Source organism: Ruditapes philippinarum, unplaced genomic scaffold (assembly GCF_026571515.1).
Source record: "Ruditapes philippinarum isolate M1 unplaced genomic scaffold, ASM2657151v2 ctg617_1_1_1_1, whole genome shotgun sequence".
NCBI classification, from domain to species: Eukaryota; Metazoa; Mollusca; class Bivalvia; order Venerida; family Veneridae; genus Ruditapes; species Ruditapes philippinarum.
Window position 1 is genome coordinate 359,386 of NW_026859650.1, and position 72,089 is coordinate 431,474.

The following is a 72,089-nucleotide window of genomic DNA, read 5'->3' on the forward strand; positions in this document are numbered from 1 at the left end:
GTTATACAATTTAAGTTTGGTACATGTTTTGGTTTCAAGTAATTAAGCTCTTCATCAGTAAAGATGAGATGTGATAACATCTAAAGCAATGCTCAAAATAGTTTAGAAAAGAATAATTAAGGAGGTGTTTGAAATTTTGTTAAATCGAACGTGATATTCAGATATAAAAAGGTATTTATCAATTCGTTTTATAATTTTATTGACATTTATAATATAATTATAGAATATATATACATGTATATTCAAGTTGAAATTTTATCAATGTTATTTTTATTACCACTATTTCCTTCAGAGTCTGATCATGTCTTTTCCCTGTGTTAGCAGGACATATATAAATAATTATAACAATTTGAAAATGTTTATAGCCTCTCACAATATTATGTAATAAAATATAGCTCTGTACAGGTCCGTTATTTCAACCGTATGTGCAGTTAGAGTCAAGCAACATTCAAAAAAGAACACACATATCCCCCCCCCCCCAAAAAAAAAAAAAAAAAAAAAATACAAACAAAAACACACACACACGCACGCACGCACGCACGCACGCACACACACACACACACACACACACACACACAAACAACAACAACAACAACATTTTGATATATACGAGGGTTTTCGAAGTAGTAAAGAACTGCTTTATTTTCTTTCACTCGTGTCGAAATCTCTCCTTAAATATAGTTCAATATGTAAATATACCATCTTAAAGTGCGCTCAACATCGAAATTCTTTTTTCTTTTCTTAAAACTCGAAGCGTTTCCAAGGTAACTGACGGTGAACGAAATATTATATGACGCAATGGGAAAATTAACCCCCTTTAAACCTTACAAAGACCTAATAACGGCACGTTTTGTATGTCAGTCTGTTGGAGATTGATGTCTTGGGTAAAACATAAACATTCGCCCTTCAATCCCAAACATGCCCTATTGACTTCTTTGTATTCCCGAAGGTGAAGTCCCGTTTGCTTGACACTCATTTCAACAGTTGGGAGGAGCTTACCGCGGACGATCGTGTCTGCATTTGGTAAAAATTCATTATATTGATACATTTAAAAAATGTGCCCCACGCCAACCAAATGCTTTTTGCGCTGGCGGAGACTACTTAGAGAAGGCGCTCTACGTGACGTCATTAATGACGTAAGTTAACAGATCTTGATCTCAGTGTTTTAGACAGTGATGTGTATATTTAGTATGTAGATCGTTAAATATTCCATGTATTTCTACAAATATTAAGGAATAATAATTATTATAAAATATGTCACTTTAGACATGCTTTTCATTATCTTTTTATTTTACTTAAATATAATTATTAATAAATGTACAGCAGTTATCTCATTACTTCTGCAACAACCCTCAAACACGTTTCTGATAAATTTTATTTCCAAACATGTATTATATTTTGAATGATACGTATGTCATATGTTCAACTATAAATTATGATTTTTAATGATATTTATATATTATGCATATTGATTGAATTTGGCAAAATTATGTAACCATGTTTTGTATGACTATCGAAATGATGATACGGACCCTTATTCATAGATTTTTATCGGCTAATGTCGGATAGTATCTTGAAAACCCAAAACCACTCTATACCACGCCATTAAATCCAACCTGTTTGCTTATAAGTGATAAAATTTCGAATTTGCAAATTATACTATTCATTTACATTCTCACAGAGCTGAAGTATGACGTCTTACGGAGCAACGAAAGAATGTAAAGAAGAAAGCCATAGTTTCGTTCTAAAAAAAATTGGCAAGTATTGGATCTTGAAAACAAATACTTCCTCAAAACGTCTTGCATTTCTTGACGATGCAAAGTATGTTGAAATTGACGATAACATTCTAATAGCAGATGAACGGTTATTTGAAATACACAAAAATGAAAAAGGTGAATATTCATTTCGCCATGTTGAAGATGTTGCCTGCGAGACCTATTTTTCTTTGACAAAAAGCTCAACCAAACCATTCATAAAAAGAATTGATACCCCGAAAGCACCAATAAAGACGAACAAAGACAATAATGATATGGATGTGTATAATTATGTTGAAAATGAACAAGTCCCAAGTGCACGTTCTGTAAATGACGAATATTATGAGGAAGTGAATTTAGATGAAGGTGAAACAGAACATTTTAAATTAGTTAACGACTCTTTGCCTCGGGACGATAAGAAAATGCAGCATTTTGACAAACAGTTGAGTTCGTCGGCTTACACTAAAAGCTGTAACGACTATTTAAACATTAGATCTGTCGGTGAATTAAAGATTGAATCTGACGGTGATTTAAACACTGGGTCTGCAGCCAAAATGATGAAAGGGCACGATAGGTATGATTCCGTGGAGGTTGGTAGTACGGAAGTAGATAGTAATATAAATGTTGTAGACATGACAAAAACAACATCTGGAGGTAATTGATTTTTATCTAGAATTACGAATGTTACAGCTATAAGTGCAATTTATGAGGACAAATATAATGATACGATCCCATTGAGTATTGAGCGTAACATATGATAATTTTGATCCCGTTACTAACGCCTTCTTATTAAAACCTTTCACCAGAATGAATTTCTTGTTATAGTTACTTGTAATTGCATGTCAACTGTTGAATCAAAATGATGAAATCTGACTGTCGATATATGAAGTAATGCAATGATCTGCTTTATGTTCCTGAGTCTTTTTGTATTGGCTGTAGATTTATCATATTATTGACTTTAATAGAATAGATTTCTTTCTTTTTAATTAAAACATTTTTTTAAACAATATGTGAGTGATGCCATAATTCGGCCCATTTGCTCATGTGAGTAAAGATGAAAAACGAGACGCGAATATTAAGCACATTTTTAATTAGATAGTATTCCTGCAAAAATCTTTTGTTTTATTGCATATTTATTTGTAATATTTTGATTTCTAAAATACCCAGCAGGACCTAATTTTGTGGTAGGTGTTTACAGATATGGGACCAGAGAGATTGACGCGATCTAATGGACCTTAGCCTTCACCACACTAAATAACTTAAATTTGATTTCTCTAGACAATTCAAATTGAACATTTCAACATAAGTACTCAATGAATAATGAACTGTGCAGAACATGCTCAGACGACCTAAATATGACGTCTTATCATGGTTTACACCGGAAGCCTGGGTAAATAATGTTAATAACCTACTATGAAATGTGAAGCCAGTCTTTTTTGTTTAAAAGTTTTTATTGATTTTCATGCGTTTTGTAGAAATGATTTTTGTATTTTTTTCCATCTTTATAGGTAATCAACATGACGAGTTTCAAGTAATCATTGAACCATCACAACTGACAAAGATGTGTGCTATTGAAGGGGAGATGACGCTATCGATAACGGATACGGCATTTATTTTCAAAGATATTAACACGGGAAGAGAAAAGTACAGGTTTCCGTTGCCTTGGATAAGACGTTTCGGGAAAGACGATTCAGTTTTCAGTTTTCAAGTTGGTCGAAAATGTCCGAATGGAGCAGGAGATGTGATCTGTATAACTAAAAAAGCCAAACAAATTCATAAGAAGTGTATCAAATTATCGAAAGATAAAAAAGTATGAAATGAGAATATTATAAAATATGTAAATATCCCGTCGCGTGACAACACTAAGTTTGATTTTAAAAAAAAAGAAAAGAAAAAACAACAACAACAAAAAACAAGCGAGGAATCCCCCAAAATTATATTATATTATATATGTATATATATATTTCAACATGATATCATTTGCGTTACACAAGCATAGTGTTAAGAAGCGTTAAATGTTAGCGTTATACTATAGACGCGTCAATGAAATTTTTCTTTTGTCAATTCAAACGGTCTTTATTTTTGGTATGTCATAGATAGAGTGTTAAATTCGCGTAAGTTCATAATTTATTGCACTCGTTGAATAAAATAATATTATGCTCTTGACAGAGGCACGCGGAATAAAATTTTATTCAATTCGTTTTATAAATTCATTTTAATATCATCTATTTATCAAATTGCCATTTACTCGATATCACAAGTATACTGATTGAACCCTTCGTATAATAGTGCGCACTTTCACTCGATGAATATTTCTCAGTAAGAGGTACTTCCTGGAAGAACGTTTCTCAGGAAGAAGTTCTCATTCAATATATATTACTAAGTTAGAAGAACCCTGCCGAATGAATAAGTTGATATACATATAAATAAAGTGTACTAATTCAGAAGTGCTCATTCGATATATATCACTCAGTAAGAATAACTCACATGATGAATATATGATATATAATAGAAGTACCCAGCCGAATAATTAATATTATACATGTATATATAATTTAATATTTAACTAATTCAGAATTACTCATTCGATATATATCACTCAGAATAACTTACTCGATAAACACCACTCCATAATAATTACTACTCGATGAACATTTCTCAGTAAGAAGTATCCACTCGATGAATATTACTCACTGAGAAGTACTGAATTGATGAATATTAACCAGAAAGAAGTGCACCCAATTTAATATTACTAATTCAGAAGTACACATTCAATATATATATATCACTCAGTAAGAAGTATTCATACAATTAATATTTCTCAGTGAAAAAAAAAACTCAATCGTCGAATATTTTCACTGAGAAGTTCTTACTGAGAAAAGCTCCATTGATGAATTACTAAAAAAATACTCGGTTTGATTGAGTCTATACATGAGGGATAATGAAAAGTGCAGAACCCCTCACGCCTCTAATTTTCAAAACCAATTATGCTGGAACCAATTATCCTGAAGGAACATAAAACTATAACGACACTGAAGTATATAGTAAGGGTTGCAACACAGCACTTGATACCAGCTGTTGTGATGAAACAAGAAGTATCTTTTGAAAAGGTCGAAGTAAAACTGGGTTACTTGCATATGTCAGTTCTTAATTTTCCATGCAAAGTTATTAAAATGTTAGCATAGCTTGCATTACAATAACGTAATCATTTCTTGTAGGGTAATCAATCTTGAAAAATGAAACACATTAAGATGTATGTGTTTCTTTACAATAGGCAATTATTTTTATAAATACTTAATTAATATGCATTAATACATATTAGAATTATAAACATAATATCATATAATATAGTACACATGTATTGAACTTCATAAACTAAGGGTAACTGATAAGTTCTGACATTATTCGTATTATTTTGGACAAAAATTAAAACTTGTCTTAAATAAACTCAGTAAGTTATTATGCATTTAAATTTTTTATTTTAGTGTTTATTATTTATTTTTTTAAATTGAATTTTGATTTTGCTTTTATTTCTTAATGTACGCTTTAATATCGGTAACATCTTATAACAGAATGCATAAGAACAAAAACAGATAGGAATATCTAAGTAAACCAATCTACTGTAATCCCTTCAACAAGATAATTAATCCTATTTCAGACGTTTTTGATTGTAAATGTTACAAAAGAAATTTTAACACTATCAGTAATCATAAGCTCAATTGTCAAGAACTTACAGGGTTTCTATTAATACTTTTATTAAAAAGTAAAAATTGTTTCATTGGATGATTCCAAATTTCATTACACGAAATTTAATTTGATTGGTTAAAATTAAGTAAGTGAATTAAGGGTCACATGATGTACACTAAAATTGATTGGTCTATAATTGATACGGAAGTTGTTGTTGTAAAGTCCTTTCCTCTGAAGAGCCATTGGTTTGAAATAGTTGAAATATAGTTTGAAAATCAATTGTGTAAAAGACATCTCTTTGTATTCTAGGTAGTAAAATATTAAAAGTTAATGTTAAGAGAGTGTTGTACTTTGTAATTTTTGGTCTTATAATATGTTCTGACCTAAATGCACGTGTAATTGTTTTAAATAGAAGTCATTTGATATATTGCTTTCTTAGATAGTAACTTAAGGTTTGTCATGTGTAGCACTTGTCGCAATTGTTTAAACTTTTGGTCGTTACGTTTAATTTGATCAGTTGGCATAATTTAAAAGAAAAGTTCTGTTTATGTTAATCTATGAATAGATATGAATTGTATTACTCTACTTTGTAATAGTTGAAAAATTGCTTGAAAATAAATTGAGCAAAAAACTAGGACATCTTGTTTGTATTCTTCTGTTCACTAGAAAATTTAATGAATTTTAAATGCAAGAAGTATTGTACAAGTTTATCAATAATCAAGGTTTTCTAGTATTTTAAATTTTTATTCTCATATTTAGTACTCACGCGATTAAAATGTCTCAGTAAAAGTATTCATTGATGTATATAATTCACTGGGGAGCATTCGCTCGACGTAAATTACCTACTAAGAAGTACTCACTCAAAAGAATAGCTCACAGAAGAAATTCACACGATGAATATTACCCAATGAGAGATACTCACTCGATAGATATAGCTCACCGAAGAAATTCACTTGATCAATTCTACCCACTGAGAAGTACTCACTCGATAGATTTAGTGTCCAGCTTTATTTGTCATCTAATGAAAACGCTGTTTTTCTCAAAAATTCTCTGTGTTAATTTTCATAGAAGAACAAAAGTCGATACTATGTCGAATGCTGTTCATAGTCGCCTTCTATTTTCATAGCACTTCATAGAACCGCGTAGTGACGTAATTAAGTAAATAATAATGAGCCCAAATAAAGCTTGACAATAAGCATGTTAGTATTCATCCGTAGCTGTTCTACAGAAATTAGAAACATTCTCCTGTCGCTATCGCTCGATGTTTCTAATCACTCGATAGATATAGCTCACACAAGAAATTCACTTGATGAATATTACCTACTACCTACTGACAAGTATACTATTACCTGCTGTGAGGTACTCACTCAATGAATATTGCTGTTGTATTCAGTTCACATTCGATGAACAATACTTACTGAGTATAGGGATCACACACCGGATGCCTGTACAAACAGGAATATTTAAGTTGATGGTAACTGATTACAGCCGAGTTCCCGCTCAACAATTACTGTGAAGACAGTTGGCGTATAATTTTTTTCTTACATGCTATATTTCTATCGCAATTCGGAAAGAAATAACGAAACCAATTCTTTTCAAATAGCACTTTTTTTATAATTGAAGCGTATACTTTATTCATGACAGTAAAATGACGTCATGCTAAGAAAGCAATTCATTCATAAAGGCACCTGGGAATGACGTCATTAAAGAATGCAACACGGAGATGTAAGATAAATTCAGTATAATAGTAATAATCATGTTATATAAGTATTTAAATAGTAAATCAAATAATCATATCGAGTTCTATAAATTAAGCATTTTGCGTAGATCTTAAACTATTTATCAAATAGGGGGCTTACCCCCATCCTCCCCCCCAAAAAACTGTCTACATTAAGACTGTAAAACGTATTTATTGAAATGTTTTGTGAAATTGTAACGCTAAGATTTACTGAGTCGCAAAATCAGCACGGGTTTGTGATAAATGAAGGTTTTTCATTGACCACTACTAGCCCGTGTTTCAGCACGGAGCACCTTTCGGTCGTATTTTAGATAAAGTTTCTCGTGTAAAGTATTTTTAAATGTAAACAAAATTGGTAAATGATTGGCTACACGGATAATTTTGGCATTATTTGAAAATAGAAGCTTTGAAACATTGCATAGTTTACACAAACACAATAATCACGCCCTAAATTAGAAAATATAATTTATATTGCATTACATATTGACATAAGTTTGTAAGTTTTGTTATTATTTTAATAAAATTTAAATATGCTGTTCGCATACGAACAATTATGTGATACTATGACGATACTTTTCATTCCAACTGTAGAAATATTTTTTCTATACATTATGTCAATAAATTTTTCATGTTTACAAGCATAAATAGTCAATTATCATCATGTCATACATGAATAAATAAAATGTACTCTTTTACGGAAAGGGAAGTAAATAGATATGATTCATATATTGTTATTTGTTTTGCAATTGTCTATTATGTGTTACACAAATAAGATGTTGGAACAAATTCATCTGTAAAGATGAGATAATATAACATGTAAAGTTTAAAAATATGTTCAATTCTCAAGACATTTTGAAAAGAATATTAAGGAGGTGTTTGAAATATTGTTAATTCGAACGTGATATTCAGATATAAAGAGGTATTTATCAATTCGTTTTATAAGTTTATTGACATTAACAATATAATTATAGAAGATATTCAAGTTTAAGTTTTCTAAATGATTGTATTATATTTTGTGAGATGGGTGGGCCCCTGCTATTGAAAGGTAAAACTCTGTATAAGCAAATGCAATTATTACAACTATTTATTAAGTATTTTCTTCATAATCTCTTCATGTGTTTTCCCTGTGTTATCAGTACATAAAAAACAACTAAAAAAAACAACAACAACAAAACATTATTTTCACATATACGAGGGTTTTCGCAGAAGTAAAGAGACTTTTGTCATAACTACTTTATTTTCTTTCACTCGTGTCAATATCTCTGCTTAAATATAGTTTAATATGTAAACCATATTAAAGAACGCAATACATCGAATTCTTTTTTCTTTACTTAAAAATTCGAAGCGTTTCCAAGGTTTCTAACGGTGCACGAAATATTATATGACGCCAAGGGTAAATTTGTCCACTAAATACCTAACAAAGACCTTATAACAGCACGTTTTGTACGTCAGTCTATAGGAGACAAACAGAGAGGCCAACGCCCTACCAAACTGCGATTAACCCTCTTAAAGCAGATAAGAGAAAAAATTGTCTAGGACTGAAGGTTTGCAGTAAGAAGTTTAGCCTCAGCACTTGGTTCATCTAAGGATGCAGTTGTTCGGATACTTGAAGATCTGAACATGAGCAAGGTGAGCGCTAGATGGGTACCACGACTTTCTTATCGACGACCAAATGACCCAGCGACTGATGTCATCGTCAAGATTTCTGGAGCGATAAGAGAAATGCGATGCGTTCCTAGACAGGATAGTCACACAGGGTGAAACTTGTCCTTGCAATTATGACACAGGAACAAATGCCTACTCGTCTATTCGGACAGCTACATGATCACCACCGCCGAAGATGGGTGTGACGATCAGGTGGCAGGCACACGTGAGTCTTCTTTAGTGTTTAATTAGATAGATATATTTCGAAATGGTTACAATAAGTACAGAAGGTGAGAAAAAATGGGTCCGACGCCACACAAAATGTGTTCGCACTGGCGGAGACTACGTAGAGAAGGCGTTGCACGCGAAGTCATCTGTGGCGTAAGTTTTTGTGCTTCGTGTTTCAGTCAGTGATGTGTGTATTTAGTATGTAGATTTTTTAATATTCCTTGTATTTCTACGAATAATATTCAAATATGGCACTTAAGACATGTTTTTTATTTTCTTTTGAAATTATTTTTTTATTATTATTAAATGTACAAAAGTTATCTCGTTACTTCTGCGACAACCCTCAAACTTACAAAAAGGAACATGTTTTACATGAATTTTCATTCTTTTCACATACATTTTGAATGAAACATGTGTCATATGTAAAACTTTATCCATACCTACCATTAAACCTAACCTGTTTGCTTTCCTTTCAAGCGATCAAGTTTCTTAGTTTCAAATTGTATTATTCATTAACATTCTCAAAGTGCTGAATTATGACGTCTAACGATGAAACAAAAAGATTTAAAGAAGAAAACCAGAGTTTCGTTCTAGAGAAAGTCGGCAAGTATTGGATCCTAAAAACAAATACTTCCTCAAAACGTCTTGCATTTCTTGATGAGGCTAAGAATGTTAAAATTGACGATAACATTCTAATAGCAGATGGACGATTATATGAAATACATAAAAATGAAAAAGGTGAATATTTATTTCGACATCTTGAGGATGTTGCCTGCGAGATCTACTTTTCTGTGACTGAAAGCACATCAAAAACATTCTGGAAAAAGATTGATCCCCCGGAAGAACCAATAAAGACGAACAAAGACATTAATAAAATGAATGTTTATGATTGTTCTAAAAATGAACAAGTCCAAATACAGCATGAAAAACCAAGTGCACGTCGTGTAAATGAAGATTATTATGAGGAAATTGATTTAAATAAGGGTGCAACAGGACATTTTGAATTAGAACACTATTCTTTGCATCGGATCGATAATGAAATGCAGCATTTGGACACACTACTAAATTCTTCTTCTGACACTAATAGCTGTCATGAGGATTTAAACATTGGATCTTTTAGTGAATTAAAGATCAGGTCAGACAGTGATTTAAACATTGGGTCTGCAGCCGAAATGATGGAAGGACACGAGAAGTATGATTCCGTGGAGGTTGGTAGTACGGAAGTAGATAGTCATATAAATGTTGTAGACATGACACAAACAACATCTGGAGGTAATTGATGTTTATCTAGAATAACGAATGTTACAGCTATAAGTGCAATTTATGAGCAGAAATATAATTATTTCTTACATTTTGAGTTCTTAAATACCCAGCAGGACCTAATTTTGTCATAGGTGTTTACAGATATTGGATCAGAGAGGTTGACAGTATCTAAAAACCTAGCCCTTACCATAATAAATAGTTAAAATTGATTTCTCTAGACAAAACCATTCTATAATTCTAATTGAACATTTCAACATAAGTACTCAATGAATAATGAACTGTGGAGAACATGATCAGACGACCCAAATATGGCGTCTGATCATGGTTTACACCGGTCGCCTGGGTGAATATTGTTGAAATAACCCTACTATGAAATATGAAGCCAAGCGTTTTTCGTTGAAAAGTTTTCATAGATTTTCGTGCGTTTTGTAGAAATGATTTCTTGTATTTTTTCCATCTTTATAGGAAATCAACATGATGAGTTTCAAGTAATCATTGAACCATCACAACTGACAAAGATGTGTGCTATGGAAGGGGAGATGACGCTATCGGTAAAAGATACAGCTCTCTATTTCAAAGATAAGAAAATGGGAATCACAAAATACTGGTTTCCGTTTTCTTGGATAAGACGTTTCGAGAGTTACAATTCGTTTTTCAGTTTTCAAGTTGGTCGAAAATGTCCGAATGGCGCAGGAGATGTGATCTGTATAACTAAAAAAGCCAGACAAATTCATAAGAAGTGTATTAAAGTTAATAAAAATAAAATGGCAAGTATGAAATGAGAATATTATAAAATATGTAAATGTCCCGTCGCGTGACAACACTAAGTTTGATTAAAAAAAAACAAAGAAAAAACAACAACAACAACAAAACAAACAAACGAGGAATCCCCCAAAATTATATTACATTATATATGTATATATATTTCAACATGATGTCATTTGCGTTACAAAAGCATAGTGTTAAGACGCGCTAAATTCTAGCGTTATACTATAGACGCGTCAATGAAAATGTTCTTTTTCACTTCAAACAGTCTTTTTTTTGGTATGTGATAGATAGAGTGTTAAATTCGCGTAATTTCATAATTTATTGCACTCGTTGAATAAAATAATATTATGCTCTCGACAGAGGCACGCGGAATATAATTTCATTCAATTCGTTTAATAAATTCGGTTTGAAACTTACACTTATTTAATATCCTCTATTTATCAAATTGCAATCATTTACTTGACACCAAACTCGCGATAGCACAAGTACACTGTTTGAACCCTTCGTATAATAGTGCGCATTTTCACTCGATGAATATTTCTCAGTAAGAGGTACTTCCTGGAAGAATGTTTTTCAGTAAGAAGTTCTCATTTGATATATATATTACTAAGTTAGAAGTACCCTGCCGAATAAATAAGTTAATACACATAAATTAATATTACTAATTCAGAAGTGCTCATTCGATATATATATCACTCAGTTAGAATATCTCACTCGATGAATATATGCTATATAATAGAAGTACCCAGAAAATAATTCATATAATATATATAAATTAATATCAAACTAATTCAGAAGAACAGTACTCATTCGATATTTATCACTCAGTAAGAATAACTCATTAATAAACATCACTCCATAATAATTACTACTCGATGAACATTTCTCAGAAAGAAGTATCCACTCGATGAATACTTCTTACTGAGAAGTACTGAATTGATGAATATTAACTAGGAAGAAGTATATTCCCGTGAATATAATTAATATCACTTAGTAAGAAGTATTCATTAAATGAACATTTTTCAGTGAAAAATACTCAATTGTCGAATGTTTTCACTGAGAAGTAATTACTGAGAAAAGCTCCATTGATAAATTACTAAATAACCTCGGTTTGATTGAATCAATACATGAGGAATAATGAAGAGGTACAGAATCCCTCACGCCCCTAGCACCGACTTGAGCAGTATACTTTTCAGAACTTAAAAGTGCTGGAATCAATTATTCTGAAGGACCAGAAAACTATAACAACACTGAAGTATAGTAAGGGGAAAAATGTCACAGCCGCCATACAACACTTGACACCTGCTGTTGTGATGCAAAAATATCTGGATAAAAAGATACACTGGATAACTTGCATATTTCAGTTCTTAGTTTTCCATGCAAAGTTATATAGAAATGTTAGCATAGCTTGCACACCAATAACGTAATAATTTATAGTAGGGCAATTATAAGAATAAGCTTACAAATGAACTATAATGTGGAAATAAATTACAATGTAAATTGTTTTGTGTCTAGAATTATATTATGTCTACCACTAATCGTCACTATTTCTTTATTCAACATGAGAAATTGTTCATGCCTTTACAAATTAGATAATACATGTTAATACCCATTGCTTTATAATAGTTAGTATAGATAGCACCACCTCGGACAAATACATTGTATATATTGTTAAGTATTATATGTAAATATTAATTTGAATTTACATTGATTATCTTACAATTGATACAGACTATTATAAGCTGAAAAGACATACATCAATTTGATGTCATTTATTTTTAATTTTTTTTGCATGCTGTATTGATTTTTGTAAATATGTGTATGTTTTCTATTCATGTATAATCAAACACGACAATACTAATAGGATGTTATATGAAACATGCAAAAAGTTAAAGCAGAAAGGAAATTTATCAAATTGATTCTTCCATCTGAATAATATATTTAATTTCTGTTAATATTTTGTGTTTTCTTTTAAAATATGCATGAAATTATAAATAATATCTAATGACAATTAAACATGCAATGAATTTATTTTGTTAATGTTGTGAGTATAAATATTTGTTTCGTTTTGTATTTTTATGTAGAAAAATACTGATATAATACTATATGCACTTACCGAGGTACACATGAAATGGTTAATCCATTTAATTTCAGTGAAAAAAGAAGACAAAAATGGAAAAAATGAATATAGTTTGGATCCATTACTCCTGTACTTTTTATAGGAATAAAGAAAATTTAGAGGATGAATTATGCATTATTACCCCTCACTTTTTACGTAATGTTAATTTCCCATAGGCCTCTTGGTGTTATTCTTACTGTTAATGCAAGTGTACCACGTGACGAAGAATGTTGTACTGTCACATAGGTAACAGTATTTTTAACAGTATCATATCTGGTCACGTGGTCTTTTTTCTAAATAAAATGAAATAAAATTGCCGCCATTTATTTTCCTCGATTCATTCTTATTTTCGACGATAGGGCATTGCCGAAGTAACTATGACTCTCATAAAATTTAGTTCTTTGCACCCTCAAGTTCTTTTCGCGTATAAAACATCTTTTTGTTGAATAGTAAAAAAGTAAACATCCGTTTTCAACGTAAGTAATTGTAATGTGAATAATTTTGTGTCAAACTGGAACATGCAGGCGATTAAAGCATGCAACAAAGGATTATTTAACAATTTTAACCAGTGAAACTTGGTTGACAGACATCTGTAGGATATCATCGTTATTTTCTAAATGCACTTTGTCAAAAACCATGCGAAGAATATTTTGGATACAGAAGGATCAGATATCACAGATCATAACCTTATAAATGGATTAGTGTTTTGTTTTCTAAATAAAACACAGCTTATTGTATGTTTATGACTGGTAGATATCATCACTTGCTTAAAGAATAAAAGAATAACAGCTTCTCAAGTAGGCCTACAGTACAATAAAAACTTGCAAGGTAACTTGCCGCGGGTAACAGTATTTTCCCCGGGATGATATTTTTACTGTTACCCACAAACCCATGTGTTATTTATATATTAAAATGTTTTATTTTATTTTTCATATTTTTTCTAATTTTGATTTTGCTTTTATTTCTTAATGATCGCTTTAATCTCGGTCACATCTTATAACAGAATGCATAAGAACAATATCTAAGTAAACCAATCTCTGCAATCCCATTAACAAAATCTTATTTCAGACGATTTTGACAGTAAATGTTACAAAAGAAATTTTAATACTATCAGTAATCATAAGCTCATTTGTCAAGAACTTACAGGGTTTCTATTAATTCGCTCGAGGTAAATTACCTACTAAGAAGTAGTCACTCAAAAGAATAGCTCACAGAAGAAATTCACACGATGAATATTACCCACTGAGAGGTACTCACTCGAACGATATATCTCACAGAAGAAATTCACTTGATCAAATCTACCCACTGAAAAGTACTCACTCGATAGAAATTAGTGTCCAGCTTTATTTGTCATCCCATGAAAACGCTGTTTTCCTCAAAAATTTTCTGTGTTAATTTTCATAGAAGAACAACTAAAAGAATATGTTAGTATTCATCCGTAGCTGTTCTATAGAAATAAGAAACATTCTCCTGTCGTTATCGCTCCCGTAGATGTTTCTAATTTCTATAGAACAGTACGGATGAACACTAACATAATACATAGCACACAGACATAATTGAGTCAATGAATATTACCCACCGAGAGATACTCACTCGATAGATATAACTCACAGAAGAAATTCACCATGTTCACTTAATGAATATCACCTACTACCTACTGAGAAGTACTCACTTGATAGATATATCTCACAGAAATAATTCACTGGATGAATATTACCCGCTGTGAGGTACTCACTCGATGAATATTGCTATTGTTATCAGTTCTCATTCGATGAACAATACTCACGGAGTTTAGGAATCACACACCTGATGCCTGTACAAACAGGAATATCTAAGTTGATGGTAACTGATTACAGCCGATTTTCCGCTAATCGATTACTGTGAAGGCAGGTTGCGTATATTTTTTTCTTGCATGTTATATTTTTAGCGCAATTCGGAAAGAAATAACGAAACCCATTTTTTTTCATATAGCACTTTTTGCGACGGACGCGCCCTCAGGCGCGTTCAGAGCTAAGTCATCTTCACATGGGATTTCGTCTGCTACAATCGCGCAATGTGTCCTCAACCGATTAACAGCCCAAGAAATAGTACATGAATTTTATCCTTTAAAACTCCCATACTTTGTCGGGATATCTTAAAATCTTCCATATTTAGCCTTTTCAATTTCAAATTAAGTTATCCAAGTTAAAATATGAACGTAAATGATTGATAAAAACGTTGTAGTCCCGTAGTATTATTGCGCAATATGCAAATTACTGCCGAAACGATTTACCGCTGTCGAAAAAGTAGGACAGCAAATTATACTATAATAAAGGTGTAAGCTCTGAGTTCCAAGAAATTATTAGTAGGAAATAAATATTTCTACATTATACAAAACATTATTAATAACAAATCAAAAGTTTTTCGTGACTCTAGAAGAACTCGCGCATTAATAAAAGAAGAACTATTTTCGTGACTCATACCGCGGGTTTAGCTGAATATTCAGCAGTTATTAATAAATTAGATACAGTACAATGGTTAGCATAAATATCTATTTTTGAAAATGCATGTAACAAGAGGGTTTTTCAACACTTTTCCCATGTAGTCTTTCATTGTAATCTTTATTGAAGGAAGTTATAATATCAGTTCTACTTCCGATTCTTGTGGTTTGTTTACATATTTTTCTAGGTCACGATATGAGTTAACCTTCGCTATTCTAAAAATAGATTCTGCTGCACCTGTGCTGATCTTCGGACAGGCGATTAGTACATGTAATAAACCAGCGGATACTTACTTTGTTTACATGCAATACTTTTAGAAATTCTATACAATTGTAAGAAGCAAACAAGTTGAAAATTGAATTTAGTGTGAAAATGAAAAGGACAACTAAACACCGTAGTGCTTAAGTGACATTTAAATTAAAATAAAAACGATGTGCTCTGGCCCTTGTAAATAAAAAAAAATCTTAAAAAATACACTATTAATTGCTGATGATTTTAACCAAAAATATTTTTAATGAGACATATCCAAGAGAAATAAAAATACAAATGACTTATATTTTATTGTCTATATGCCCACTATGTTATAACACGAAGCAATTCTAAATTTAACATTCTCACATGTATAATGTATATGCTTGAAGTTTATTTGCATGGTTTTATTTAATAAATATTTCGTTGACAGTTTTTTTTTCTATTTACATATCATTTCTTGGAATAAATCGATAAGGACACTGATTAGAGTTTTTAGGCATAAATTTCATTTTGTATTTAAATGCTTGAAAGTAGAATATCTGAATTATATCAGATTGGGACACAAAATGTATTGCTCTACAAATCTCGAACTTGTATGGAACAAATTTTCTTTTGTTATATATTTTGTGTTTTATTTTTGTTGTTATTTTCTAAAAAAAGCCTTAATGTCTCTCCGGTTGCATGTCCGTCGCATTCAGTGCTGCAGCACTTTGATTTATAATTGAAGCGTGTAAATTTATTCATGACAGTAAAATGACGTCATTCTAAGAAAGCAATTCATTCATAAAAGGCACGTGGGAATGACGCCTTTAAAGCATGCAACACAGAGATGTAAGATAAATTCTTCTAGTATCAGTATAAGTAGTAATTAATCATGTTTGATATACAAAAAGGAGGATATTTAGTAAGTGTGGCTACAATATTAAATTTATTGAAGGAGTTGAATAAAATCATATTACTGTATTTGAGTCTCTTGCTTATATTATTGAGCGAGTTCAATAAATTAAGCATTTTGCGTAGATCTAAACTATTTATTAGATAGGTGGCTTACCCCCATCCTCCCCCAAAAAACTGTCTACAATAAACCTGTAAAACTTTTTTATTGAAATGTTTTGTGAAATTGTTACGCTAAGATTTACCGAGTCGCAAAACCAGCACGGGTTTGTGATAAATGAAGGTTTCTGATTGACCACTTCTGACCCTTGTTTCAGCACTGAGCACAGATCGGCCGTATTTTACATATAGTTACTCGTGTAAGGAATTTTTAAATGCGAACAAAATTTATAAATGATTGACTACACAGATAATTTTGGCATCATTTGAAAGTAGGCTTTGAAACATAGCATAGTTTACAGTTTAAATTAGAAAATATAATTTATATTGCATTACATATTGACCTAACTTTGTTTGTAAGTTTTGTTATTATTTTATTACATTTAAATGTGCTGTTCGCATACGAACAATTATGTTATACTATGACGATACTTTTCATTCCAACAGAAGAAATATCATTTTCTACACATTATGTCAATATATATTTTAATTTGTACAAGTATAAATAGTCTACCATTATCACGTCATATAAATAAAATGTATAGAATTTTAGTTACTATTTTACGCCAAGGGAAGTAAATAAATATGGTTCATGAAATTATTTGTTGTACAATTGTCTATTATGTGTTATACAAGTAAAATTTTGGTACACGTTTCGGTAATTCAAGTATTCGAGTTATTCATCTGATAGGCTGAGAAGTGAAAACATGTAAAGTTTAAAAATATTTTTAATTCTCAAGACAGTTAAGGAGGTGTTTGAAATTTTGTTAAATCAAACGTGATATTCAGATATAAAAAGGTATTTATCAATTCGTTTTATAACTTGATTGACATTTACAATATAATTATGGAAGATATTCAAGTTTAAATTTTGTAACATTTTGTGAGGTGGGTAGGTAGGGAGTATATGAGGTCACTGCTATAGAAGGTAAAAAAACTGTATATACAATTGGATTCAATTCGTGTTAACATTCGTGTTATTACAACTATTTATTGCAATTATTTTCTCCAGAATCTGTCCATGTGTTTTCCCTGTGTAAGCAGTCTATATATAATAAATAATTATAACAATTTGAACTTTTTTGTAATCTCACCACAAGATTATGAAATAAAATTATAGCTCTATACCGGTTCATTATTTCAGCCGTATTTACATCTGAGGGTTTTCGCAGAAGTAAAGAGACTTTTATCATAACTGCTTTATTTTCTATCACTTGTGTCGATATCTCTGCTTAAACATAGTTTAATGTGTAAACCATCTTAAAGAACGCTCTACATCAAAATACTTTTTTCTTTACTTAAAAACTCGAAGAGTTTACAAAGTAACTGACGGTGCACGACGCTAATGGAAAATTTACCCCCTATAAACCTAACAAAGACCTTATACAGTTGTTCCAAAAATTATGCTGTTTTGCAATTTTTTGATGTCCCGGAAACGTTATAATGTATTCATAACTTCAGTAAATCGATACCTTTGGTAAAAATAATGTGTCAATGCTTAAAACACTAGAATATATGTCAAAACCTCACAAAATTTGATTTTAATACCTTACACCATTCTCAAAAACATTCAAAAATCGGTCTTTTTCCCTTGTCGCTAGTAACGGTGGTATATTTCAAATGAGTCTTAACAACAGTTAATGAAATTTCTAAGAAAAAACTTTTCATAGTAACTAAAATAGACCTATCTTGTACTTATAAAGAGGTAACACGTCCAGCCAAGTTCAAAACCTCACAACCTGGTTTGGTGCTTCTATGTCTCCGGAATAGTATTAACTTCCGCTCAAGTTATTGAACTTTGTTTTATAAAGGTATGTATCCTCAATAATGTCGTGTTTTTGGGATATCATATCAGTGGATTTTGTTTAAAATTGTTGAATTACCCTTAAATTTTATCAAATAGAGAAAAACAGAATCCATAAAGAAAGCCCAACATGGCAAAGCTACTTAGTCGAGCACCATATCCCATCATACAGTTTTCACTGAAAAAAAAACACTAAAAAGTGTTTAACTTCCGTGACCAAAGGTTTAGAAACATTTTAAGGTATAACTTCCCTATAATGGTTCTTAATGATTTTAAGGCTGGTTTTGGACCGGTTTTTAGATGGTTTAATAGTTGATGTTTCTTTCTCATTGATATAAATACATGTATTGAAAATCGGTTTTCAAAGAACTTTTTTTTTAACTTATATTACTGTTAACTCCCGTGATATTTTTGGTAAATGTTATCCCACTTATGATGATGATAAAAGATTGTTGAAACACTCTTAATTGATTGTTTAGTTCGAAACCAGCATAATTTGAAAGATGCAAAAGAGTTTCAATAATGTAAAATCAAAATTAGCTTCTACCGTTAACTGGTGAGTGTTCAAGACATTAATATCCTGTACAATTTAACTATAACAAAATAAATAATAAAGTTATCTATGTGAGAACTGCATTTCTATGAATGGAGAAATGTAGCAATATGAAGTGTTTGTACTTCCATATAGTTACATGTTTGATGATGCTGAAGTCGGAGGAAAATGTATCTGAACAGTAACGAATTCATACTAAATTAATTAAATTCTTTTATTGCAAAAAGACAGAAATAAATTTTTAACACAATATTTTTACACATAAGCATATACAGTTATTACCAATCGTTATTTTAATTGACAATACAGTGGATACCACAAACGTTTTTTTGAAAATTCAAGTAAGGGAAACGGAAGTTAAAAATAATTTTGAGGTTTTGTCTTCTTTTGCAAATAACCTACATATAGACAAAGTTGTTTGACAGAAAGTAGCACTCTATCCTACGAAGAAAAAAACAGCTTCATGTAACGTTCATCTTGAGAGTTCTGCATATGTAAATTGTGTGGTAACGGAAGTTAATATGATTCTGGTCTACTTCAATAAACCAGTATGATCCCATCATTGATACAGAATAATAATCATTGAATGGGCAAAACTAGAATGTTTTGTCGTGTTGCATGACAAATGTTTAATATTTTACATAAGTTAAGCCGATGATATTCAAAACATTATGCATTATAATAAATTAATTTTGTGTTCTTGCTTTGTTATGAGTTGGCCATATTTATAAAGCGATGGTCATTTCAGGGCTAAAAGAAGCATATATTTTACAGAATTGAAGTTACGAGTGCAATCATTAAAATAATGCACTTCTGTACAAAAACAACAACATATAGATCTTATATAATTAGTTTGTAGCATTTTCTAACATATTTCCACCGAGATTATTGTAATTATTTAACCGGGATAAAAATTGGATCCGCTTTGTGAGCCCTTTGTACGTTTTGTACGTCAGTCTATAGAAGACGAACAGAGAGGCGTACGCCTCATCAATCTGCGATTAACCCCACTTAAAACAGATTAGAGAACAAATTGACTTAGACTGACGGTTAACAGTAATTGGTATGTGTAAGGATACAGTTTTCGGATGAACGCGAGCAAGGTGAGTGCTAGATGGTACCACGAATTTCTCAGCGACGACCAAAATTTCCAGCGACTGATGTCATCATCCAGATTTCTGTAGCGTTAAGACAAAAAAAGGCGATGCGTTCCTAGGCAGGATAGTCACCCAGGGTGAAACTTGTCTATGGAATTATGACCCAGGAATAAATGCCGACTCGTCTATTCGGAAAGCTACAGGAACACCACATCCGAAGATGGGTGTGACGATCAGGTGACAGGCACACGTGAGTCTTCTTAAGTGTTTAATCAAATTGATATATTTCGAAATGGTTACAATAAGTACAGAAAGTAAAAAAATAAATGGGTCCAACGCCACACGAAATGTGTTTGCACTAGCGGAAATTACGTAGAGGCGGCGCTGCACGCGAAGTCATTTATGACGTAAGTTAACCCCAGTTTTTGTGCTCCGTGTTTCAGTCAGTGATGTGTTTAATTAGTATGTAGATCGTTTAATATACCTTGTATTTCTACGAATATTTAGGAATAATATAAAAATATGGCACTAAGCTATGTTATTTGCATTTACTAAATGTACAACAGATATCTCTTTACTTCTGCGACAACCCTCAAACTTATTCAAAGATAACATGTTTTATTTGAATTATCATTCTTTTCACACGTTTCTGATAAATTTAATTTCTATATTATATTTTGAATGATACATATGTCATATCTACAACTAATATTTTTAATTTTCAAAGATGTTTATATATTATATATACTAATTGAATTTGGCAAAATAATGTAGTCATGTTTTGCATGATTAACAAAATGGTCGCGTCTTGAGGATTACGGGCCCTTATTTATAGTTTTAAATCGGCTTATGTCGGATGATATTATGAAAACATGAAAGCTATCCATGTAACGCCATTAAATCCAACGGGTTTGCTTATAAACGATCAAGTTTCTTAGTTTCAAATTGTACTATTCATTTACATTCTAACAGTGCTGAAGTATGACGTCTAACGTTGAAACGAAAGAATTTAAAGAAGAAAGCCAGAGTTTCGTTCTAAAGAAAATTGGCAAGTATTGGATCCTAAAAACAAATACTTCCTCAAAACGTCTTGCATTTCTTGATGATGCTAAGTATGTTAAAATTGAGGAAAACATTCTAATAGCAGATGAACGATTATTTGAAATACACAAAAATGAAAAAGGTGAACATTTATTTCGACATCTTGAAGATGTTGCCTGCGAAACCTATTTTTCTGTGACCGAAAGCTCACCAAAAACATTCTGGAAAAAAATTGATCCTCCGGAAGCACCAATAAAGACAAACAAAGACAATAGTGAAATGGATCTTTATGATTATTCTAAAAATGAACAAGTCCAAATTCAGCATGAAAAACCAAGTGAACGTCGTGTTAATGAAGATTATTATGAGGAAATTGATTTCAATGAAGGTGCAACAGGACATTTCGAATTAGAACACTATTCCTTGCCTAAGACCGATAATGGAATTCAGCATTTGGACACACAACCAAATTCTTCTGCTGACACTAATAGCTGTCATGACGATGATTTAAACATTGGATCTGTAAGTGAATTAATGATTGGATCAGACAGTGATTTAAACATTGGGTCTGCAGCTGAAATGATGGAAGGACACGAGAAGTATGAACCCTTGGAGTTTGGAAGTACGGAAGTAGATAGTGTCATTGATGTTGTAGACATGACACAAAACCCATCTGGAGGTATTTGGTTTTCTATAATTGTGAATATTACAATCTTAACTGCAGGAATATAATGGTACGACTCGTAATGCATGATTTTTTTGAGTATTGAGTGTTACATATGATAATTGTAATCTGTTCGTTACCAACACCATCTATCAAAACATTCCTACATGCATATCCAGGCTTTCTTTTATAATAAAGTGTATGCCAACTGTTGAATCAAAATGCTGGAATTTGACTGTCGATATATAAAATGATGCAGTCATCTGATTTATGATCCTAAATCTTTTTATCGTTTATAAGATTTATCACATTGTAGAGTTTACTTTACGGAAAATGGCTTTCTTACTTTTTATATAGAAAACACCAATCAGGATCTATTTTATTAAAATTCAGGCTTTCGATTTAGAACTAGAAAGATTGACGGGATCTAAATGACTCGAGTCCATACTAAATATCTGAAATAGATTTGTCTGAACATATTTATTTTATGATTTTTCGGGAGCATTTCAATATAAGTACTGAATGAATGAATAGTAACTGTGCATGTAATGGTCAGGCGGAATAAATGTGGCGGTTGATAAAGGTCATAAACCGGTCGCTTGGGAAAATAATATTTATAAATAGGAAACGAAGCCAAATTTTTCCATTGACAAGTTTTCATTGATTTGCATGCTTTCGTAGAAATAAGTTTTTGTTGTTTTTTATCGTTATAGATGATGAGTTTCATGTTATCATTGAGCCCTCAGATCTGACAAAGATGTGTGGTATGGAAGGGGAGATGACGCTATCAATAAAATATAATGCTCTCATTTTCAAAGATATAAACAATGCAAATTACATGTTTCCGTTTCCTTTGATAAGACGTTTTGGGACCTACGGATCATCTTTCTATTTTGAAGTTGGTCGAAAATGTCCGTATGGAGCCGGAGGTGTGTATTGTACAACACTGAAAGCAAATCAAATTAAGAAAAAGTGTTTGAAAGAAATTAGAGAAAAAAATCGAATCCCTAAAGAGAGTCCAACACGGAAAAATTGAAAATGGTGTTGGCTCGATTTTATTGAGCCTGTTCATAAAAACTAATAAGACATAAGAATAACATGAAAAATGAATTACGTTATGAGACACTGTTTTCAAGTGGAAAAAAAGGCGTATAATGTTTTCAAGCTAGGTGGTCATTTTGAAAATAATCATATATATGTAACAAACAAAAATTAATTCGTTAGTGCCAAATGTCTTCAAGATCCATCAACGGTGGGTTTTGATTATAGACCTTTGACTCTTTTGACAAAAAGGAATTATAAAGGAAAAAAGTCCGCCTTTTTAAATTTATCAATTGTTTTCTATGAAACACAGCACGAATTAATAAAATAATGCATGTCAAAAACTATCAATTTCCAAGTACACATGGATGTGTACTTTAAGATATTTTAGATCTTTATTCTATATACCCGTTATTTACATTTTATCTTATAGAAGCATCGGCAAATCAATAAAACTTATTTTATTTTCTGGGCTAAATTACTGGATTTAATACATTCGATGTTTTGACCCAAAAAACGCATGCTTCACAACGTCTACATATTGCAATTGTAATTCTTAGTGGCAAACATTAACTAGACAATATATTTATTTTATAGATAGATAAAATATTCTAGATCATTGTTGAACATTCAGTAAAACAAACCGACTCTAAATTTAGGTTAATTTATGTATTTAGCATCGGTCAATCTGAGCGCATCCTTAACATCACGTACTTTCTATCAACCAATCATGTAGTGGCATCATCCTTTCTACCGCCTCCGTGGTCGAGGGTTAGAGTCGATGACTTCTAATCCAGTTAACTCCATGGCGTGGGTTCGATCCCCGGGAGATGCTTTGGTAGTTTAGCGCGGAGGAAGGTAGTCTAGTACTGGTGTAACTCTCCAGGAACGATGGTAAGGAAACTACCCGCTTATATGACTGAAATACTGTTGAAAAAGGCGTAAAATGAAACAAACAAACAAACCATCATCCTTTCTGGTAAAATTTTAAGTAAAGAGCACTCATCATCTGCTCTGTTTAATTTTACCATCACCTCCCATTTTCCTTCTCCTCCATGCGTTTTTTCCATCGGTTATCGGTTATCAATATTCAATATTAATTTTGACATAAAAGTTTTGACAGAAAAAGCTTTTACTTCATTTACTTAGATAAGTATGCAATTGTTATGTTGTATCCGCATATTATTGTTAGGCAGTATTTTTCACCCAGATGGTATTTTTGATTAATATATTTATGGGAATATTATTTTATATGTATATAATTTTGTTGTTTTCGGAAAAATAAATTTGTCCGTTTACAACCAATTATGATTTTGCTTATGAATTTTCCCATACACAGTCCACAGTGTCATTGCTACGTTATAAACAGATGCACAAACAAGTAAGTATGCAATGTCCATTTAACATTTTAACGTCATTATTCCTCAAAATAACGATGTCGTTTGACCCGGCGTAATTTTGCTCTGGTTATATATATCGAGAGTAAAATTTAAACGAACGACTTTTTTGAATTGCTTTATAGCCGAAGTTTTAGTGTTTTTGATATATATAGAGAATATTGAATGAGTGTAAGTTCAATACTGAATTTATTGCACGAGTTGAACAAAATTATATTATGCGAGCCTCTTGGAAGCATAATATTATTTTATTCAACGAATGTAATAAATTCAGTAATGAACTTACACGTATTTAATATTCTATTTATCACATACCCAAAAAAAAGACTGTTTAAAGTGAAATATGAGTCATTTTTCATTGACGCGCCTATAGTATAAGGCTAACATTTAGCGCGTCTGTATAACGCTAATGAGGTCACCTCAAAATATATTCACGGCCGTACAATACCATATTTGCGGAGTCGCAAAATCGGCATGGGTGTGAGATAAATATATCTTTTTACATTATATATGAATGCATTATAATCAATGAACATATTTGGAGAGAGGTGATACCCCGGAAGCATTAATCACAACAAAATATCATGAAAATAACAGGTTCGGTTTTATTGGTTTGATTGAGTCTGCACACAAGGGATAATAAAAAGGTGCCATATCCATCACGTCCCTAGCGCCGGCTGGAGCGGTATTTTATGTACTTAATGTATCAATGATCCGGTAGGTCCAGAAAAATATATCACACTGAAGTATCATCAAAGTTTTATCGATTTCAATATCAAAATACAAAAAAAAACTACCTACATTGTATAACGGACATACAGGCTGGCCTAGTTCTATACTGGCGGTGGCAAAGACTATTTTTGGTTTAAGAAGATTGAGTGTGAAGTGCCAAACATTTTGTTTTCAATTAAGACGCTTTTGTTACAATATAGAAAACTGGCGTTGATATAAATACAAATATCCGCTGAGATTTGTTTATTTTATGAATACAAACCATTTGAATAGCAATTATTTTGTACATACTTGTGAATGTCAAATCCATAACTTCATTTACAAAATTGTTAACAAAACATCACTTTTGAGACCATTTACAAAATCAACTGTCATTTTAATGTAGACTGTTTTTCAATTATTCATTATCCTGAACAAAACTTTTCAATGTTCGAGTTAGTTTTGGCTCCTCCTTTTGCACATATTCAGAAAGGATCATTATTATGAGATTTTTTTGACGGGTGATATGGCTCTTTATAATACTGGACGTTTGTGTCTTCCCATTTCATTGGATAATCGTGACGTATATACGAGGGTTGTCCCAATATTCTGTGACAAAATTGTTTAAAAGCTAAATTAACTAGTTACGAATTAGATATTTTGATGTCATAAAAACCCATATTATGGAAACATTTTCACAAATTAACATAGAAAAATATCAACAAACAACCAAAATATGCCATAAATACCATGACATCTATTTGAATCGCGGCGCACGTCAAAAGTCAAAATCGGCGTCAAATCTATATATAAAGTGCATATCTCAATTATTTTCCATAGCATTCAACGCATAGACGGTGCAGTTATACTCATTAATCATCAATTACGGACTGATACTATGTAGTTTTTTGTCTTTGTTGAATGTTTGGACAGCATACACTATTTTCTTGCTAGAAGCGAACTTCCGGTCTTGTTGCACTTGTTTAAACTGTGCGAAATAGGCGACCGAGATCGGTCTTCCTATTCGTTTTTTCCCTATTTTCGCTTTCTGAAGTACAGGACTCTGGTTTTGTTCATATCTTTTGTAAACAAATGCCCGGAATATGTTTTTTACTGTTCTATCGGGTACATTAGTTGAAAAATCTTAACAGTCATCTTGAAATACTAACGAACCACCTGATATCTGTTCGCTGCGCCGCAAATTCTTCTGACGTCGCCATTTTAACTTTCCTATTTTCTATGAGACATTTTCATTTTTCCGTACGTCGTTCGTTTCTTAAGTTATTTAATTGAAATTTTCTACGATGATGTCAACATAACATCTAAGATAGTCAATGTGATATTGTGCAGACATATCATCAGATATTTGAAATATACGTTATTTATTTAAGCCTATTCTTAACAAAATGAAAATAATTTGACGTGCGCCGGGAACTCAAACCAATGTCGTTAATATTGAAAAATTTGAAGTAACTCGAGTAGATGTTCCGTCAATGATTTATTGTTATGTAAAATAATAAACTTATAGGTTATATGTGTGATTTAATATCTATTGGCGTTAAAAATGAACCGTCTGTAAGATTTGTCACGAACTTTTGGGACAACCCTCGTATTATAGTTTTATATACACGGCTGCTGTCAATGTATGAAGAAATCTCACTTTCTGTCTAAAAAATTGAAGTTTGTTTTATTACAAATTCGTTTTAAATATTCCTAGCGGCTCGAGTTATATTTTCAAACAACCGTTTATATAGGGCCAGACAACCTGTCAAAAAGCGTTATAACTAAAATATAAAGAGTTGTTGAATATAAAACTAGACAAATTAATAATATAGCAAACTTTTTTTATTTAAGACAAAAAATAAATAACTTCATGATTCAACAACAGCCGTGTATATAGTTTATATAAAATATCACGAGTATCCAACGAAAAGCGACGTTAAAAACGTGTAGTATTAAAAGATATATCTAATGCTTCTTTTTTTCTGTACACCTTTCTAAGTTAAACATTCTGTTTTATCACATCTTCTATTTCGGTGAGCATTAACATTACGTAAATAAAGACAAATACATTGGCTGGGTATACTAGCAGGTGATGTTGGACAAGTTTTCCCATTTCAAAAATATGTTTTGAACGGGTTAAAATTTACAGTTTAGGAAAAATCCGCGAAAATGTTGTTTTCTGTTCGTTTGTTTGATGTTTCTGTTGTTTAAGTTTGAAAATAAATAGAGGGATTGTTTAAAATACATTAAAACAATCATTTAGGATCACGCTTACCTAACTTTTACCAAGTGTTTTTTTTTTAAATAATTTTAAAGGCGTCCAAGCTAGCCCGATGGAACAGAAAACGCTGTCGTTGTAAACAGAAATGTATTTACCAGAATGTCGATGAGACAGAGAGATGCTGAAAGTAACATTTTTACAGACACTCGGGTAACATCAATCAATATTGAAGAATATTATAAAATGATCACGTTGCTTATCAATATAATTTATACAACACTGTCATCTATCATATAACATGGGTAATTTGTAATTCATGGTGACAGTTATCTAAAAAGGCTAATTAGTGAAGTTCTGCAAAAAACATTTAAACGTGTGTACCTGGAAATGTGAAAGATCTCGGTAAGGGTGGCTTACGAACAGATTAAATGGATGTAGACCTATATTCTGGTTGCTTATATTCCGTTGCTCATTTGGGATGAAGTGATATTACACCAACATCTTCGCCTAGAGGATATATTCATTAAAATTCAAGTTATTGTTGACAGACTTAGAGAAGACAAGTGAAGTCTGTTTATGTGGGTGAAATACTTACAAAGCAAATTTTATAAAATGCCCTAAACTGACAAAAGAAAAACATGTGTATATGTTGTATTCCAGAGATGTGAAAATCATTAAAAATAGGTCGTATAACGCAAATACTTCACGTAAAATACAATATCCACTCAGTGATCTCCCCTTTAAACTTCGGCGTAGTTTACATATAAAGTAAGTAACCGCTGTTATGAGTTTGATGAAACTATATGTACGACCGTGCAATACCGTATTAATGGAGTCGCAAAAGAGGCACACGTGTGTGATAAATGAACATAATTCACTGATCACCACTGTATTTTAGATCTTTCATTGAGCTTTTACCAGCCGTATTTTACATGAAGTTACTCTTGATATATATTTTTAATGTGAACAAAATTGGTAATTGGTTGACTTCGCACATGATTTTGGCATCATTTTAAAGCAGAAGCTTTGAAACATAGCATAGTTTACACAAACACTAGAATCACGAGCTGAATTAGAAAATATACTTCATATTGCGTTACATTCAAACATACATTTGTTTGTACGTTAATATAATTTTCATTGCATTTAAATGTGCTTTTTCGCATACGAACGATTATGTTATGATATGATGGCACTTTTCATTCCAACTGTAGAAAAATCTTTTCTATACATTCTGTCAATATAGTTTTTTTTCCTTCTTATTCCACCGTCATAACGTCATATAAAAATGTATTTAATTTTTAGTAACTAACTCTATACGAAAAGGGAAGTAAATAAATATGATTTATGAAATTGTAATTTGCTTTGCAATCGACTATTATGTGTTAAACAAAGAAAAGTTTGGTACATGTTTTTGTTTTTTTAAGTTATCGAGCTCTTCATCAGTAAAGATGATACGTGATAACATTTTAGTTAAAGCATAAAGTTTTAAGATATTTTCAATGCTCAAAATATTTTTGAAAAAAAAAATATATTAAGGAGTTGTTTAAAATTTTGTTAATTCGAACGTGATATTCAGATATATAAAGGTATTTATCAATTCATTTTATAAGTTAATTGACATTAATAATATAATTATAGAAGATATTTAAGTTGTTAATGTATGATATTTGTTGAGGTGGGTGGGTAGGGGGATATATAAGGCCTTTGCTATAGAAGGGTAAAACTCAGTATATGCAATTGGATTTCATCCGTGTTAACAATTATTACAACTATCTATTACAACGAATTTTCTCCAATATATGATTATGTGTTTCCCTGTGTTAGCAGGACTTATATAAATAATTATAACACTTTGGAAAATTTTGTACCCTCTCAAAAGATTATGAAATAAAATTATAGCTTTGTACCAGTCCATTATTTCAACCGTATGTGCAGCTAGAGTCAAACAACATCCTTGACAAAAATCAAACAAACAACAACAACAAAAACAAAAAAGAACACACACATAAAAACACCTCCACACCACAAAGAAAAACAACAACAACACAAAACTTTTGCTTTCCTTTTAAGCGATCAAATTTCTAATTTCCAATTATATTATTCATTTACATTCTCACAGTGCTGAAGTATGACGTCTAACGATGAAACGAAAGAATTTAAAGAAGAAAGTCAGAGTTTCGCTCTAAACAAAGTCGGCAAGTATTGGATCCTAAAAACAAAAACTTCCTCAAAACGTCTTGCATTTCTTGACGATGCAAAGTATGTTAGAATTGACGATAACATTCTAATAGCAGATGAACGATTATTTGAAATACACAAAAATGAAAAGGGTGAATATTTATTTCGACATCTTGAAGATGTTGCCTGCGAGATCTATTTTACTGTGACTGAAAGCTCAGCAAAAACATTCTGGAAAAAAATTGATCCCCCAGAACCAATAAAGACTAACAAAGAAAATAGTGAAATGGATGTTTATGATTATGCTGAAAATGAACAAGTCCCAATTCAGTATGAAGAACCAAGTGCACGTCCTGTGAAAGACGATAATTATGAGGAAATTAATTTTGATGAAGGTAAACCAGGACATTCTAAGTTAGTAAACGATTCTTTGTCTATGGACGATAAGAAAATGCAGCATTTGAACATACAAACAACTTCTTCTGCTGACACTAAAAGCTGTAACGACGATTTAAACATTGGATCTGTCGATGAATTAAATAATGGACCTGACGATGATTTAGACAGTGGGTCTGCAGCCGAAATGATGGAAGGACAAGAGAAGTATAATCCTTTGGAGGTTGGAAGTACGGAAGAAGATAGTGCCATTTTTTATGTAGACCTGAGAGGTAATTTTTGCTTTTTCTAGAATAACGAATATTACAGGTATAAGCGCTGTAGAGGTAATTTTGCTTTTTCTAGAATAACGAATATTACAGATATAAGCGCTGAAGAGGTAATTCAACTTTTTCTAAAATTACGAATATTACAGATAATAGTAGTCTAGTCAATATACCCTAATTTGGGGGTCAACCTAGAACTAATTGCAAAAGTTTTAAAAGTTTGTTTTTCTGAAACTACTATATATGTACAATTATCCATAAAAAGTCCCGAACTTTTGCTGCTGCCATTGCTGAGAAAATGATGCCTGAATTACTTGGTACCTTGGATTTCATGAAAAATATACAAAATCAGGATGTCAGTTTACATATCAATATTTATTGTAAATTTTAAAATTGTTTTAAGTAATTATCATTACAATATCAAATAATAAATAACAAAATCATAGTGTCAACGAATAATAATAAAATTATCATATGATTAGTAACTTTTTACTTAAACTGCAAAATAATATTACCCCACCCACTAATGCATTTTACAAAAGTATAACAAATGTATTCCAGAAATAATTCCCGACAACATCATTAAAGTAAATAAGATTTTGACAGTCATTTCATCAAACAAAACATATTAAATCCATTTTATGGTTCAAAGGAACGTTTTTAACACTAAAAAATGTAATTATAAGGTATGAGCCTCTGATGATGTTCGACTGCTGCCGTGCTGGCGCTATCATAGCAACGTCCAACATTTATTTACTCATGGTTACAGGTATTGTTGCAGAATAGATTTTGTTTGGTTGGTTGGTTTTATGGCGCACAAACACAAATTTGGCTATGTGCGCCGAAATAGGAAAGATAAGTTGGCTAACCTCGGGTGTTAAAACTTAAAGCAACACCAGATAACCTCACCTGCTTGTGCATAGAGATGTGCATAGACTCCAGCAATTCGAACTAATTTAGTTGTCCATTACAATCACGAAGAGATAAACAGTGGCTGTATTGCAGGATTGTGTAATAAGTAATTGATAAAATAATTAATTGAATCGAGAATTATATTTTGTTTGTGGTTACCGTCTCACCAACACTATAAAAGTAACATGGCGTCTTTTAAGATAACCATGGAAATGATGACTACAGGGACCTCGCCGTGCATTATTTCAGGCACAAACGGACGCCTGGGTAGAACAAGCTAGCTGAATAGTCGCCTCACATGAAAGAATGTGGCCCTTATATGGCTCAAAGTTAAAACATACATTGGTGAGAGGTTTATGGTTTAAAGCCAACGACCTTATCCACTCCCCGCCCCACAAGAAGATAGTAAATCAGTTAATGAAACGTTTCAATTTTATAATTAAAGATGTTTTTACCCTTTATTAGTGGTTGTTTGCATATATAGCCTGAGCTGTTAGGCGTCAGGTTTATATTATTAATCTTAAATGCACCATGTTTCCTTGAGAAAAAAAAAAAGAAAAAAACATTTGTTCATTAATTGTGTTTATATATAGTTTATATAAATTAACGATTACCTTATCCTTGCTATACTAACAAAAATTGCCAAGTTTAAACTTAAAATATATTAGCTCAGCAATCTCAAATAAACTTACACTAATAGTATAACAAGTATATTCACTGTCTATAAAAATGGGGGTTACTTTTTCCCCACCCCTTTACAAAATATCAAAAATACAAAATTATTAAAGATTACAATTTTTCAAAAATGCAAATAAAGATATAATTTATGTTTGATTTCATTTAAATAGTACCAGTTTAAATTTACACATGTCAATATTCATTTCTATTTGGTTGAGTAACGATTGGCATACACAGAGTATACTAACTTATTTACCCATGCAAGTCAAATTGAATTCACCAGAGCACAGCTCAGCCACGGCGCCATTCCTGTGCAGGATATGTACTAAATGCCTTTGCTTTCCTCCGTACATGCCAGAGTAGTGGTATAATGCAAATGACTGTAGAAAGATTTCATGATCAAACACAACAAAAGTGACATTCACCTTGCTTGAATCGGCCGGTTTACAGCCCAACGCCAATCTGACTGATGTTTTCTATCTTATTGTGTTTACATGTAGATCTTATTGCCAGTAACTCATTTTCAACTTTTTGCCGATTTGGATTTTCTAATCAGGTTATTTTAGCAAACTTACAATGAATTATTTACGTCACCCATAATTTGATTTTGCCTTAGAAAAATAATTAAGTATAGATTAAGAATATGATTTCTGCGAAACATTAGATTCTATCAATCTTGGTATCGAGGCGTTAAATCCAGGCCATTTATCTAAATGACACTAAAAAGTGTCAAAGGGCATCGTCATTTTTGTTCAAATGTAATGTCTCGAAATCGTGTCAATCGCATAACTGTTAACACGTGTCTGGTTTCCAGCGATTAAAAATATAAATCCTCCATTTTCGTCAACGCAAAAGCGAGCACTGATTGGCTGATTAAAATGTCAGATAAGCGTGACGTTGTTTTGGTCATCGTCAGATCTACAAATAAACATAAGAAGATCTAATCTTTAGAGCCATACGGTTAGCTCAGTAGGTAGAACGTTAGACTGTGACCTACACAGACCTGGGTTGATTTCCAGGACTGTGTAGGTCACCTACGTTGCGATTGATCATGAGTAATTCGCACTGTACATCTGTTCTGGTACAGAAGTTACAATTCATTGAGTAAATGAAGGCAATAGTACTGGTAAAATACTTGAGTTTCCTCAGGAATGATGCGGTGGCTAAACTGTGTTCTGGTAAATTCAAATATTATTACATTGCTATTTTATTAAAGTGTTAATGATTGTTGACTTAATTAAAAAACGGTCGTGATTCAAAATAAGACAAAGTTTGATGACTATGAGTTTGTTAATTTTATTATCTCGCAATTTACAACAAATTGAAAAGCTAGCAGTATGATCTTGCCATTATTATATTTGGCAATGACACATAGAAATTCCTAGACAGTCATCTTGAATTTTACTTGTGTTCCTACAATGATAAAACTTTATTAAACGCGAAAAATAAATCAAAATAGAGTAACAAAAATAATAAACCAAATGTTAGATTTATGTTCCGTATTTGCTTCCGTAGTACAAAATGTCGTCAAAAACTGAAGTACCATTATCGATTCATTCTTTTTGTTTCGTATAAATAATAAATAAATAACAAAATGCAAATGAAGAAAATTAAATTATACGCGTGTAGGTTTTTTTTGCATGCAATTTCAAAGTATTTTTATTTTTAGAATTATTTTTTTACAATGACGTAAGCATGAACTATTCGCTGATTTCTTTATTGTTTAAACGTTATCGTCGAAAGATTTGTGATATAAACATCTGAAAAATATTGGTTATATATAAACCTTCCTAGATTTTAATTAAAAACCTTGTACTTTACCCCCAAACGGTTCAGAAGTTCCAAAACGAAGGTTGTTGACAGCCGTTTTAGATTCAATAAGGGCGCCGCCATACTTATTTCCGTGACGTCACAATGTGCGTGAAATCTACTGGTATGGTAGCGTAGTTGGAGCAAGTTTTAAAATGGAAAAAATCGCTACATAAAACCGCTTTCATCTTTTTAATTGCAAATGCAAAAATTCGGGACTTTTTATGGTAAGCACTTAAGATTAAGTTCTTTCGTAAGGTGTTGATAAAAATTCTTTTGCAATTAGTTCTAGGTGTATCTTTATATTGACTGGCCTATAGCGCAAATTTTGGCAGGAATATAAAAATACGACCGTGCATACCCTCGCCTTATCAAAACGGTCTTATATCCAGAAATTCTTTCAATATAATTTCTTGTACGATGGAATCTATCTGACGATTTTTAAAATGATACAATGATCTGGTTTATGATCCTGTGTATTTTGAACGATTGTTTTGTTTTTCATATTATAGAGTTTAAAATCGTTCAACACGATAATTACTGTTGTGTTTGTGGTATTTTTTCTTTGGACATTTTTTGCTTTTAACTTAGTTGGTTCGATATCCCAACTTGAATACTGTTGAATCAACCTTAGTATTGAAAGCTGATAGTATCTTAAACGCTTTTTAAATATGTCGTTTGATGTCTTATCTGTGATATGCATGACTTTATAATCTCTACTTCTCTTTTTAAATTCTATGTATTTAGTTCCACCCATTGATTTCTCGTGTAGGACACACGCTTTCATTTACTACGGGTCATATAAGCTTTTCATGGAATAACCCGAAAGTGTTATATTAAAGGTTCTATGATAACAACCGTGTGAACTCATCTGCGGATGTTTATAAAAACAAAATGTCACCATTTACATAGTAAAATGTTGAATTCTGCTTCAGCTGGTGTTAGGGGCGTGTACGATAGTTTGCACTTTACAGCACCGTACATGAACAGGTTTTATCTAGCCAAGCCTGCAACATTTTCAATTTTGGCCTTTTGGACTTTCTTTAGGAAGTCCTCTTTTTCCTTTTTTACATTAAAGTTTAAGGAAAATGTATTTGCCCTGTCCTGTTTTTGTTCGGGGTCGCCTTGGCTCCTTGCCACTGGTTCTTGCTGCTGGGTCATATGGGGGTTGCGTTCATTGAACGCCGCCTTTCCTTTTTGATCTTGTTTATCATATTCTTTTTTATTGAAATATTTTTTTAAACAATCAATCTGACATTGATGGTATGATATGGCCCATTGCCGCAAGTGAATAAATGAGCAAAACGAGACGCGAAGATTAAGCACACTATTTATTTTAACTTAACGTTGTTCATTGAAGCGCCAGCAGGAATGGAATAAAAAGAATTTATTTTATCTCGTTGCTTATTTCTTACATTTTGAATTTTTAAAAAATCAGCAGTACCTAATTCTGTCATATAGGTTACAATTATGGGACGATAGATTGGTATGATTTGAATTTTCCACGCTGAAAATATTAAATTGATTTGTTTAGACAAAACCATTTTATAATTCTAATACAAGTCAATGAATGGGTAATCTTATGAAAGAAAATGAAGCCAAGAGTTTACGTCGATAAGTTTTCATTGATTTTATTCGTTTTGTAGAAATCATTTCTTGTAGCTTTTTTATCATTCTAGAGCATGAACATGATGAGTTTCAAGTTAACATTGAACCTTCAGATCTAACAAAGATTTGTGCTATGGAAGGAGAGATGACGCTATCGATAAAAGATACGGCATTTATTTTCAAAGATATTAACACGGGAAAAGAAAAGTACAGGTTTCCGTTTCCTTGGATAAGACGTTTCTGGAAAGACGATTCAAGTTTCGGTTTTGAAGCAGGTCGAAAATGTCCGAACGGAGCCGGAAATGTGATCTGTACAACTCCGGAAGCAAACCAAATTCACGATAAGTGTGTTAAAGTAATGGAAGATAATAAGCAAGTAAGAAATCAAGTAAGAAATGAGAATATCATAACAAAAATGTTCCGCCGATTGACCTCACGGTTTTGAATTGTTTAATATATACGTGAAGTTAACTGTAACAGCAGTAAAAGCAATATTACTGTATATTTGTTGAAAATATGGACAGTAACAAAAAGAATACATTTGTTATGAATGTCTTAAAAACTGCTTTCACGGTCTGTTTTATGATTTTTATTCAGATATTGAATATATATTTTTAAAAACGGACGCTGCAACGTGACTTTTGAACATAATAAAGAGTTGTTATCATGTACGTATACTTGGTTGATTTTACTACATTTATCCAATGGCAGAAAACTGTCGGATGCTCAAATATTTCCTATTCTTACTCTCAGTGATTTTTAAAAAAACAATTTTCAAAACAATTGTGGCTCTCTAAAGGAGAAAATATAGCATGATAAATCAGAAAATTGGGAAAACCTGAAATAAGATTTCAACAACTGAAAATAGAATTTACACACACATGTTTCTAAAATTTTCAACGTCCATTTAATTCAACATGCATGGTACTTAGCAGAGGCTATCTATAGTGATGGTGTCAACAAAATTTCTCAATTAGCTGAAACATGTCAGCTGTTGTTAAGTCATGGTTCTGGTGTACAATGTGCACAGGTTATTTCAGGGGCAAATATAGCATGGGGGATATATCCTTTTTTGGTCGGGGGTGGGGAACATGCTTTATTCGGTTGTTAAATATAGTGGAAAAATCACTGACTCCAGACACTGACACTGAAAAAAGCGTAAGAAGTAGTTTTCCCATAGGATAACATGAATTCAAGGATAGCCGTTTTTTTAAAATTTTGAGTATGGTAAATTTTGATTTTGTTACTTCTATTTCCTGCTGGCGGGCGGTATTATATTGATATTTTATTATCAGATTCATGAATTTAAATATAAGAATAATTTTTTTGTCAGGAAAATATTTTGGAAGATGAACATGGACGAAATATCGAGTTAAAAATTCAGAGTACGAAAATGACATTCTTTATGAGTACTATTCATTGAATAATAATGAAAATGAAAAGTATTTGTAACTGCTAACAATTTGACCTTAAAATTGAGTGTTAATCAGTGTAAATTAAAGAAAATTCTAGCTTTATTTAATTTTACCCATGAAATATGGTGATTTATTATATACTTATAAATGAAATATTGAGAAATATTGATGAAATAAAATGCGTATTTTCATTTTCCGTATTTTCACTGTAAAAATTTATTTTGAAATCACTGCAGTGAAACATATTTTCCGTATTTTCACTGGTGTCTTGCCGGACTACTTTCTTTTAAATTCTGCCAGTATACAAAATTTAAAGGAAAGTCTTTTACATTTTAATGTCAAAAAAGAGAAAAATGTATATAATAAACAGAAAATTCAAGTTTTTTCTATAAATATATGATTTATTTTCATCTTGTGGCATGAAAATTACCATATTTCACTCGTGGCTACCGCCACTCATGAAATATTTATTTTCATACCACTCGATGAAAATAAATCATGTATTTATAGAAAAAACTTGAATATCCTCTATATATCAGTCAAATATATTTCATATTTTTTTAAAAATAAATATGAGATATAAATATGAAAGTGGGCGGAGTCAAAACTTATATTCATTTCATGGGGACTTCTTTTGCCATTTTGTTTGAAAAATCTGATAAATACAATTATATATATATATTCCATATTTCACTCAAACGAAAAAAACATCCTCTTATTATTACATTTGCCACACACATACTATCAGAAGATCAGAAATAAGCTATTTTATATGGAACGCAAAAGTTAAAAAAAGTTCATTGATGCTATAAAAACAACACAACACAAGCTTTGGTTGCTTTCATTGAACGCCGCCTTTCCTTGTTGAACATTATTTATCATATGTTCTTTATTTAGGTTAAGAAAAATTATCTCTAACAATGATGGTAATCATCTAACACACTCGTTTTCGGTCACGAAAACATTACATGTATTGATGGGGAGCTTCATACTTGAAACCCTTTGAATAAAGATTTTATCAACATTTCAAATATCAATGCAATAGAAAAGACACAATTTGAGGCTGAGACTTCCTCAAGTTGAAAACATTATCTTGATGAAACATGTCATTTCATGAATATGACAAAGATTGTATCACTCCTTTGGAAGTCAAAATATCATATCGAAACTAGACGTTAAAAATCAACAGGGTTAAATGGGATAAACCCATAGATTTTACATGACTGTGGTGATTATGTAGCACATGCAATAACATCTATAATAATTGAAAGTATTTACAGTGGTATATTTCCATAAAAAATACAAACTTCTTACGTCATTTTAATCGATAAAAAAGGAAATAAGCAAGATCCGCGGGCGATTAAACACACATCTTTCTAAAATAACAGAACAGAACAGAAATTTTATCAAGACTTGTACAAAGTACATCATCTACAATACATTATATTCACATATATTTTAGCTGCATGAAAATTTACAAACAAAATCTGGATATCACATTTTACGTATTCAATAGTTTCATGATAATAAATAAGTAGATAAACTAATAAACAAAAAAAAACAACATGCATATATCTATGAAAATAGATGTGCATTTACTGTATACTTTTATAAATAAATAAGATTAATTATGACTATTATTGGAATGGAAACAAATCATTTGGAGAATGAAAAAGTAGGAAATTATCTAATAGTATGTTGCAAGATACCCGTTTCTCAAATCAAGAAGAACATTTCATACGCAAAGTGTTTGGATATGAAACTTACTTTTCCACATACAATACACAGTCACGTGGAGTTGCCATATTTTTTTTATAATAATTTTCATGGTAAAGTTACTGCTATTGAAAATGATAATGATGGTAATTTAATTTAATTATTCTTGATTGTAAAATAAGTGAAAAAGATATAACGTTAGTAAATTTGTATAGACCAATTAAAGATACTCCTCAGTTTAATGACTCTATTTCAGACAAACTCTCTAAACATAAAAAATCTTTTTATTATACCTCAATATATCCTTCAACATGTTCAATAAGCCAGAAAATCTGTGTTCTGATTGAATATAACCCTCCTAGGATATATTTCTTATATCACCCTGTGGCACATAACACTTGCATAACTCCATATTCAGTACATTGTTAAGTTTCAATAGACTTTTTTACAATATGTGTTTTGGTGTAAGGGAGATAACACCTTCATATACCTCCGTATTTAATATTGTACTACTTAATTCATTTCGGTTCGCCTGCAGGTTATATACCAATTCTCGAGTTGACAATTTCTTCTTTCACCTTAAAAATATATTAGGATATTCTGCCTGGGAATTTAAATTAGTGCTTTTAACTAGGAAGTAAATTGCCAAAATTATTTACATTAGAATTAGCCAAATGATCGGGATAAAGTTCACTTTATTGATTCTAAATTAAATTTAACGATTTACTTTATTGATATCCTTTTTTCCACAATTAACTGAAACTTTTTCTCAGCGACCGAAACTTCTTCACAAAATTACTGCCAAGAAGTGAAGTTCATTTAAGCAGCATAATCTACGAGAAATAAATTTCAATTTGAACTTTAAAAAAATCACGAATTTAAAAAAAAATAGAAACATTATCATTATTTCATTTCTCAACAACTAAAACTCTGAAGCCAAAACTTATTGTTCGGATTATGAAAAAGAATTCTCCCAAAATGTTTGTATGGAATAAAATGGCAATAAATTGCCTTAAAGCGAGTGGCACAGACAGTCAAACCGAATCTACAATTTTCAAGTAATTTTGTTGTGATTAATGCTTAACTTTTTTTATTTCTTTTTGTCCTACTTGAATGTGTTGGCTGTAATCTAAGGATTGTGAGCTGTATGGTCCAGGTTCTGTCAGGGGCAAGTGGTGGTTTCCTGTATGGAAACATTTGATTGTTTATTACCCATACCGCATTACCCAGTTTTCGCTTTAAATGGTTCTGTTATCATATTGTAAGCTAAATTAAATTTAAACTTTAAACAAGTTGTATAATACAGTTTTCGATATGCGTATATGTGTCTATAACAGCGTCATTAATATTGTAATATGTTGTCAAGATGGAGAAGATAATAAAGCGATAGGTGTATTTCGAAGATACACAATAAACGTTATTTAAAATTCAAACGACATCCATCCATTCAAAGCGATTTTACATTGTATGAAACTATGAAGAATAACCCTATCTCTATGAACTCAGAAGTGAGTGACATAACAGATAAGACTTACTAACTTGAATGTTCATGTTAATTGCTCTATTCACAGTACACTTTGGTCGTTGTTTTAATAAAAAAGCTTTTTCGATTCACCTATTGCATTGATAACTTTTCTAGCATGACATAAAAATAACAAAACATAGCTTAAAGTCTAAATTGTGGAAAAAGGGGAAAATACAAAAAAATAAATAATGAAAGGGTGATCTTGATTTTTTGTTGAAATGTCACTTCAAAAGATCTAAAAAAAATACACTTTTTAACGAAAATACGGAAAACGCGTTTCTGTCATTGACAGCCTCGAAAAATACATTTATGTCAGCAAACGGCAGCATTTTCACTGCAACCGGGCATTTTTGGACGCCTGTAACATTCTCATAAAAAACAACATTTGGTTGATGTTTTGCATGCGCGACCCCTAGTGGTTATTATTTCTGTGTAAGACGAAATCTCTTAATTAATTTCAAACATCAGGTATTTTGGACCCAAAGACCAACCATTTTCACGGTTTTTCCAAGCTGTCATTTGAACCCACTCAAAACATATTTATGAAACTTGGAAACGAGCAAAAAATTACCGTATTACATCCCCAGTCAATGGACATGAAGTCTTGAGCAATAAAATTGACCTTATTTGCGTAATATGTGTGTAGTCTATGCATAATGAGGGTCCATCCGCCCGTAAGGAGTATGGACCCCGGACATGTCCCCAGTCATGCCCATAGGGAGTTAGTTTTGAAGAACAAGGTGGTGATAATTGGAGTATTAGCCAAAGATATGAATTTTGAGCCAAAATTAGGTCACTGTACGGCGGTCAACGAGAGCCTAAATGTACATTAACCTGAGACAATAATCAGATGATTTGCGAATTATGAATATACCAACTGAATTTATAAGCTATCTGTAGTAGTCAGTACATTTTAGATTGAAGCAATCTGTCACCACTTGCACCGGTTATACGATGTGTAAAGGGCGTATTATAAACGGGTAAGTAGCAAATTAATTAAAAAGCATTATTTGGTATTTTAAAATAGATAAATAAGTTAAAAATGTTCTTTCCAGTGATTTTAACGATATCTTGATAAACTTTTTCTTAAAATTTAAACATTTAAAACTTATGCATTGAAAACCAGCAATGTCAGGTGATTTAACTTCATTTATTGCACCTGAAATCTTCTTTAAAATAACATGAGGCGAAAAAACTAATTTATTTTTCGAATTCATTTCAGTAACAATACGAACATATTAAGCATATACAACAATAACAGAAAACCTGATATTTTATTTTTGACAGAAATAATTAATAAAATTTAATTTTCACAAAAATATATATTCTAGCTATGTAATATAAACATAATTGAATGCAACATATGAGCTTCACAATAAAAGAAATGCGTTATCCTGATAATTCGTAGAGACATACAGAAAATTTGTAAAATAAAACAAAGAGCTTTCAGAATGACCAAATTTGTTATAAAATGTTGACATGATATAATTAATAGTATAATAACTTTTGCAAAATATAGGAAAGCTAACGCTCGGACTTCCTTTTAATTCAGCTTCTTTCATCTTAATTTAAAAAGTACAAATTTAAGCGTTTCAGCAAAGTAATAATTTAATTATTTGTGTGGTTGGTTTTACGGCGAAGCAACACAGGATAGGTATTATGGCGCTAATCTCGGATACGGCAAAAAATGCGACTAACTTTGGGTGTAACAAATTGCAAAGCAACACCAGGGGCCAAGACCACCTCAACTGCATGAGCAAGGAGACGCATAATATCCAGTCATTCAAACCCACGTAGTCGCCTTTTATTGAGTATCGCTCAAGCCGGTGCTAAGGGGCGAGAGTGATATTGCTGCAATTTCTTGGCCTTAACCAATAAAGGCAAGCCCTAAGCCACATTGAATATTATTATTTGATAATACTTAAATATATCACTTATATGTACAAGTAATGAAATATCACGTTCGGACGCTGTGTTATTTGTTATAGTAAGTATAGAACAGTTTTATTAGAAACTGAGAAAAAAATATAATACTACCGTCCATCATTCTATCACTTGTTTAGGTTTTAATATCTTTTTTTTTTTGCAAATTGTTTCTAAGAAATTGTCTATATATATAACCCTGAGTTCCTATAAGACATGTGATACGTTATTGCATTACCTTGGGTAGATATTTAAGATATTTTCGGCAATGCATTAAATGTTTCAATATTGATCAAAATAACTAAATATGTATTGAAAACATTTCAATGTTTCCTTGCTAATATTGAAAGAAAGTAACGTTTCACAATGTGACTCCAGATGTCTTCTGTTTCTGCTTTTCCACCGCCTCCAATAGCCAGGTAATCACAGTTTCTTGTAGCGTTCCTGTAGCATCTCAACGCCTTTTGCCCGTCCAACATATGCCATTGTCCCTGAAATGAGGAATATTTTACACCGGGAACATTGCCCGGCACTAGGCCATACAAATACACATCGTCGACCCAGAAAAATGGTGTAACTTTAGAAGAGCTGAAAAACAACGGCATTAAGTCATTTGTAAATAAAATCATAAAGCCAGAACAATAATCTGTAGGATACGCATTTCTTCCTCTAAAATGTCTATGGTGGACAAACCATTTGCTATTGTTCTTTCTTATAATAGGCATTGTATCTTTATATATATGATTGCAAACAATCTGACGCTTGAGGGTAGAATATTTCGGCAATATGTCCACGAAAACCTTAAATAAATCAACTACTATGTCATCATCAATTTTCAAAATAAATTTTGCGTTTTTGCATCTCTCAGATAACCATTTGTATGCCATTACTCCTTTCAACGTCAAATTATGATAAGTATCGTTGAAGTTGCCCTGTAGAACGTCTTCATATTTTTCACTTTCATCACGTATCATTTTTTGTATTGTTTCAGACTTGGGTTTTCCTAAAAGAAACAGTATTCTAAACTCCCCAATTGTTGTATAAAATGTGTGGTTGGCCCAAGTTTGCCTTGCCAGTTGTCGCCTCGTAAAATGGTCACATGCTGTATGCACTATTATCAATGTAGACAAGTTTTTGACGGACGAGCAAAGGTTTTTGTTCTGCAATAGGTATGGAGCGCTAATTGTTGTTACTTGTTGCGATGCATTTATCATTTGTGAAAAGTTAGGTTTTAATGTGATTTTTGTAAAATCGTTTTCCGTATTTTCGGTAAAATGTGTATGTTTTAGATCACTTGAAGTTTTACTTGACAGCTTTGTTAAGTTAGTACCTTGCACAGCTATGTTTATCGTCAAAGTTCTTCCCGAACTCATAACAGGTTGCCTTTCACTACCTTCAATTATTCTCTCTGTTGAGATCCTCCGTATGTTTTCATTAAAATATGTACATTTTTGATTGGATAAGAAGTTCTGAAAACATTTTGTCCTATTAAGGACATGGTGTCGATGAATTGCTTCCCCGTTTAAAATAAATAATAAATATATCAAACCAATTACAAATATCACAAATACACTTTTTTGGCTTCTTCGTCCTTGACAACAAAGGAGTTTGCACAAACTTATAGGTCTTTTCTCCATAACTTGCTGTTTTATGTCCGTCCAATAAGGCTTTTAGTTGAAGCTAGTCAAAAAGAGACGAAGTTCTATGAACCATCTTCCCTTTGAAGCATGATATTCCAGCTAAAATGAAAAATATAAATAACAAAGTTGATATATTGATGAAAAGAGGGATTACACATTGCCCTTAAAACCTAACATGGTGTAATAACAATTTGATACTTTTCAGCGCACGATTCTTCTCCATGCATCTGGACTATAGGGTACCACTTAGTTCGTTTAACAAAATAGTGAGATCATTGAATTTGTAATGCATGGATCGCTGGGCATTAAGGATGATGGTCTGTCTGCAAGCTGAAAATGTTATTTTTAAAAAGAATTTACCATTCGTCATATAAAAGTTGAGTAATAATTAAAGTCACTTGCCTCCAGATTTGCATAATCTACTGAGTTACTAACGCAGTAGCCAATATAAATAAATAGGAGAGATATACATATGGTCACGTGTCACAACGGTAGAAAAATCCGGGATCCTGTACACCCGGGCTACATAATGAGTATGCGCTAATATTTCAAGCTGAAGTTTATATCCATATACTGATCATCACATATGTAATGTATTTATTCAATTATAATTATTAGTGCCAAAAAATACTGTAAATATTAAAACCAAAGCAGTTTATTTGTTTCACACGATGCTGGATTCCGCGCGTTCCAGATCACAGGTCACAATATTATCACGTAGTCTGTAGATAACCCGGATGAAAGAATTCCATTGTATAATAAAAGAAGGTATATCCTATTAGCAGAAAAGTTACTATTTCAACTACCAATTGATTCTTCTAAAACCTATAGCAGGTCGAGTCTAATTCATAGATCATAACGATATATGTTATCAACTAAAGTAAAATATTCAATCAATGAGATGAAATTGATATCCAGTAATAAATGATTAATTAGATGTATCATGTTAACTATTTATCACCAATACGTGACTATATGCTCGTGCTTAGAAATTATCAAGTAAGCGTGCAGAACGTCGATGGTTCTACTCAGTGGTGCTGGAAGTTTTCACTCCGGATCACGGTAGTAAGTCACACTGAATTTACCAGAGCGCAGTTCAGCCACCAAATCGTTCCTGGACAGACTGTCATACAGTTTACGAGTACTAGTTGCCGTCAGTTTTGCAAGGAACTGATAACTTCTGTACATGCCAGAGCAGAGGTACAGTGCGAATGACCGACCGTAGAAAGGATTTCAGGATCAATCACAACGAAAATGACCTGCAACGTCCGGGAATCGAACATAGGTCGCCCGGTTTACAGTCCATCACTCCACCCATTGCACTAAACCGGACAACTGGATGGTTCTACCTAGGTGCCTGCTCGTGCCTGAAATAATGCCCATGAACACGCCCTGTGTGGTCTTTTTCAACCAGTTAAGTTGGTAAGTAGACTCATGGTATATGCAGTATTGTGACTTTAGAATCAAACAAAAATGTATTATATGAACTATTTAGTATGAACTTATATTATGATTATACAATGTATGCTGCGACCATATTTTCATGTCTGTATCATTATGTTTTGGCCAATGGCATTGATTGAAAATGTAGATAACGATTGCCTAATAAAGTTGAGTTGAGGATAAACTTTTTTACTCTTCGATTTTTAGTATCTCTTGAACATTTTCAAAGGAATTAAAACTTTCTTTAGCCTTTGATGATATCGATCAGCTGAATAATTTATCCAAGGTTTTGGTTTGATCTGACAATTTGAAATTGTCGATTGTCGAAAAAAAACATTTTGTTTGAACATATACGTATAAATTGCATTATTCGTTTGTTCATTCGTTCGTTCGTTTATTCATTCATATGAACATCAAGATATGTTTCGTATTTTTCTTAAAAACATTTAAGGTTATTAACATTAAGAATATTTAAAGGTATATTGATCAAAATGTTCATGGCATAATTATAAAATGTGTCTTTAATATAATTTGTTTTAGGTCTTGTCCATAATACAATATCTCTTCGTGACCTAGATCTTAAGTTGTATATTTTGTTGTCGGATAAAGTCATCAGTTCTGTCATATAAGTCGGTGCCATGTTATTTTTAAGTTTTAAAAACAAGCACCGCCGTGTGGTATTTACATCTGTCAACGAACGGTAACCAGTTAAGAGCTTCGAATAGCTTCATTGACGGAGATCTTTGTGGTTGCTATAAAATGATTTTAGCATTTCGTTTTTGTAATTTACAAACAGTATTTATGTAGTTTGTGTTTCCTTTACCCAATATAATATAACAATAGTCCATAGTAGGCAATAACACAATAATTTCAAATCAAAGTTAAAAAAAACACGATATTTTTTTTCAATAAAGCAAATTTTCCGTTAAGTTTCTTACAAACATAGCCAATTTACAAGTGCCATCTATGCAAATACCCAGGACTTTTTGATCAGTTACATTTTCAAGAACTTTTTCATTTATCTTAAGATACAATTTTCTCATAATATTTACTTTTTGTCTTGTTCCTATTACCATACATTTTGATTTATCTGGATTTAAGGCCATATTATTGTTTTTCACCATTTCTCAATGTTATTTAAATGATCTTGAAGTTTTACTTCTACTTTTGATATATTTTCTCCTGACTCATAAAGAGTAGAATCGTCTGCGTATAAATCAATTTTTATATCATTACCAATGAAAGCTATGTCATTTATGTATATTAAAAATAATAAAGGTCCTTATATTGAACCTTGTGGAACACCGGAAATTATTTTCATTGTCTGAGATTAAAGATAACCTATCTTAACCAGTTGGATTCTGTTAGAAAGATATGACTCAAAAACTTAACGGCATTTTTTAAAAAAAGATAAAGCTTAAGTTTATGCAAAAGTATGCAAATCAAAGGCTTTCTTTAAACCCGATATTTTTTCCACTGTCAACATCTTTTAACCAAGTATCTATTAAACTAATGAGTGCAGTATTGCAAGAATGATTTTTGCGAAATCCTGATTGTTTATCATGAATTATTTTGTTTTGTTTTCAAAAATGAGTGAATTTGTTTGGCAATATGGCGCTCAAATATTTTGGATATAGTTGACAAAATTGATATCGGTCAATAATTATTTGCTTCATTCTTATCCCCCGATTTAATGATAGGTATAACTTTAGCCCTTTTTAAATCATCTGGGAAAATAGCTTTAGCCCCGTACTTCACTTCAGTGTTGTTATATTTTTCTGGTCCTTCGGGATCATTGATGCCAGCACTATTAAGTGTTGAGAATTGAGTACCGCTCAAGCCGGTGCTAGGGGGCGTGAGGGATGTTGCACGTATTCATTATCCCTCATGTACAGACTCAATCAAACCGAGTCTGCAGTTCTCTTGTAATTTTGTTGTGATTAATGCTTCCGAGGGGTCACTTTGTTTCCAGATTTTTAATACTATTATTGATAATTGTTGCAATTATTGGTGTAATATAATCTCCACAATGTTTGATGATGTTAGGCCAAATTCCATCTATCCTGTAGATTTTTTATTATTCAGTTTTTCAATAAAATAAGTTTTACTTCAAACGGTGTAATTGATCCAATATTAAATTCATGATATTTCAGCTTTTGGACTAAAGTTTCTTTCAAGTTTAAAAAAAACTGTATTTGAAAACTTTGTTATATGTATGACATTTGATATATTGACAAAATGCTTGTTTAATTCATTTAAATATTTACATTTTGTAAATTTCTTTCTTATCTGTCACTAGTCTGTCTGGCAGTGTGATACAACCTTTCAATCTTTCATTCAATCCATTCAGCAAAATTGATTTCTTTTCATGTTACCTATTAATTATTTATATGCTATTCTAAACTAGTGATGAGAGAAGTGTAGGGTTAAGTGGAAATCAAAAGTGCTGGCAAAGTCTATGCTATAAGGATCTTACACCAGCTACCGGCACAGACCGGAATATCTAGCTGGAGGGTAACCGTTTACGGCGGTAACGAGGAGCTGCCGAGTTTCCGAGTTACCCGAGAGCTCGATCTTCCCTTCTATAATATCATCCGGTGTTAATTTTGGTATCTTGCATATCAAATATTAATCATATTTCGGAAAGAAATTACGAAATTACGATAATGATAATCATCATCATCATCATGAAATCATGCAAACCAAGGTCAGGCGGCGAGATTGACAGATGAACGAGTCCATTTTAAATATTTAGTGTTTCAAGCGTTGATTGAAATACGTGTTTTATATAATTTTCATTAAATTTGTTTTACAATAATGTTTAACTAAATTATATTATTGTATAATTAGAAACTATTACAACAAAATGCTAATAATAATGACAATAATAAAAGTAATAATGATAATATAATTGTACTTACGTGAAGTTACCAATGAATCGAATTTTCAATATGACAACAGTAGAGTTCCTGAAACTGAGATCGCGCGCTACAGTTGCCAACGCGCATGTCTATGTATTCAATACCCTTATAAATTATTTACAAACGATCTGAAACAAGTTTTGTAGGAATGCTTCAAATGGACTTTATTGGTTTTGTTTCTGTGTCATAAATAATTGAATTAGATGTCTATTTGAACAATTATCATACCTGATTAAATAAACAAAACTTGCAAAAAAAATGTCTTCTGTGATAAAATTATAATTATTTTCATTTATTTATTGCAACAGCTTTCCCGCCATTTCATATAAATATTGTAGTTCACATTTAAGTATTTCAAAAAAAGTAATTCGCACACGCGCACGCACACCACACACGCACCATCAGCCTATTTTCGTGTCAAATTTAGATTGTTTTGTTTCGTTTCTAATTTAAAATCTTAAAACAAAATACATTCTGTCTATATAATCTAAAACAACACATATATTAGATATGCTATGCTCAAGCAAAGTATAAATTAAGTTTCATCCGCATAACCGAAAAGTACTGATATACGAATATTAGCCCATTTTACAGACCTCTGCCTGCTTCATTTTTGCCTACATCAACATTTGAATTTCGCACACGTGTATTTTCTGTTTTAGTTTTGAATCACTTATTTCTATTTAACAGAAATTATTGAATTAATTGATGGCATTTTTTTTCTTTTACGTCTTGATAATTAAGAGGTGTTGATACTGTCATATTATTGTGTAATAGTTTTAATATATGCAACTAAATTAAATGAATGTCGGAAGAAAAGCCTCGTTATTTCCAGGCAACTGATATAAGTAAACTATTTCAAAAAAATGTAAACATTTCAAAAACGAGGCACTTCCAACCAGCCTAGCGTAATTTAGAATTTATAGTAGATCAATGTCTTTTTTTTAAGGGAATGAAATTTATGTAAATGCAATGCGTTGCAAAAAGTAATACAAAATATTTTGGTATTCCATGGCAATAGCACTCAAATGCAGTTTCCTGTGTAGCCATGTTATGTTCAAAACGAGGCTTTTCTTCCATTTTAGTGCAATTGGAAACTTATAAAAATTAAAGTGTCGAAAGCAATAATAAGTCAAAGTGGGGATTCGAGACCGGAACTGGAAGCGAAAGTCCAGCTGTAACCGAGCTCGCCAGTCCTAAACCGAAGTATGACGCTTAGGGTCGAAAAGGTTGCATAAAGAAAATAACACATTTTATATACAAACATAAATGAGGAAGGAAAATTCAGTTAGATATTCTACCAATTTAAGTGCAGTAACATTATCGTTTTGTTTATCTTGTTTTTGCTTGAAAAAAGATGTTTTACTACCGGTTAAAAAAACAACAACATTATTTTGTTATATATACATAAAGTCGCTGGTTAATTCTAAATTTACTTTATGTAATTTAGCGATTTTGGGGAAAAGTATTTTAAAACAAGCGCTTACTTTTGAAGACGTATCAAACACACTATGTTTATAACCTTGGTTACCCTCTTAAAGCTCCCCAGTACAGAACTGTCATAAATAATTCGCTGCATTAATTCTGATAGCATTATATAAAACCACTTTATATCGATTTTAGTAAAAAAAATGAACCCAACAACTTCAATTATTTATATTATACACATTGCAAGTTTGATCTAAATTTTTTTTAATTAACTATTAATATGGTATTGAATTACGTGTATTATTCAGGTGCAGAGCATGCATTATTTTCTATGATACAATTAATAATGAATACTATTATAATGAATAGCTGGAATTACTGAAGTTACTGTAATCCGTATTTTTATAATAAATTGCTTAAGATACCGTAATCCGCATGTACAGCATGAATTGCTGAAGTTAACGTAATCCGCATGTACAGCATGAATTGATGAAGCTACCTTAATCCGCATGTACAGCATGAATTGCCGAAGATACCGTAATCCGCATGTACAGCATGAATTGATGAACCTACCTTAATCCGCATGGACAGCATGAATCGATGAAGATACCGTTATCCGCATGTACAGTATGAATTGATGAAGTTACCATAATCCACATGTACATCATGAATTAATGAAGATACCGTAATCCGCATGGACAGGTTACCGTAATCCACATGTACAGCATGAATTGATGACGATACCGTAATCCACATGGACAGCATGAATTGTTGAAGATACCGTAATCCGCAAGTACAGCATGAATCGATGAAGTTACCGTAATTCGCATGGATAGCATGAATTGTTGAAGCTACCATAACCCGCATGGATCACAGGTGTTCGGCCGCGTTGATTGGGTCACTACAACCAAACCCCTCTGTGTTTTCGTGTAACTTGCGTTTAAAATATTATATATAAGATTCTGTTGAATATTTCTTTCATAACCAAAAAAAAAAAGAAAGATAAAAAAAATACATAAATACATAAATAAAAAAGATACACATACATTTATATTTAGTATATATTATATTAAGTAAAGGTACTTAAAAGCACTCATCCAAATATGAGATACATAACTCAAAACATTTTTTCACCAATTTCAAAATCTTGGTTCCAAATTGACTATATTAAATTGTAATTTTAATGATTTCTGATTTCAAGTATTAAATAAATAGACATGTAATCTCAGTTACCGCAAGTTATTTTTTTTTTTTTTTTTTTTTTTTTTAATTATAAAATTATTATTTGTTATAAATGTTCAATCTACGGAAGCATGGAGAGGACATAGTCGATTTATTTTAATAATCTGTGGGAAACAACTTATTTGTCGAAATATTTTTTTTTAATCTGTGGGAACAACATGTTTTGTTGAGAAAAATCTTTTTTTTATCTTGTTGGGAAGCAACATATTTTGTGAAGTAAAAAAATCTTTTTTTATCTGTGGGAACAAACATATTTTTGTGAGAAAATCTTTTTTTATTCTGTGGGAACAACATATTTTTGTGGAGAAAAAAATCTTTTTTTATTCTGGGAACAACATATTTTGTTGAGAAAAATCTCTTTTTTTTATCTGTGGGAACAATTATTTTGTGAGAATTTTTTTTTTTTCTGTGGGAACAAACTTTTCTGCTATACTTTTTTTCAATATCTTGTCCTCAAGATTAATAAGTTGTGCGAACAAATTAATTATGTTGTTCCCACAACATAATTCAACCAATTCAAATTCTTGCATCTTGTTGTCAGAAAAACGTAGGAAATTCTAATAATTTCTAAACAATTTCTTCTGCCATTATTGCAATATGTGTGAACAACATAAATTAATTTGTTCGCACAACTTATTATCTTGAGGGAACAAGAATTGAAAAAATACGCAGAAAATAGTTTGTTCCCACAAAAGTAAAAAAAAGATTTTTCTCACAAAAATAAGTTGTTCCCACAAGAAATAAAATTTTTTTTTACTCCAAATTAAGTTGTTCCCACAATAAAAAAAGAATTTTTCTCAACAAAATATGTTGTTACCACAGAATAAATAAAGAAAAAAAAAATTTTTTTTTCTGCGACAAAATAATGTTGTTCCCAAGAATAAAAATTTTTTCCTTCCACAAACATGTTGTTCCCCAGATTATAAAAAATATTTCGACAAATAAGTTGTTCCCACAGATTATTAAAATAAATCGACTATGTCCTCTCCATGCTTCCGTATCAATCACATCATGAACAAACATCTTTAACAAACGTTGTTTTTTTCTCAATATGTGAAATTGTCAATCGTAATGAAAGTAACTGTTACAGCAGATTGCACCTTTTTACTTTGTAGGATGGCATATTTCTGTCAACAGTTAACCATTTAATTATTGCGTTAACTATCTGACTAACTAGTTAGTTTTCGTGATAACACGTTAAATAACATATATTTGTCAGACTTATAATAAAAAGTATGTAGATGTTTTGTACTTCTTGCATTCTGACTTTTCTGACTTTTACATGTTGCTTTCTTACATGCACATTATGCTTTCTGCTGTGTGCGTCTTGCTTAATTGTATGTTGATATCGTTATTTAACGATCAATTATTATTCATTTGTTGATCTGGTACATTAATTCAATAACTTAATTAACCTGCAAATAATAAACAAAACGATTTAACCAAAATTTGTATTTATTACTGAAACTCTGTGGGTCAAATTATATTTCCAGCTGACAATGACAAGTTGCACATTTACAAATCAATGATTTTAAAATTATATTTTTATCAACAAAATAATTATAAAATAGAACAGTTGTTCAAAGTGCTTGGGCCATAAAAAACTTCTTAGTAAAATATTTCATCCTCTTGAAAAGTTCCTAATTTTTAACATGGCTTATTTCCAATACCTGTGACCATCCACAACATTTTATGTGTTTTTATTAATTGGACATTTTCTTGCCTATTTTCAAACTAAATTTGTACACACATTGTTAGATTTTTTAAATTCAACTTGTCAAAAAGAGTTATTTTTCACTAATTTGAATTTAACTTTAACGTAGACAAATTTGAGGATAGTCAAATAACGAACGATTCATGCAATTTAAAGCAAAATGTGCAAGTCATAATGCAAGATGTGCAAGCCAGAATGCACTGTGTGCATGTCATAATGCAAAATGTAATAGTAAAAATCCAAGATGTACAAGTCAGAAAGCACAATGTAACGTAAGAAGGCAAGATGTAATTTTTGCGTCAATACCCTTCCATACTTTTGTACTGTTATTACAATCATATATACATATCGTGTAAAATTATAACGTATGCTACATAAAAAAACTGCAGTTAACTTTGATTTTTTTGAAAGGTCGGAGTTTTAGAAGGGGTAAGGTTGAGGTGACTTATCAACTTGCTGAACACCTGTGGGATGGATAGCATGAATTGCTGACGCTATCGTAAAAAGAGATAGACCACAAATAAATGTAACTTGTAATTATATATAAATTCTTTAAAAAATCAACACAGCATAATAAATGTATAAAAAATAACATATACACCACATCCTCTAAACCGAGAGCAACATACATTTTACATTGACATCATTTTAATTGAAAACAAAACATATTGTGTTAATTAAAAACAAATGCATAAATTACACCAGAACATGTAAACGTGCCGATGGGTACATGTATATTTTAATACTTTGTGTCGTTAATTGTTGTTGTTGTTACTTCTGTGTTTGATAACTGAGCATGTCATAAAAATGCCTCTACTGAAGTGAGGCAAAAACAAATTATATTGTTTTTTATAAATAGTAATTATGCAAAACCATGCGTAGTTACTTTGCAAGCAAAATCGTGACTTTGCATACAAGTATTTGCATAAAAAAGTGGAGCAAATAAAATATATGTCGTATGACAATCGCTGGGGATGCCACAGAGGTGGTTTGGTCTGGAGAAAACTATAAAATATTTTCTCTGAAAATTAAAAGAGTTACGTACTACTAGTCTCGTGTGAATACATACATGTATACACAATCTACACATGAACAAGTAATGCACACTTTTTAATGTCGTTCAATAATAATGATTAATGCACACTTATTTATGTCGTTAAACATAAGCACTAAATCATGTAGTACCATATTAACGATTAAATTAATGCACACTTATTTATGTCGTCCAATTCCAGTCTGATAAGAAATATTATGAGAGTTTTTTTCATGTAAATCCAGAGTGTCAAAAAGCCCATACAGAGAAACAAAGTATTTCATGCATCCATGTACATAAAAAACAAGTAAGTATAATATAAAACTAAATCAATACATTTGTAGGTACAATATAATTACGAAGTTTAGTCAACATCATATTAACAGAAGGACAAAATAATGCAGCATATGTATATTGCAAAATATTTGCAAAAAGAAATTTACGAAAAACTCACGCAGATTATTATATTATAATATATGTTTGTGTTCTATTAACATGATTTAGTTATTATTTTCAAAGACTTAATTCTGTTAATTGCATCCTAACTTAATGACTCTGAGCATCATACAAACACGCATACTCGTTTTATTTACCTTATTTATTAAAACTTATGCAAACTGCAACGTTTCGAATACACCCGGGCACCGGTTCAGCAATGTTACATCTAATACCTTTGGAAATAACTAATATTATTGGAAATAACTCAACTATTTTTGGCAATATTAATCCCAAAGAATCAGGGAGCAAACCAACACCACGGAGATGGCGTGAGTTTTACAGCTCTTAAAGCCGTATGTTTTAAATTTTCAAAATAGTAAGATACTTGAACGTGGCGTCATCTACAAAACTGCTATTCATTAAGCGAAAGATAAATAATGATTTTTTTGTCTGACGTGTGCAACTTCTTAAAAAAAATCAATTATTAATAAATAACATCTGTATCTAAAAGGAAATGAAATAAATGAAAATAAAGAATGGCAGATTAAAAAACAGATATATGAATGTTACATCATGCATGTTATATTTATTGAGCACGTGAAGTTTATCAGGATATTTCATCGGGTTAAACAACAGTCCGTGGGTGTGTCCTGAAATAACTAGTGAATCTTTAAACACCAAAAAACTTAAACTGATTGCACCACTAAGTCCCAGTCATTTAAGTACATGTACATAGTATACTTGATATTTAGACTCCAATCGCATATATATATGAGCCGCGTCACGACAAAACCAACATAATGGGTTTGCGACCATCATGGATCCAGACCAGCCTGCGCATCCGCGCAGTCTGATCAGGATCTATGCTGTTCGCTATCAGTTTCTCTACTTGTAATAGAGAAGCGAACAGCATGGATCCTGATCAGACTGCGCGGATGCGCAGGCTGGTCTGGATCCATGCTGGCCGCAAACCCATTATGTTGGTTTTGTCGTGACGCGGCTCATATATATTATACATTTAACATCAGTTTTTTGTAGCAGATAGCGGTATTACGGTGTTAACAAGGTGGTTGTGGCAGTATTATGTTATATCATTGTATTTAAAATGACTAAAGGACTAACACATTGGGCGGATATACTTACAACTGTTCTATACTTTGTCTTTGTTTTAGCTGTTGGACTGTGGGTAAGTTTAATTAATTAATATTGTCAAATAATGGCAGATAATAACATTCAGAATAATAATAATAATAATAATGATGATGATGATAATAATAATGATGATGATGATGATGATGGTGATGATGATGATGATGATGATGATGATGATAATAATAATAAGAACAATAATAATAACGATGATGATGATGATGATGATGATTATAATTATAATAATAATAATAAATGATGTATATTAATTTATAAATGGAATAATATGTAATGTATATTAATATATAAATGAATGATATGTAAAATTTTAATGTCTATTTCACTCAATCAGTGATAATGTACTTTGTCATGATTAACACGGGGGCGTTTGTTATAGTTTTATTTAAATCATACGTGTGCTATATTACGTATTCGGTTTTTATCCGGTCTTTGCGTAATGAACTGTATGTATGTAGGTTTTACGCGCCTCAAATCAAAGTGCTTAGAGTACTAGAAACAACAACAAAGTATGTGAGAGTCATGTGGAAAGGTATTTAGTGTTCATATGAAGGCCGGTCAATAACCTTGTGAGAGCAAGGTTCAACAGTCAAATTCAATTTCAACTTTTCAGTGGTAAAACACTTGTATAAAAGCCAAAACAATTCCGATAGCAATCAAATGGGGAATAACACTCGCTTCTTTGAAAATTACATTTCCTAGATACAACCATTATATCACGTATTTCGCAATGTATGTCAGTCACTTAAGATACATTTACAACTAATCGACCTAAATGAACATGTACTGTTATTTCAGAATTATGTCAATAATAAAATGTTTGACATAAGCCTGATTAGAACGTTGGAAATTGCCTCATCTTGAAATGCCAAACGATTTGTGAAATGCGGTCTCTACAACCTTGGCATTCGTAGCCGAGTGGTTAAGTAGCTGACTTAATACCACGTGCCCTTCAGAAACTTTGGATTATTGTATGTCAGGAAGCTAACCAGCTAGCTTACAGAATGTCGGAGGTCCTTACAATCTTCCTCCGCCAGTGAAGTTGTAAAATTGCCATATGACCTCTACTTTTTTGTTGCGAGGTAAAGCCCAACCGAAACCTTCTTCATGTTACGCTAGATCATTATAAATGTCAACATTTCTTTACATTATATAACATTTTAACTTACAGTCGATATGGCGAAGAAAAAAGGGAAATGTGGAAGGGTACTTTCTCGCCGGAAGAGCAATGCCATGGTTTGCTGTGCGTATCTTAAAAAGCATTTCAACCTATTCATTATTTTCAAAATATCTCTCGTGAATAATAACTCTCCACCCATTTAAAACATTACATACAATTAATAATGGACTATTACAGACAGCAAAATGGATGTATATATTGCATGTATTGTTTTAAACAAATCGTAATATTGCGTCTGTTGTAATGAGATTGTATGCAGATACTCAAAGCATAAAAAAATGATAACATTTCTATTTTTAGGATGTATAATAATTATAGTTTTAAAGTATGTTAGATATCATTTTAAAATAGTAGAGCTGATCGTTCAAAAATTTGCCATAAAGTAAGCAAACTGTATAAGTGGAAGCGAGCAAAAGATGATTAATCTATATGATCATAAATAACTCATCTGTATTCTATAAGGCCATGGAAACTTAAACAGGACATTAACAAGTTTTTTTAAACAAAGTGGTGGCACTTTTGTGGCTTAATAGTCCCTAAGGATAATAAAAAATCTTGGCTGAAAACCGAGCCGAAATGGCATCTAAATCATTTATACGATTATACGAAAATGCTGTTTGCGACAGGTTGGGGCGTCTATTTTTGGAAGCAACATTGGTAGCGAACATTTCATTGGCTTAGCCGGATCAGGTGCAGCTGCGGGAATTGTATTTGCGCTCTTTGAATGGATTGTGAGTATTACGTACTACGTACAACAATCTCTTGTTTCTTAAATTTGATAATTTAACTGATATTTCTTTCTGTCTTTTTTCTGTTCGGTTAACATTCCAAGATACATTCCTACATCACTTCCGTTTAGTCTGCCTTCACGACTTCCTCCTAATATATTCCTTTGTTTATGTAGATATCCTGTTTTATATCATGAATTTTGAATTTGATTTGAATCTTGAACTAATAATTAGACATTTATTCTTGACAGAAGGGATCTGTTAATGGTTATGAAGAAAATGCAATTCGCTCGGTTGCATATCCCCCCTCCACCTCCGAAACCGACTTAAAGCTATTCAGTCAAATAAAGAAAAGAGAGATTTTTTTCTGAACTTGCGTTAATCTTAATGCACACATGTTAAATTAGGACAATGATAATTATATTTAACATATCTCAAAATTATCTTTTTAAGTTGGCAGAGGTGTTACTTTAATTTTTACAAAAACAGATTCTTTTCAAGATTCAAATTGTATCATGGTTTTAGAATTTATCGCGAAAGATCTTTTGAAAATGTTATAGGCACATTATGCCTCAAAAACAAATAAATTTCTACTTCTTTAGAAAGGCAAATAATTATGAATTGTATAATGTTTCGACAATGGTTTAGGAGGATGTTAGATGCTTCTTACGTGACGAAAGTCGCGTTTAATGGGGAAATAATTTATTATAAAAATAGCATAATGTTTACAAAGTAATAGTATTATGACTTCCATACAAAATGCTAAACCACTATTGTATCTATTTATGTTTAAAAGGCAACAAAAGAAACATTTATGTTTATTGGCCAATATAAACTATAATAGCGCACTAAAAGGGAAAGCTTTTGAGAAGAAAAAAACTAAAAGCATTTCTGTGGCATAAACAATATGGGGCTTTAAAACTCTTAGACATTTAGGTTTTCATTTTAGCTTATTATATGAATTAGGGAATAAACAGTGTGTGCAATAAAATAATTAAAGGAAAACAACAACATGTCAATCATTCTAATCATTTAAAATTGTGACATCAAACTGATATAATTTTGATAAAGGAAGAACAGTCAGGTGAGAAAATATGCTAGAGAATAATTTTATAGGTAAAAAAAACACACACACAAAAACGAAGAACATAATGACATTTCCTGCATATAATTTACTATATCTTTCAGCCAGCATTGCTTATCCAAGTGCTTTCCTGGTTTTTTCTGCCTGTCTTCATATCGGCGGGGGTGAGTAATTTTCTTGACGTTTTATATATCAGAATATTCCAATTATTTTCTTCGTAGTAGATTCAGGGTGGAATAACAACCAAACACACTGTTTGTCTGTATATACGTAATGATATTTGATGCGTTCAAAGAAAATCAGAAACACTTGCTGGTGGTTTGCTTTTGATCAACTGTTATTTCAAGTGCACTGCAGTCTATTTCCTCATTTTGATTCGAGCGTTTTATAAATATACAAAGATACATGTACACTTATATAACTATTAGTACATACATTTTTTGTATAATTGGTTTGTTTTAAGATATGCTATGTCATAATCATTGGAAAACGAAAATAGTCAGACTTGTCTTTTGAATTGTTTTTTATTAGAACTAACTTAATTATTCAATATTGAAAATGTATTGAAAATGTATATTGATCAATGTATTACAACATGTAAGTCAAAATAAAAGTATGTTCTGTTATGTTCTGAAAGAGGATATATTAAATGATAAAATTACATAAACAAGAAACATTAGCTTTTAATTTCATCATTGCTCTTCATTTAATTGCATGTAACATTTAAAACGAAATAAAAAATGAAAAAACATAAATGAAATAATAAATTAAGAAAAGTAAATTAAAGTAAGCAAGTAGATAGACGTATAAAAAAGTAAAGTAAAGTAAGGTAAGAGGTAAGGTAAGGTAAGGTAAGGTAAGGTTATGAAAGGTAAGGTAAAAGCAAAGTAAAGTAATAAAAATAGCAACATTTTCGTTCTATATTATTCAGGTTATTTGTAATTTAATTTGAATATTTTTTAAAGAAATAATTTACTAGATTTATCAAAACAAACAATCGAAATACTGATATCATGCTTATTTTGGAAAACAACGGAGCTGGAAATGATATTCATCTTCAACACTAGGAGAACAAAGTTTACAATCTCGTTCGTATTTACAATAACAAGAATTTATTTTTTGTATTTAGAAAAATTTATGACTAGTTGACGTGAAAGAATCATTTTAGTATGTTTTGGCAACAACAATAAAATAATCTTCCAATTATTTTATAGGTGTATACGTTGCCAGAGTATATGCAGAAAAGGTTTGGTCGGGAGCGCTTAAGGATTTACCTCAGTGGACTTGCATTATTTCTACACATCATCAGCCGGTTGTCGGTATAAACATAATATATACAAAAATATCAGTTTAAAATGGGACAATTAAACGGTCTGATAAAAAATGCATATATTTTTATGTAATTATGTAATGGGTATCGTTATATTTAACAAAAGATGTCACTTAAGCCGCCGAATATATATTTTTTACAATAAGAAACATATTTTAATTATCTAATCCAAGACTGCTATATGGTACCAATCAATCGGAACATCATCGACTATTATTTATAATTCGGAGACTGAGAGAAAAAGCCGAAAAGTTGCGGCTTCATCACACACTACACCATGTAATTTCATTGCAGCACATACATGTAAACATATTATAAAAATGATAAGCATATAACAAAAAGCAAATGGATTTGGCAACAAGGTTTATCAACATTAGATATGACGTTTTATACGGCTTGTCGAAAGGTCGGTCTTCCATCTTCAGAATTCGTGAAAAACATGGCGGCCAGAAACGGACAAAAACTCATTTACTGCTAAACATTGAGAACATTAGCATAACTGGGACCTGAAATCCCAGCAATGTGCATGTATATATATTTTGAATATGACAATAAGGGATGAGGATTTATTGTAATCAAAGTTTTTAATGCATATACTTAAAAACTACATACATCTAGATTCCATTCTGACTAAGGTTCAGGACTACTTAAGTTATGTATTGCAATACGTAGCGTTATTTAGGAGCTGAATTTTTAATCACATTGATCTAGATTTGTAATGAATATATAATTTATTCTCTTCAGGCGACAATATTTTCTGGGGCTGTGTATGTCCAACTTGCGCTAGGTTGGAATATGTACCCTTCCATTATTGGACTTCTGTTCATAACTGCAATATTCACAATACTTGGTATTTAAACATTAATCAAATAATATTTTCTTTCACACAAAACTTTGCAGTAATTCTCGGACCATAATACAAATGCACACTTAAATTGTGGTTTAAAGTAATTAATGAACCTGCCGTAACATGTAGTTGAAATTCGATTGTTTTGAGTAGTTAACTATTTGTTGTTCTTACAGAACTGCGTTAGTGCCGTTAGAAATATACCTAAATAATAAAGTATTATATAGTTTTGTTCCAGTTATGCAATGGTGTTTGAAGCAAATATTGTTTTTAAACATCTAAGATTTGAAATAACAAAAAGCTTTTAAAATTGTCTTTAAATTTTAACGGTTTATCCGGCATGTATCTTTTGTTTTATTGTAATTTAAAGGCGGTCTAACAGCCGTTATGTACACAGACACGGCACAATCCATTATAATGGTTATTGGATCTTTCGTTGTTCTTGGAATAAGTAAGTATATCAATTAAATATTGTATATCTTTTGTATATTTATCAGGTACATCAGCATTATTTTTGCCTATTAAAATAGATAAAACAATAAATTGCATCCTTAAAAGCACACATATACTTGATGTAAATCATCTAAAAATATATGTAACTAACTAATATATATTTTAATTTCTATGAAATTAACAACAATTATACTCATAGTAGGGGAGACTTTTGGGCGGCCGCCACCCATCGTCTAATAGGAAGCGCTATGACGGAGAAATTGGACACCAAAACGTTCTATTTTAAAATGTATAAGATAACTGAACATTGACGGCTCTAAATCTCCTTTTCTCTTTCTTTTTTATGTAAATGACGCACATTGTTATAACATGAGAATTGGTGCAAATCAAGATACAATCTAAAAACAATCTGCTCTTCTTTAAATGGTATTCAATATTGAGAATATTTAGAACCATTGCTGTCATTAAAAATATGCTACCTGATTATGTCGCAATGAAATTAGAAAAATATTAGAATAAGTATATGTTGGCCATTTTGTGTTACAAGGTTTGGACAAAATTGGTGGATATGAGAATTTAGAGGCAGAATATCAAAAAGCAATTCCTTCAGTGCAACTGCCAAATTCTACATGTGGTATACCACGTGACGATGCTTTTCATGCCCTCCGTGGTCTTGATGCAGATTACCCTTGGCCTTCCATGCTTCTACAGTGTGCAATTGCCTCGGCTTGGTACTGGGTTTGTGACCAGGTGCTTTTTCTATCACTTTATTATAAGTTATAAGTATTAAAGTAAGTAAAGCAAGTTTTAGAACGCTGGTATGTGACTGGTACGTTTTGTACTTTAACTAACTCGCACATAACGCAAACGCATCTACACACATGCTTACATGGGACACTAGATAATTTATTGTTAACTTGTCACAATTAGTGCATATTACTTCGATTTTAGATTTTATAAAGAAACCTGACAAAACATTCATTATTTGAAAATTACATTGCATATTTTTGGATTGTCCTTAAAAATAAACACCAAAATATGAAAGAAATCCATTACCTTTATTTAAGTTTTGGTGATCCAAGATACATAACTCTCTTTAGATACAAACGTTTTATAGGAATTTGACATGATTCGGTGAAATTGTATAAAAAACAAAACGTTTAACGAACGCTGTTGTTGACAGATAATGGTACAAAGATGCCTTGCCGCCAAAAATATCAGTCATGCTAAAGGTGGAACGCTTCTTGGGGGCTTTCTCAAAATTCTTCCTCTCTTTATAATGATGATACCCGGTATGATCAGCAGGTGCCTGTATCCAGGTAATCGTTTTATACAGTTTTCCCTATATGCATCATTAAACAGTAAACGCAGTAGATATTTTAGTATCTAGGTTAGGTATTATTACAGTTTTGTCTATCTAGATCGAAATGGTACCCGAAGTAGAGCTTTTTGCGTACTAGGAAATCTTGTTTTATATAGTTTTTCGTCTTTCTACATCGAAATGGTAAACGTAGAAGATTTCTGAATGTAGGTTCGCTATTTTATACAGTTTTGTCTATTTACATCGAAATTGTACTCGTAGTAGAGCTCATTTGTTCAGTTGTGTCTACCTACATCAAAAAAGGCAAAAGCAGTTGATTTATTATATGTAGGTAGGCTTTTTTGAAAGATCGAAATGGTGCACGTTGAAGAGTTTTGTGCGTAGGTACTCTATACAGTTTTTTCTACCTACATCAAAATGGCAAACGTAGTAGATTTTTGTATCTTGGTGGGCTATTTTATACAATTTTGTATTTACAGTCAAAGTAGAGTTTTTTTACCTATGTAAGCTATTTTTACAGTTTTGTCTATATATATTGAAATTATACTTTTAGTAGAGCTTTTTGCGTAGGTAACCTTATTTTATACAATTTTGTCTATGTACATCAAAACGGTAAACGTATTAGATTTTTGTATCTAGGTGGGCTATTTTATACAATTTGTATTTACACATCGAAATTGTAATCTAAGTACAGCTTTTTGCGTAAGTAACATTAGTTTATACAATGTATATACATCGAAATGGTAAACCTAGTAAATTTCAGTATCTATGTGGGCTACTTCACACTTTTGTCTACCTACATCTAAATTGCACTCGTAGGAGAGTTTTGTGCCTAGGTAATCTTATTTTATACTTTTTTGTCTACCTAAAACAAAATAGCAAACGAAGTATATTCATAATATCTAGGTAGGCTATTCTTACATATCAAAATCGTACTAAGTTAGATATGCTAATACATTTATTATTTATGTTTGCAGCGGAACTTGTTTTATTCTCCTGATTAATTATACCTTATCACGCACGTATCACTTTTCTTAACACTAGCGAGGTCAAACTGAAATGGCTTTTTTCCGTATGTTCATGCTATATTATAAATAGAAAATCAATTCTGCGTGAATCACGGGTCATCTAAGTTTCTTTAAGTTTTAAAGCATGGCTATCTTTTTTCGATATACTCTGTTAGTTGATGTTTTTATTTCATTTTACCCTCTAGACGATGTGGCATGTGCCGACCCTGAAATATGTAAATCTGTGTGTGACAATGCTGCCGGGTGTTCGAACATTGCATACCCGAAGCTCGTGATTGAGATTCTACCTAAAGGTTTGATTAATTGGAACATTGTTCCATTGTAATTAAATTGTTATTTTAATCATGTACAACAATGATGAATATTATACATGTATATCAAACGCAAGTTGCAAGACAGACGGCATACAAGAACGGAACCAGACAAAAACATTATAAAGAAAAATTAATACTCGTAAACAGAAACACATAGGTGCTTCTTACCGAAGAACTGTTATTTAAGTTCTGGAGGCTAGTTCAAGAAACATGTACATATCTTCATCCCAGTGCAGTGTGTAAAACAAGCATTACAGTGGCAGTCACATTTTTTTTTTTGAAGATTTTTAGTAATTTTAATTGTAGGTGGAATCGAATTTGCGAACGTGATTTTGTCAAAATTTCAAACAATTAAAATAACACTTTTATATTGGTTTATTGCTTTGGATTATTTTGTTTATTTATTACTCAAATTTTTAGCGCACGTAGCCTCATTATAGCGGTGGTACTTTCAGTTACTGTGAATTATTTCTTCCGATTATTGTGCTTAATTCCTACTCATTTTAAGGCGCACGTGGCCTCATTATGGCGGTGATGCTGTCAGCTATTGTGACGTCATTGACGTCAATATTTAACAGCTCTAGCACGGTTTTCACGATGGATATATGGAGACGATTCCGACCTAAAGCTCACCAAAGAGAACTGTTACTTGTTGGAAGGTACAGTCAATGCACACATTTTAAAAATTCATACCTTATTTGCAACTATTATATATATAAATAGATGTAAGGTTACACGAACATTAAAAAATCAACATAAGCAACAGCCCTCCCCATCAAGTCGAAGTTTTATATAACATAATTATTTATATTATATATATTATGTATATTTTACATTTAATTACGTTATACAAGAGATAAATACATACTGGTACTTAATCTACATTATCTGATTAGGTAAGTGAATCTTACAAGAATGGCATCTATATGACTACTTGTATATGTTAATTTAGATAATATCGTAACATATCATATCATGTCATGTCATGTAATATCATATCATGTCATGTAATATCATATCATGTCATATCATGTCATACCGGGTATCATATCATGGCAATAATATATCATATTACATAATTCTATTTTACACTTCAGTATATTATATGCATTGTATATTATGCCAAAAAAACAGGACCTAATTTTGCGTGTCACAAGCTATCAAACTCTTTATGAAGTTATTTATGTAGGTCTTTAAAAAACATTGTCATTTCAGAGCATACATTATAGTCCTGTGTATACTGACAATATTATGGATACCTGTTGTCAAGGCAGCACAAGGGGGACAACTCTTCAGTTACATGGTTGTTGTCGAAGGTTTTATTACAGCTCCATTGCCAATATTGTTTGGCCTCGTTGTATTCTGGAATAGAACAACAGAACAGGTTAGTATTGTTGCGGATTTACGCCATGTCATTTCAATTGTCGTAATGTCGCCTTTTTGCTTTCCCGCCTCGAGAACGCGAAAATGCGATAACACAAAGTTGGACTTCGTATCTTTGTGTTTTTTCATTCTTGTGACAGAAAAGCGGATTTACGACATGGCGGAAAACAGCCACCATAGTTTAGCCAAAAAGCTTACTGACTTTGTGTAATAGATTGCCCTGCTTTAAATACAGAACTGTCCATAAGTATGTAGTCTATGCCTAATGAAAGTCCATCGGCCCGTAAGGGCACAAAATGCAGCTTTCGCTGTCGAGTACGGACCCCGGACATGTCACCAGTAATGGCCTTTAAGAGTTAATTTAGATAGTTTACCTCCATGCAATTTCAAAAGAGTATTAGCCAAAGATATGAATTTTGAGCCAAAAGTAGGTCACTGTACGGCGGTCAGTGAGAACCTAAATGTACTGTAGTAGTACTGTCCATAGGTTTAAAGGGATTTCAATTTAAACCGTCATTTAAAGCCTAAGCAGAGTGCGGATTGGCCTGTCTCTTTATATGTGGAAAAGGGTCCAGAGCAGATGATGTCTTCAATAAGAGTTGTGAAAAAAATGGCATACCCGGTCAAATAGGATGTTTGCGTTTATGATATATATTGAAAGGGAGAAATAAACGGTACCTGACAGAGAACGCGAGTTATGAACAGATCTAAGTTACTTAATTACTCTAAGTTGAATCACCGACCATCTACGTATATCTTTGAGGAAGGCAAACTTTGTCACGAACGAGCACTTGAGTAAAACCCCCAAATCTCCCTGACAGTTGAATAGTTTACTCACTTGTTCATTGCATGAATCAAACTTATAGCTGCGAGGGCCTAAAGATTCTAAGTCACTCGGTCACGAAGGTCCCCTTTTATTTTCTTAAACAAAATGTTCAAAAATGTCTCATTCATTTGCTCACTGATGACATTTTTCTACATATGATTATCTGTAGAAATAGTGTCACAATCAAACATAACATGATAGTAGCACGTGATGAATTAGGTTGTTTTTGTTATGTTTTTAAATTTGTTCCCACCGACAAAAAAGTGCTTACACTAAAGTATTCAAAACATACTCCTTAACAGGGAAGCAGTTCAAAATTAGCATGCGCAATCATAGTCAAGTTGCAATATTTAATAGGCCTCAAATAATTATGTTTTAATTTTTCTTCGGCCAAGATATCATTTAATTATATCAAGGTCTCCAAATTGTTATGTTTGTACTTCAATTCAATGTCATACTTTCAAGGATTCGCGAACGTTTGTAAATACAATATATATGTAAATTTAAATATATGCCAAATCACACTGTATTACCGGCGCCAGTGATAACAGATTGCTAAAGAGATGACAGAAATCTTAATTGTATTTTTATTAAGTAGGTTAAACTTGGACTTACTTGGTTGGTACATATTGACGAAAATAAGGTCCATTTTATTTCTATAGACTTACTTAATGGACTGGAGATACTATACCGTAATTCTGGACTCGTTTTCCCATTTCATAAAGTATTTTGAGCGGGTTAAAAAATTCGAGCCTCGGCAAAATCCATGATTATCTTTTCATTTGCTCAAAATAATTATCTCAAGTTTGAAATAAATGAAAGGATTTCATGTAAAACACAAAAAATCATCACCTAGGGTCACGCATGCAAAATTTCTTTTCTTGAGAATGTTACTGGCGTCCAAACTTGCACGGTCGAAGTGCAAATGCTGCATTTGTAGACAGACATGTATTTTCGAGGCTGCCGGTGATGACAGAAATATGCTATGAAAGTCACTAACATTCTGACAAAAACTAAGATCACTCTTGATTACTTTCTTTATTCTTATCGTCGTTTTAACCACAATTTAGACATTAAACGATTATTTTTAATATTTTTCTCATGACAAAAAATGCTTTAATTTCTATTTCCCTAAATCTTTTTATTGTTGGTGTCCTGTAATAGTTTCCAAAAAAGATACTGATTGGCAAATTACCTGAACCATCTTTTGTGTCTTGCTATCGCATGGCAAAATAGCACAGATATAGTTATTTAATAATTTGTATGGAAGTCAAAATACCACTTTGTTTACATTTTGCTACTTTTATAACAAATAAATTTACATTCAGTGACGCATGTTCTTTATTATAACCATCAGACATACAAAAAACTATTATTTAAACATTATAAAAACTCATGTTTACCCTATCGTAGGGAGGTAAAACTTATTTGATTCTAAAGCATATATAATGTGCCTTTAATATTAACAAAGTGCTACATTCATGACATTCGATGCATATAAAACGTATTTAAAGGGATATTCAGGCAAAATAATGACAAAAATATTAAAATGATCTCAAGTTCTCAAATCACGCTAAAATGACTTTTCTTGAAGTTTCAGCATGTATTTCTGTTTAAATTCTTAATATTTTGGGTTTGAAGCGTAAATATATCTATATAATATTATGTTGAACAAAATTTAGACGCCAATAGAATCACCAAATAGTTTTAAAACAAGTCAGGTGACTTGAACAAACCTAACAGATATTGTGGATATTGTATGATTAAAACAAGCCCAAGTCATTCATTTGACATGTTCAATAACGTTTCCAGAGTTCACTTTGACAACTATTGTGAAATGCTAGCGCTCTAACCTGATCCACGCGGGTCAAGTTAGGAAACCACCATTTTATTCTTTATATGGAGAAAAAATTTTTTCCTTTGACTGTCTAATATATTTATTTTGAGGGCATTTACAAAATAATGAATGAAAACTTCAAAAATAAGAAATGAAAATTTTGCTGTGTCTCCCTGTAAGGTAGAAATAAAATAATTATGTAACGTGTATATACGAAAAATGAGAAGTAATAAATATGTAAACTCAAGATTTTCCTAGAAATTATATATATTACATGATTCCCGGTGGTTTATAGAAAAATATCAGTGAAATACAAAACTGATAATTTCACTGTTTTGAATTTAAGCCCCTTATGTTGTGTCAGTGAAATACCAGTGTTCACAGTACTGGAAACCAATAAAATAGAGAAAAACAGAATCCCTAAAGAAAGTCCAACACAACAAAATTGAAAATGCTGCAGTATGGAACGCCTGGACTGTCTTATGTGTAGAATGACTGATATACATGGTTAAATGTCATTCTATTGTCTCCGAGATACAATATGCTGGGTCAAAATCCCAATATACTGGGTGGAAATCCAAATGCGCTCAGTTATTGAAGTGTAATGTTGTGTGCTGATTACATTTTATTCAGTCAAGTCAATGTATTGTCGGGTGCATTAGTCGTTCTGTTCAGTTCTTAAAACAAACAGGCATGTGGTAACACAATTATGTTGAGTTAAAAAGATATGTTGTAGGGTGTGACAGTTATTATGTTCGGTTAAAATAGCTCTTTTCATCATGTTCAACCATGAAAATAAACAGTTGAGTGGTAATATCATTTCGTTTGGCTGCGGCAGTGTATTATTGGGTGATACTTTTATTATTTTCAGTTGCAATGACATGCTGTTGGGTGCTTAATTCCTTCAAGAAGAATTGATATTTCTAAGGAGTAACTGGTCAATACAAAATGTATTAGTTTTGAAACTCATTATTGCTGATTTTGCTTTCGCATTTTCATATTTTATATAAACAGCTTGAAATAAGTTATGCACAACCGCCTTTTTGCCTCAATTTTGATATGACCACAACTAAAATTTTAAATTTTATTTGGGCAATGAAACGAACCACCTGAAGTCAACAAACAAGCTCTGCATGCACCAAGAATGGCAAAATGGTACAGGACTTTTGTATTGCTTGCCATACATTGATAACTGCTTGTTTTATTTCTACGTTTCATATTGTAGGGTGCCTTTTATGGAATAGTGATAGCTAATGTATGTGGCATAATTAGACTTATACTAGAGGTAGTATACCCTGTCCCAAACTGTGGCGAGGAGGACAATAGACCTGCGTTTCTATCTAAAATACACAGCTTTTACTACTCCGAGATGATTATGCTTTTACAATTTGTGCTCACAGTTGTGATCAGTTTGTGCACAAAACCTTTGCCAGAGGAACAGGTATCGAAGTGTCAGGCTTTATTAATATTTTGAGTTCTTTTTAGACATATTTTTTTTAATATTTCTTTTTATTTTAACCACTGTCGAGTTCCCGGAACTAGCCAGTATTGATGTTGTAAGAAGAAATATTGTTGTAACCCTTGTATGGCTTAAAACCTGCCCTTACCATTGAGGAATAGATATTGTACAGGACTTTGAAACCATTTGTTAATGTAAGACACACGTGTATACATGAATATTATTGGAAGTATATTTCGGATATATAAAATATTATAATCTGGAGTCATATTGAAACAGCTAAAATGGCAACTTGTTCTTCAAGAACGAAATATGTTTTGACTTCGTCTGGTAAACTAACAATATCAAAATGAACTCTGTATAATTTCCATGTTTGATAAATGCTTTCATTTTTCAATACTTGTTTGTATGTCTTAAACATGCATGATTTGAAGCATCAAACGTAAATGTATTTGAATTATAGTTCTTTATTGGTGTATGGGCCGGTTGCCTTATGACCCGATAAATTTTTGTTTGTTCGTACACTAAGAGTAGGAAATATATCTTGCTATGCTCTAAAACAAATCCACTGTATAATATTGGCCGGACATACTTATTAAGTTATACTCGGCTAATTTCCTCCGCACTGCCACGGAAATTGAACTCAGAAAATGTGATGATTGATAACCGTAGGCTGTTTGATTGAGTCTGTTCATGAGAGACGGTAATAAATGCTGTATCAAAGACAAACAGATAAAAAGATTAAATTTAACTCAGGTCCGGTGTCGCGTAATTATCACACGCGTGGTAATATTTCGCCCGTGTGATTAATTCGCGACACCGCATTTCGGAACAGCAGCATTTACATAATTAAAGCAAACAAAATAACGCGATATCAAAGGACAAAAGACGGTATTTAATTAACGCCATGTTTCTTTTAGATACGAGGAACAACATGGTCGACTCGCATACGTGCTGACTTATGTTCCGCAGACAAAGATGTTATTGCAGAGCAGAATAAACTAGTGGATGACCATGTCAATATTGAACTTGACGTTAGTAAAGAGTCTGGGAAAACTCTTATGGAAGGTTTGTAAAACATAGTGTAAAAAGTTCTTAAATTACACATATGTCATAAATACTCGTGCATCAGTCTATATGAGCTGGTTATTGTATATTTGACATTGGTTTCAGAAAAGTCTTGCATGCAGCTTTGTTTCCCTACTAACAGTTTTAAATTTAAACCATTTATCGTGTCTTCGACTTTCACATTTTGAAACAACTACACGACAAATATAGGGCGTCGATACGAAGATTTCTACTCGACGGCATGATAATTCTGCAGAAGAAAATTTCATGTCTTCGCCTATTAAAATATCGTTATTTCGCCTAAAATATATCATGTCTTCGTGTCGATGCCCGGTAACAGATAATGACAGAAAGCAGCCACCATAGCTAATTACCGTATACCAATATACGGAATGTGTACCGTGGGTTTCGACGATATAGAAAACTGTTGAAGACAATGTATGGAAAATAAACGGAACATTTCCAAATTTAGGCTGTCTCATTGGACGAAAAAGTAGGTCAAAGACTAAACTTATTTTGACCAATGTGTATGTTATTTTCCAGAAATTATTGTTGATGAACAGTCATCGGACACAACAGAGAAGTCTGGAATTTGCTCACGTCTATACCAGCATCTATTTGGTCTATCAGCCAACAATAATACTGCGATTGACATAAGTTTAAAGGACAGAAAAACGTTCTTAAAGGAAACATCAAAAGCGGTTGTAGCAGTCAACAATTCGTTGGCAATTATATTGGTAGCAACCGTTTGTTTTCTAATTGGATATTATAGATAATATTCATATTCTTTCACCTATGAATTGCCATACTCGCAAAGTATTCGTTAACTTGTTAATTTATCTTATTTATCAATTGATTAAAGATATGTGTTTAAAAATGTCTTTTTTTGCATTATATGTTGTCAAAGTTGCATGTTTTTTTTATTTATGATTAATTAAAAAATATTTTGAAATCACTTTTTTTGCAAAGTTGCATGTATTATCGTATAAATAATTTAATAGAAATATTAAAATAAAATATTTGTGTTTTTTTTTCCATTATAAATTCAAATAAGCATTTTTATTGATAATTTATTAAAATATTTTGAAATGTCTTTTATACTTTATATAGTCATTGCCGAATGTATTTTATTCATAACTGATAAAAAAATCGAAAATGTCTTTTGTCTTGTTTATTAAAATTTATCATGAGTATTAATGGTTGTGTAAATGATTTAACGAAAATAAAATCAGGAATTATTTAGTATTAAACTACATTTACGAAACTTCATGTATATTTTTCACTATGCAGAAACTGGCTTTATTTTCAATTTGTCATTGTCGAGAGCTGTTATGCACATCTAATATTTTTGTTTTGCCATTCAAGAACAAAATGCATTTGTTAAATGAAGCAAATCGTATACGTGATGTTTTTTCTTTCAATGCTATTGGGATTAATGTTTAAAATATCAATTTTTGTAATTCTGTTATACAAGTTTGAACTCTTAGCCTTCTACTGGCAACATATTGTAGCCACGTGACCAGTTCAGACAAAAAAAAACGGCAGTTCCGTGCCGTCCAATCATCGTCTGCAGCGTTCGCTTTTTAGTCTGTACATCTTTTGTAATTTTACCTAAAATAATTAATGGTTCTGTCCAGATTGGAAGATGGACCAGGCCATTTCAGATATTTAGCATAGGAAGGGTTGATATATGCAATTGATGGCTGAATTGAAATCATGTCAAATTATATCTTACACCATCAATACTCTGATGTTTCAAATGTGCTCCTAAAGCAGTCACATGTTCTTAGAGTGCTTGTGGCATATGCCATTCAGAATCCTAAAGCAAAATGAATGAATGTTACGCCTGGGTTATATGAAATTACCTTGAAAATATATCACTGTTCCTTTGTAAGTTTCATATGTAAGATAGTATTCCCATGGTTATTTAGAATTAACAACAATATTTTATTATACAGAATGCTTTATTTGTTACAAAAAAGAAAAGAAAAAAGTTAGAGTGAAGTACTAATACTGAACACAAAATCATATTTCCAGTAATATAAAATGAGACGCGTCACGACAAAACGAATATAGTGCGTTTGCGACCAGCATAGATCCAGACCAGCCTGCGCCGTCATGCATTAATTAATTAACTAATTATTCACTCGACTGCACTGTTTACTTAATAGGGGAGTAATGTGAATCGTGTTTGAATTTGGTATGATGCTGTAAGAAAGTTAGTGATAAACTATTTGAAAAAGATCAAAGAAACTCTG

The 72,089-nt window shown here is 31.7% G+C and overlaps 6 protein-coding genes across 7 annotated transcripts; 5 read left to right on the forward strand and 1 right to left on the reverse strand.

Moving 5' to 3' along the window:
- The first annotated feature begins 39 nt into the window (after nucleotides 1-39).
- LOC132757361 (uncharacterized) lies at nucleotides 40-3,945 on the forward strand. Its single transcript, XM_060748617.1, has 3 exons — nucleotides 40-171; nucleotides 1,682-2,408; nucleotides 3,263-3,945. The coding sequence occupies exons 2-3, from the start codon at nucleotides 1,691-1,693 to the stop codon at nucleotides 3,568-3,570; spliced, it is 1,026 nt and encodes a 341-aa protein (XP_060604600.1). The 5' UTR covers nucleotides 40-171; nucleotides 1,682-1,690; the 3' UTR covers nucleotides 3,571-3,945.
- A 5,607-nt stretch (nucleotides 3,946-9,552) lies between these two features.
- LOC132757360 (uncharacterized) lies at nucleotides 9,553-13,109 on the forward strand. Its single transcript, XM_060748616.1, has 2 exons — nucleotides 9,553-10,323; nucleotides 10,780-13,109. Exons 1-2 carry the CDS (start codon nucleotides 9,588-9,590, stop codon nucleotides 11,094-11,096), a joined length of 1,053 nt encoding a protein of 350 aa, XP_060604599.1. The 5' UTR covers nucleotides 9,553-9,587; the 3' UTR covers nucleotides 11,097-13,109.
- A 3,629-nt stretch (nucleotides 13,110-16,738) lies between these two features.
- Nucleotides 16,739-24,420, forward strand: LOC132757375 (uncharacterized). Its single transcript, XM_060748641.1, has 3 exons — nucleotides 16,739-17,785; nucleotides 21,413-22,160; nucleotides 22,859-24,420. The coding sequence occupies exons 2-3, from the start codon at nucleotides 21,422-21,424 to the stop codon at nucleotides 23,179-23,181; spliced, it is 1,062 nt and encodes a 353-aa protein (XP_060604624.1). The 5' UTR covers nucleotides 16,739-17,785; nucleotides 21,413-21,421; the 3' UTR covers nucleotides 23,182-24,420.
- A 4,570-nt stretch (nucleotides 24,421-28,990) lies between these two features.
- Nucleotides 28,991-35,981, forward strand: LOC132757376 (uncharacterized). 2 transcript variants are annotated; one of them, XM_060748643.1, is made up of 3 exons: nucleotides 28,991-29,107; nucleotides 29,641-30,367; nucleotides 35,440-35,981. In XM_060748643.1, the coding sequence occupies exons 2-3, from the start codon at nucleotides 29,650-29,652 to the stop codon at nucleotides 35,811-35,813; spliced, it is 1,092 nt and encodes a 363-aa protein (XP_060604626.1). In that variant the 5' UTR covers nucleotides 28,991-29,107; nucleotides 29,641-29,649; the 3' UTR covers nucleotides 35,814-35,981. The 2 variants fall into 2 exon arrangements, with proteins under 2 accessions (XP_060604626.1, XP_060604627.1); XM_060748644.1 differs by having other exon boundaries at nucleotides 35,482-35,981.
- Nucleotides 35,982-41,218: 5,237 nt separating this feature from the next.
- Nucleotides 41,219-48,030, reverse strand: LOC132757377 (beta-1,3-galactosyltransferase 1-like). The gene is made up of 2 exons (XM_060748645.1): nucleotides 47,952-48,030; nucleotides 41,219-43,686 (listed from the first exon to the last, which is right to left on the reverse strand). Exon 2 carries the CDS (start codon nucleotides 43,582-43,584, stop codon nucleotides 42,271-42,273), a length of 1,314 nt encoding a protein of 437 aa, XP_060604628.1. The 5' UTR covers nucleotides 43,585-43,686; nucleotides 47,952-48,030; the 3' UTR covers nucleotides 41,219-42,270.
- A 6,803-nt stretch (nucleotides 48,031-54,833) lies between these two features.
- Nucleotides 54,834-70,762, forward strand: LOC132757362 (sodium/glucose cotransporter 4-like). Its single transcript, XM_060748618.1, has 15 exons — nucleotides 54,834-54,992; nucleotides 56,145-56,216; nucleotides 56,780-56,884; nucleotides 58,070-58,129; nucleotides 59,180-59,284; nucleotides 60,040-60,145; nucleotides 60,513-60,593; nucleotides 61,143-61,345; nucleotides 61,779-61,914; nucleotides 63,130-63,237; nucleotides 63,767-63,917; nucleotides 64,474-64,642; nucleotides 68,530-68,745; nucleotides 69,684-69,831; nucleotides 70,375-70,762. Exons 1-15 carry the CDS (start codon nucleotides 54,912-54,914, stop codon nucleotides 70,605-70,607), a joined length of 1,974 nt encoding a protein of 657 aa, XP_060604601.1. The 5' UTR covers nucleotides 54,834-54,911; the 3' UTR covers nucleotides 70,608-70,762.
- The last annotated feature ends 1,327 nt before the right edge of the window (nucleotides 70,763-72,089 follow it).

Bases quoted from the DNA above. Each gene is read 5' to 3' on its own strand.
- LOC132757361 (XM_060748617.1), top strand. From the start codon at position 1,691: ATGACGTCTTACGGAGCAACGAAAGAATGTAAAGAAGAAAGCCATAGT. The intron at 2,409-3,262 runs GTAATTGATTTT...CCATCTTTATAG, and splicing joins GACAAAAACAACATCTGGAG to GTAATCAACATGACGAGTTT.
- LOC132757360 (XM_060748616.1), top strand. From the start codon at position 9,588: ATGACGTCTAACGATGAAACAAAAAGATTTAAAGAAGAAAACCAGAGT. The intron at 10,324-10,779 runs GTAATTGATGTT...CCATCTTTATAG, and splicing joins GACACAAACAACATCTGGAG to GAAATCAACATGATGAGTTT.
- LOC132757375 (XM_060748641.1), top strand. From the start codon at position 21,422: ATGACGTCTAACGTTGAAACGAAAGAATTTAAAGAAGAAAGCCAGAGT. The intron at 22,161-22,858 runs GTATTTGGTTTT...TTATCGTTATAG, and splicing joins GACACAAAACCCATCTGGAG to ATGATGAGTTTCATGTTATC.
- LOC132757376 (XM_060748643.1), top strand. From the start codon at position 29,650: ATGACGTCTAACGATGAAACGAAAGAATTTAAAGAAGAAAGTCAGAGT. The intron at 30,368-35,439 runs GTAATTTTTGCT...TTATCATTCTAG, and splicing joins TTTTTATGTAGACCTGAGAG to AGCATGAACATGATGAGTTT.
- LOC132757377 (XM_060748645.1), bottom strand. From the start codon at position 43,584: ATGGAGAAAAGACCTATAAGTTTGTGCAAACTCCTTTGTTGTCAAGGA.
- LOC132757362 (XM_060748618.1), top strand. From the start codon at position 54,912: ATGACTAAAGGACTAACACATTGGGCGGATATACTTACAACTGTTCTA. The intron at 54,993-56,144 runs GTAAGTTTAATT...TTTAACTTACAG, and splicing joins TTTTAGCTGTTGGACTGTGG to TCGATATGGCGAAGAAAAAA. The intron at 60,594-61,142 runs GTAAGTATATCA...TTGTGTTACAAG, and splicing joins TTTCGTTGTTCTTGGAATAA to GTTTGGACAAAATTGGTGGA.